This window comes from Dromiciops gliroides, chromosome 6 (assembly GCF_019393635.1).
Source record: "Dromiciops gliroides isolate mDroGli1 chromosome 6, mDroGli1.pri, whole genome shotgun sequence".
In the NCBI taxonomy this organism is placed as follows: Eukaryota; Metazoa; Chordata; class Mammalia; order Microbiotheria; family Microbiotheriidae; genus Dromiciops; species Dromiciops gliroides.
Window position 1 is genome coordinate 3,813,781 of NC_057866.1, and position 72,089 is coordinate 3,885,869.

The 72,089-nt window shown below is 40.4% G+C and overlaps 5 protein-coding genes across 5 annotated transcripts; all 5 read right to left on the reverse strand.

The window, feature by feature from the left end:
• Positions 1 to 7,916: 7,916 nt before the first annotated feature.
• Positions 7,917 to 8,870, reverse strand: LOC122731760 (mas-related G-protein coupled receptor member X1-like). The gene has a single exon (XM_043972037.1). It carries the CDS (start codon positions 8,868 to 8,870, stop codon positions 7,917 to 7,919), a length of 954 nt encoding a protein of 317 aa, XP_043827972.1.
• A 6,630-nt stretch (positions 8,871 to 15,500) lies between these two features.
• Positions 15,501 to 16,255, reverse strand: LOC122732531 (folate receptor alpha-like). Its single transcript, XM_043972742.1, is given in 2 exon segments — positions 15,501 to 15,898; positions 15,901 to 16,255. Coding segments are annotated over 2 exon segments (750 nt in total). The 5' UTR covers positions 16,253 to 16,255.
• A 19,082-nt stretch (positions 16,256 to 35,337) lies between these two features.
• Positions 35,338 to 36,660, reverse strand: LOC122732448 (mas-related G-protein coupled receptor member X2-like). The gene has a single exon (XM_043972592.1). The coding sequence runs from the start codon at positions 36,247 to 36,249 to the stop codon at positions 35,338 to 35,340; it is 912 nt and encodes a 303-aa protein (XP_043828527.1). The 5' UTR covers positions 36,250 to 36,660.
• Positions 36,661 to 54,017: 17,357 nt separating this feature from the next.
• On the reverse strand, positions 54,018 to 55,312 carry LOC122731761 (mas-related G-protein coupled receptor member X1-like). The gene is given in 2 exon segments (XM_043972038.1): positions 54,018 to 54,963; positions 54,965 to 55,312. Coding segments are annotated over 2 exon segments (1,002 nt in total). The 5' UTR covers positions 55,021 to 55,312.
• A 14,167-nt stretch (positions 55,313 to 69,479) lies between these two features.
• On the reverse strand, positions 69,480 to 70,430 carry LOC122731762 (mas-related G-protein coupled receptor member X1-like). The gene has a single exon (XM_043972039.1). It carries the CDS (start codon positions 70,428 to 70,430, stop codon positions 69,480 to 69,482), a length of 951 nt encoding a protein of 316 aa, XP_043827974.1.
• Between the last annotated feature and the right edge of the window lie 1,659 nt (positions 70,431 to 72,089).

Genomic DNA, 72,089 nt, shown 5'->3' on the forward strand with positions numbered 1-72,089 from the left:
AGGTGGAAGAAGGCCTGATGCTCGGAGTTGTGAGGGGCCCGAGGAGTCCAAGGCCCAACACGTAGGCACAGGCATTATGAATCCTTGAGCCTAGATGGACAGGACTTAACAAAAAAAATTAAACTGACTAGAGCAAAAACCCGAAAAGGGACTTAATTCAGTTTTGATGACAGGAGTCAGGTGGGACCTTTTTGCAGGACAGGGATTGTGGCCTGCCTTTACAGGAGGGTACAGTTCAAGCCTAATTCTGTGATAGGCTAGTGTCTGTCTACATTAGGTCCTTTCTATCCCATCCCCCCTTTGTGCCTTGATTGCATGCTAGGACCTGAACCAGAGAGTAAGACCGAAGGTCGCCCCCAAAACCTTCCTAGGCTTGCCTCATATGTCCCGCTTGGCCCATAGGCCTGACCCGATCGCTGGTCAGGAGAGCAAGCTGCAGAGCCCTGGATTTTTGCCTAAGCCGATCTAGGGTGTTGCCCTGGGGACAAAGAGGTAGGAGGGCAGGCTCACCTTCGTGCGGCGTCCCCCACTTCGTGTCCCGGTTTACTGCAGCTGCCAGAATCTCGGCCAGCGCGGAGTTCTGCTGGTAGCAGATGTGGTGATGGCTGCTGCTATTATATGAGCTTGGTCTCTATGGAGCGGGCACGAGCCATCTTTTCTCTCTCTTTGGCTACTGCAAGGTCCCTGTTATTAAAAATCTTAAAAGCAATGTCAAGGAGTTGTGAGGATGGATCTGGGGACCCCAGTTTAACTTCTGAGCTCTATCCTAATGTCAGGAGCAGACTGGCTGATAAAATGAATATTGAGGACAGTAATTCCCTACATCTCTTGGGGGTCTAGGTTAGTATATTTCTTCAGAGAGTCTGCTAAGTGGCTCATGAAGACGGCAGGATTTTCATCAGACCCCTGTGTATCTTCCTCACCTTTCCATAATTGACCTGTTTCTTAACCCCCCTTCTCATTCCCTCAACTAGGCAGGTGATCATGTGATTTCTACGAGCCCCTGTCTTCCCTGTTATCATAGTTCCATCTCAGGTTCTATGACCGGGGACAGCTGTAAAACCAGGGACCCCAACCCAATTTCCAACCTGCGCAGTGTTCATCCCCAACTTGTACCCACCAGGTCCCAAATCTGTTTTTCTAATCAGGGGTAAACAGCTGGCAAGAATAATTTGCAAATGGGTCCAGGAAAGTCAAACTCAGTGCACAGACTTAAAGCCATCTATGACTTTGTGGGGGTTCTCTGAGTAGCTCCCCAATTTCTCTTTAATCTGAGATAACCTGCTTATAGAAAAAGGGCATGCCTTACTGTTGTGCCCTTCCCAATGGAAATTCCCTTAATGGAAGCAGGGAAGTAGTGGGAGACGCTGGTAAGGACCTGGGTTGGGGATATAGCTCAGGTGGAGACAGAGGATTGGGCGCAGGGCCCAGTGGGGGAGGGGTGACAGCCTTTGGCTGCTGCATGGGTGGAGATGGGGAAAGGGAGATAGCCGCAGGTGACTGCAGATTAGGTAAAGCAGATGGGGTCGGCTGAATGGAAAAAAACAGAGAAATGGGAAACATATTGAGTTCCCCCCGATTGTAAATGGGGGTAAGGCAGGATAGAAGGAGACTGATATCCACTCCCTGTGTGGCACAGGAATTGGTTCTGAGATCAGCCCAGTGGGCAAGGAGAGGTCTCAGGTCTAGAGTGATATGACTGTGGTTGACCCATAGGTATGGAAGCAGGTGGAGAAGGAGTGGAACAAGAAACAGGTAGAGAATGAGTTTGAGGAGGAGGGGAGGCTGAGGTCTCAGAGTAGGTGCCCAAAGGGTTAGCTAATTGCTTGGGCTTTCGGTGATTCTCAACTGGCAAGGGGACCTCATCCTTTATTTAGGGGAAGGGGAAGGGAAAGGAAACCAAGAGAAATCCTTGGACTTCTCATGGGGAGAAAGGCATAGAGCATGGCTCTGAGATACCAATCTCCTTGAGCAGGAGGCTGGCAGGTACCTTTATAGAGGACTGATGGGGGGGAGTGACCATCTGATTGTGGAAAGTTCCTTTAGTGAGGGGAGGAGGACCATCCCCCACTGGTAGTGACTGGAGGAATTGGGTGAGGGGTGGCTATGGATCTCTCAAGCCATCTCTCTCTTCAGGACACAAAGGCAGCAGCCACACCCAAATTTATCTCCCTAGGGTAAGGGAGATCAGAATGAAGGGTGGAGATCGTGGAGCCAGCTCAGTCTGAACTGGTTCATCTTATCTCTCTAGGTGTATCTGTCCTCTGGTTTCTCAAGAAGATTCTTTGATGTGCCCTAGAGAACTTCTGGGGTACTCTGGGCCCCATAACATTTTGGTGGCCCATATGGGGACACAGGAAATTGCCTCTTTCCTCTTGGCACAAAAAACCTGGAGGTAGGACCCTCCCTTCTTGGTTTCTTTTCTCCCTCTCCCACTCGACTCAACCTCCCGTTTGAGTCACAGAGAGGGAGAGATGGTTAGCTTTTGCATGTGACAGTGGAGGTCAGCCTGGGTCTCCCTCCCTCACCAAAAGCTCAGCTAGACGTCTGAACCACACTCGGACCCTTGGACTCCACGTTTCTGGGTAAGAACTTTTGTGCTTGTGTCCCTGGCCAGTGCTCCGCTCTTCCATGAGACTGGCAGCTGCGTTTCTCTCCTTTGAGAAAGCTAAACCTCACGTCTGAACCACTTTCAGACCATTCTCCTTAGATAGTACAGTCATGGGACAGAAAGGGAGCATTCCGAAAAATTCATCTCTGGGGTGCATCCTAAAAGATTGGAATAAACTAGAACTTACAAACTTGAGAAAGAGATGCATGATCCATTTTTGTAACTGTCTGGCCACGGTATCCCTTAGAGTCTGAAGGAAACTGCCTGTACACGGCACCCTTAATTATAATACCATTTTGCAGTTGGATAAGTTTTGCAAGCGTGAAGGGAGATGGACAGAAATTCCATACATATAGGCCTTTATGATTTTAAGGCAGAAGTCAAAAGGAAAGGAACAGAATAGGATATGCCCAGCAAAACCAACTGAATCTCCAAAGGCTCAGCATAACCCTAAGAGGCCTTCTCCCTCACAGGGGGCTCAGGTATCAGATGCCTTCTTAGATGATGCCCTATTGATGGGGAATCATCACAAGTCCGGGAACAGGTTGACTAGTCTGACATGCCCTTCTCTCCTATTACTCCATCCCCTCAGGTCACCCCACCCTCTTCTCCTCCAGGTTTTCCCTTTACTCCCTTTTCCCCACCCCCTCCTCTTTACCCCTCCCTCCCAAACTCCTCAGTCAGCTCTTGGAAGGGACTTCAGTACCCTTCTCCATATTTTCTTCCCCTTATCCATCATGTTCCCTATTGTCCTATTTCTCCCATGCAGCTGCTCCCATCTGCTTTACCTAATCTGTAGTCACCTCCACCTCCACCCATGCCACAGCCAAAGCCTGTTACCCCTCCCCCACCCACCTCACAGACTAACCTGGGCCCTCCGCCCAATCCGCTGGCTCTGCCTCCACCTGAGCTATCTCCCCAACTATCCCCCCAACTGGCTTCACCCAGGTCTGTACCAGCATCTCCCACTGCTCCCCTGCTCCCATTAAGGGAATTTCCCATTGGGAAGGGCACAACATTAATGCATGTTCCTTTTTCCATGAACAGTTTATCTCAGATTAAAGAGAAATTGGGGAGTTACTCAGAGAACCCCACAAAGTTCATATACGGCTTTAAGTTTGTGACACGGCAGTTTGACCTTTCCTGGACCGATTTGCAAATTATTCTTGTCAGCTGTTGTACCCCCGATGAGAAAAAACAGATTTGGGACCTGGTGGTACAAGTTGGGGATGAATACTCGTGGGTTGGAAACTGGGTTGGGGTACCTGGACTTACAGCTGTCCCAGTTGCAGAACTGAGCTGGAACTATGATAACAGGGAAGACAGGGCTCATAGAAATCACATGGTCACCTGCCTGGTTGAGGGAATAAGAAGGGGGGTTAAGAAATAAGTCAATTATGAGAAGGTGAAGGAGATCACACAGGGGGCTGAGGAAAATCCAGCTTATTTCATGAGCTGCCTCATGGACTCTCTGAAGAAATATACCAACCTAGACCCCCAAAGAGATGTAGGAATAACTGTCCTCAATATTAATTTTATCAGTCAATCCACTCCTGTCTGCATTTTTAGGGTCCTTTCCCATCCCCTTGACTGACATTAAGAGGAAACTCCAGAAATTGGAATTGGGCCCCCAAGCCCCATCCTCACAGCTCCTTGATGCTGCTTTTAAGATTTTTTTTTTTTGGTGAGGCAATTGGGGTTAAGTGACTTGCCCAGGGTCACACACCTAGTAAGTGTTAAGTGTCTGAGGCCGGATTTGAACTCAGGTACTCCTGAATCCAGGGCTAGTGTTCTATCCACTGTGTCACCTAGCTGCCCCATGCTTTTAAGATTTTTAATAATAGGGATCTGGCAGTAGCCAAAGAGAGAGAAAAGATGGCTCGTGCCCACTCCATAGACCAAGCTTAGCAGCAGCAATCACCACATCTGCTACCAGAAGAACTCTGGGTGGCCGAGATTCTGGCAGCTGCAGTAAACTGGGACACGGAAGTGGGGGACACCGCATGAAGGTGAGGCCAGCTCTCCTACCCCTTTGTCCCCAGGGCAGCACCCAAGAGGTTGGCCTAGCAAAAACCCAGCACTCTGCAGCTTGGTCTCCTGGCCAGCCCCTGGTCACTGACATCTCCAGGGCCAAGCCCATGGCTAAGCTGGGCATAGGAGGCAAGCCTAGGGATGAGTCAGGGGTGACCCCTGTCTTAGTCTCTTGTTCAGGCCCTAGCATTCAATCAAGGTACAAAGTCAAGGGGATGGGAAAGGACCCTAAAAATGCAGACAGACACTGCCTCTCACAGAACTAAGCTTTGATCTGATTACTTAACTCTAGTAAGGCAGGCCACGCCCTGTCCAGCATTCAGCCTTTCCAGCTTCCACTGGGGAAAAAGCAGTTATCTGATAAACCCTTTTTCTTTTTTTTGCCCTGGTTTCTTTTCTTTTTTTTTTTTTTTTAGTGAGGCAATTGGGGTTAAGTGACTTGCCCAGGGTCACACAGCTAGTAAGTGTTAAGTGTATGAGGCCGGATTTGAACTCAGGTACTCCTGACTCCACAGCCGGTGCTATATCCACTGCGCCACCTAGCTGCCCCTGCGCCACCTAGCTGCCCCTGCCCTGGTTTCTTTTAATTTTTTGTTTAAGTCTGTTCCATCTAGGTTCAAGAATTCATCGCACTGTGCCTACCTGTTGCCTCTGGACCCTTTGGACTTCGCAGCTCCGCACACTCCAGGCCTTCTCCACTTTTCTTTCCTCCCCCTCCCTTTCGTCGTGATTTCTTCAACCCCCACTCAGCATGAAGCAGTTTCAGAAGAATCTTCATCCCCTTTCCTTGTATATAGAGAAGTGGGGAAATGTCATGGGGCCCAGAGTACCCCAGAAGTTCTCTGGGGCACATCAAAGAATCTTCTCCTTGAGAAACTAAACCAGAGGACAGATAAGAGAGCCTAGAGAGATAAGATGAACCAGTTCAGACTGAGCTGGCTCCACAATCTCCACCCTTCATTCGGGTCCCCCTTACCCCTGGGGAGATAAGTTTGGGTGTGACTGTTGCCTTTGTGTCCTGAAGAGAGAGATGGCTTGAGAGATCCATAGCCACTCCTCACCCTATTCCTCCAATTACTACCAGTGGGGGATGGTCCTCCACCCCTCACTAAAGGAACTTTTTACAGTCAGATGGTCACCCTCCCCCCCATCAGTCCTCTATAAAAGTACCTGCCAGCCTCCTGCTCAAGGAGATTGGTATCTCAAAGCCACATGCTTTGTGCCATACCTCTCTCCCCATTTTCTTTCATGGTTTCCCTTCCCTTCCCTAAATAAATTACCATCTTATTTTCACTGCTTTTGTGTGCAAGAGGGTATAATTCTTTAAAGAGGAATTCCTAAGGACCCCGAGTCCCTACCCCAAACCCTTACCCCATTTCCCCCCATAACATAAGGGAGCCAGCATCTCTGCTCCACTCCACACAAGGTTCCAGTGAAAGAGAGCCAGCCTCGCTCTTTCTTCATCCCACAAACCTCCTGTGAAACCGGAAACAGCCCATCCACATGCACACGCACAGCTCCAAGCTAATTGATAGCTTTGATTGACAGTACCCACAAGCAAACATTACTTCCCGACACCAAGGAACTGACCTTCCAAGCCACATGGCTTGAAATCAGACATCTCCTCATGGCAGAACTTTCCTACAGCATATCTCCAGCAGGGGACATCACTCCAATTCTCATTGTATTGACTGATTGATAAGGGAGGTGGTAGGAGAGAGAGAAAAATATCCAAAGGGTTGGAATGAATAGACAGGATTCATTTAGAATCATAACCAAATGTGAATAGGGTCCATTCCCCCATGAAATGGAAGAGAATAACAGAATGGACCTGTTGTTCAGTCATTTCAGTTGTGTCCAACTCTTTGTGACCCTATTTAGAGTTTTCTTGGAAAAGATCCTAGAGTGGTTTGACATTTCCTTCTAGAACTTATTTTTACAGATGAGGAACTGAGGCAAAGAAGGATTAAGTGACTTGCCCAGGGTCATACAGCTAGTAAGTGTCTGAGGCCATATTTGCACTTAGGAAGATGAATCTTCATAACTTTATGTGTGGAGCTCAATACACTGCGCCACCTTGCTGCTCCAACAGAATGGATACATCTAGATGGTGCAGTGGATAGAGCACTGGCCCTGAAGTTGGGAAGACCTGAGTTCAAATCTCACCTTAGATACTTACTAGCTGTGTGACCCTGGGTAAGACACAACCCCAATTGCCTTAAAAAATATCCAGGGCCATTTCCAATTGTCCTGATGTCTATCTTGCCACTGGACCCAGATAGCTCTGGAGGAAGGAGTGAGGTTGGTAACCTTGCACAGCTCTCCCTCATTTAAATCCAATTCAGTGCAAATCATGACATCTGTATGGTCCATTTCAAGGACAAATAACGACAACGGAATGGATTATGTGGTATCTTTCAGTATGTTGTTTATAAGAAATACATATGAAATTAGCACTCAGAGTCAAAATAAAATGTCAGAAAACCCCATTTCAATTTATTTTAACTGAAAAAAGATTGGTTAGAGGTGGTACTTTCAGATAAGACCACAGTAAAATATAGAAAAGAAAAAGATAAATAGGGAGACAGTATCATGCTTCAAGGCAACATCAGCGCTTAATATAGAGACACTTAGTAGCATAACATCTAAGTACTTGAAGGAAATTTCAATTGAATTGGAAGGAAAGAGAAGCAGTCAATATATTATTGTGGGTGACTTCAATATTCTCCTTTAACCATGGGCAAGTTGCTGAACCTCTGCCTGCCTCAGTTTCCTCAAGTATAAAATGGATGTCATGAGAGTACCTTCTTCTCATGGATATTGTGAGGATTGAATGACATATTTGTAAAGCACTTACTACAGTGTCTGGTATATTCTTATTCAGTTGTGTGACTTTTTGTGATGGCATCTGGGGTTTTCTTGGCAAAGATACTGGAGTGGTTTGCCATTTCTTTTGCTAACTCGTTTTACAGATGAGGAAACTGAGGCAATGGTTCAGTGCCTTTCTCAGGGTTGCAGTAAGTATCTCAGGCTAGATTTGACCTGAGGTTTTTCCATTCCAGGCCCTGGAGCTCTATCCTCAGCACCGGCCAACTGTCTGGTATGTAGTAGGCACCTAATAAATGCTTAGAGTTCAAATCCTAGGCACTAACATAAGGGATGAAAGGGGGAATCCTGGTTTCTCTCTGAGGGATGTTGGCAGGGGGCTGCAGGTGGGCTTGGGGCTAGGGGTTTATTTCAAGGACTCCCATGTCTGAGCATCTTGTTCTTAACTTCAGAATGAGGTCTCTGGGCTGTTGGTGTGGGGATTGTCTCTAATCCCACCTCCCAACTCCTGTTCTTCCCCCAGGGCCCTCTGGAGGATCACCCTGAGGGACTCCCTCCTTCTATGCCTTTGTCTGCCCAGGAAGAAGTAAATGATGGGGTTCACACTGCTGTTCACATAGGCCATGAGATGAGCAAACCAATAATGCATGGAAATTCTGCTCAAGTATTCTATGAAAAACCCGATCTCCAAGGGCAGGCCACAGACCAGGAACATGAGGACAGTGAGCAGCACCAGGAGGTAGAGCCTGGGAGGGTGCTGGCGCTGGAAGCTGCACTGGACCCTCAGCAGCAGAGTCAGGCTGGACACGCAGAGCACACAGGTGAGGAGGACGAACCACATGAACTCAGTGATGAATAAGAAGTCCAGGAAATACTGATGTTTAATACGAACATAAACGATAGCACCAGCTACCCAGAACAGAACAGGCAGAGCCCAGAGGACAGCGCACACAGCCGCAGACATGTGCTTGGGGCGGTGACATTTATACCAGATGGGGAAGAGCACGGAGAGACAGCGCTCGGTGCTGATGGCAGCCAAGAGGCTCAGGCCGACAACGTAGAAGCAGTATTTGGTGCACACTGCTACGTAGTATTTGAAAGAATAACCCAAGTAATCAACAAATCGATCTATGGAAATCAGAAAGGAGCAACAAAGGAAAAGGGCATCTGCTCCGGCCAGGTTGAGGATGTAGACGGAGAAGGGATTCCTGGGGATGCGGAAGCCCAGGAGCCACAGGACGGTGCTGTTCCCCACCAGTCCAGCCAGGGCAATGACCAGAGAGAGGATCTCCATCCAGTTACCTGAGAAAAATTCTCTCCCAACATAACTCCCGTTTGCTCTGCTCTCTGATGTGTAGTTATTAACATATTCCAGCTCCCCAGGTGTGGGGGACACAGCCATGGTGGTTGGTCTCAGCCTCAGGAAGCCCTGCTCCTCTCAGACGCCCTGGGAACACGAAGACAAGGCAGTGCATCAGCGACTTTTCTAGAGATTTGCCCCTCTGATAACTCCCTTTTCAGATTTAGTGCCTCCTCTTCCCCACTCCCCCGCTCTAGGGAGCCTCTAGGTGGCGCCACAGTGCAAGACGTTGGCCCAGAGTGAGAAATAATTTCAGATCTAGCCTCAGACACCTGCTATCTGTGTGTCCTTGGACAAGTCATTTAACATCTCTCTTCCTCAGGTTCCTCAAGTGTAAAATGGGGCTAATAAGAGCACCTCAGAGGGTTCTTCCAAGGATCAAATGAGATATTTGTAAAGTGTTTAGCATATAGTAGGTGCTTAATAAAGCTTGTTCCATTCCCCCCTTTCCTCTTTCTCCTGTCATGGTGTTACAATGTGACCCAGAAATGAGCCTCCTACATATGACTAGTGTTACACTTGCCTCTCCTCTTTTCCTGACCAGTCTCCAACCTACCCTTCATTTCCTCTTTCCTCTTTCTTTAGTCTATAGCTTGGGTTCTTTCTATGATCCTTGTGCACAGGCTTAAAAGTGGGCTGAACCACTCAATGTAACAGGCATTTCTTTATTCATTTATGTATATACAATGCATTAATTTGTTCATTTTCCTATTTATAATTTATAAATTCATATAATCATATTTTAAAATATCCATTAATAATTTTCCATTTTTTCCTTTTTATTGTTCAATATGTTGTCCCCCCACACAGAGTCCATCTTTTCTTATATTAATGAATAAAATAGAAAGAGAAAACTACTTCAGCATAACTAGCCATCATATTAACCAAATCTAACAGTATACACATGATTCTACTCTGGCTGTCACCTACCTCTGGAGTGGAGGGAAGGAAACATAACAATCTCTTTATTGTTTTGTTTGTGAGATGCTGAGAATAAAATAATTCAATAAAATAAAATACTGAGAATAAAATAATTGGTATTCCCATGGTGCTGGGAATACCAAGAAAATGAAGTTGGTTCTACCCTGAAGCAGGTAATGTTTCACCGTGTCTGGGCAGAAGGGAGGAGCCTACAGCACTAGGCAGTCATCTTATGCAAAGCCAGATAATTAACCAGCACAGAACAGGACCAACTGAAGGTTTTTTTCCCTGTTGCTTCAGGTTATATTTTTGACAAGTTATGTTTTTTTAGGGACAGATGAGCATGACAGAGTCAGGGTATTTCTCCAGACTCAGAAAGTGAGATGAGTCAAGGAGGCAACCATTCAGATTGAGCCATAGTCTTGGGAGGAGAGAGTGGGGACAAGAATAATGGCCCCCTCTGTCAATAGGTATCATTGAGGGATCCAAAGCCAAACTGCCCTTCACGACTAGGGACCATGTTGAAAATATTTTATATGTAAATGGGAAATATTTAATGAACTATATAAACATATTTTAAAAAAGGAGAAAAATCCTAAAAGGAAATTGCCCAAATCTCTTTGAACCAGAACTTAGAAGAAAGTGGAAGTAGAAAGTATCCCCTGGTCACCTCAAGAGAGAAATCTCCAAATACAGAATTCCAGGAACATGATGACCAAAATCCAGAGTTTTCCAGTCAAAGTGGGAAAAATCACTGCAAAAACCAAGAAAGAATTCAAGTAGTGAGGAGCCACAACTGAGACCACACATGATTTAACAGCAGAGAATAAGTAATATGATGTGTCAGAATGCAGATGGTAGGGGTTAACAGTCATAAATAATTTACTCAACAGAAATGAATATAATCCTGCAAGGGGGGGGGGAAAGAGATTTTTAATGAAATAGAGGGCATTGGAGCAATCCTGATGAAGAGACCAGAGCCATGTAGAAACACTGAAGTTCAAATTCAGGAGTCAGGAGAAACATCAAAAGGTAAACATGAATGAAGAATGATTAAAAAACCAAAGTTTTTTTAATGTGTATCCATCCAATTATCTATCTAAATATTCAATATAGAAATTTGTTTGGCTTGCCTACACAAGATTAGGAGAGGGACTTTGATTTTCTTTTTTCTCAATTGAGGGGCTGTGGTAGAGGGAGAGAAGGAAGATTTTTGCTGATTGAAAAAAGTGAAGGGTAACTGTGATGTGACATATAGGAAACCTAATGAGATTTTGGGTGACATTAATAGAGGCATAGGTAAAAAAAAAACCAAGGCGATGGTCCCCCTTCACTTGGCCCTGCTCAGGCCACCATGAGAGTTTGGTATCCTTTCTATATGCCACACTTCAAGGAGGATGGTAAAAGGTAAAATGTTCAGCAATGGGCAAACAGCATGATAAAGGGCCCTGTGTCAATGCATTGCAGCACATTGGGAGGTTTTGCTAGGAGAATAGGAGACTCAGGAAAGATGTAATAACTATTTCTGAGGAGTACACATGGTGAATCAGGGTTTCTTAGGCTATGATCAGATGATCATTTATCAGGTACCGTAAAGAGGGAATTCTTTTTCAGACATGGATTGGAACAGACTCACTAAAATCCCTTCAACATCTGAAATCCTATAGTCTTGTTATAATTTTGTCTCAACATTCCCATGAGGTAGACTCAAGGGTCACCCAATGTGCACTTTGAAGAGAACTTCTCTGGAAAATTTTTTGCCATTTTTCTCTTCCAGTGTGGCATGGGCCCCAAAGAGATTTCCTTTAATGAATTTTTCTCTCTCCTATCTCTCACCAGCCTCCCCTTGATGTTCCAGCCTGTCTCAGACAAACAGAATGGCAGGAATGGGACAAAGGGCTCAGAATGGCTGTGAGTTTTCTTCAAGCTCAGCCTCTTTGAATACTCTTAAGGATTAAATAAAGGATTCACTTTATTTCTGGACTGAAAATGAGGATCTTTAAGATCTCTTTAATCTTTGCTTCATTCTTTTGAATCTTCTCATTCTTTTGCCTACCTGCCCATTCTCCTGAATCAAGCCTAGAGACTGTGTGTAGGAACCCTCTGAGAACCTGGTGTAGAGCAGAACAGACAATATCTCCAAATACCTCCCACCTTCATATTAAAGGGGAGGAGAAGGATCTGAGTCACTCTCTCTGAGTGTTTACTGCTTAGATGACCAGGTCTCCTACTCTCTACCCCACCACCCTAATTTGTAGTCTTTCTAGATTCTTCTACATCCTGCTACTGTCTCCAACATATTGTCTATCACCCCCTCCGTATTTGTGTCCTTTGAATTGTTTTAATGTACTCTATGGCTTTCTTTAAGTGTTTGGTGAAAATTATAAAGAACCTATGCAGGGGCAGCTAGGTGGTGCAGTGGATAAAGCACAGGCCCTGGATTCAGGAGGACCTAAGTTCAAATATGACCTCAGACACTTGACACTTACTAGCTGTGTGACCCTGGGCAAGTCACTTAAACCTCATTGCCCCAGGAAAAAAAAAGAACCTATGCAAAGCAGGTGTTCCTGGTGCTCTATATGGGACTCTTCCTACCAAATCGATGTCAAAGGATTAATAATTTTTTTTGCCTGACAATTTAATCAGTTTTGAAATCATTTAACAGTACTATTAGTAATAATATTTCTATCATAAAAGGAGACTTAAAAACAATTTTCTAAAACACAAGTGAAACCTGTTATCCTCACAGAGTATCAACATTCACCCCCCCTTTTTTTTTACAAGATTCCCTTGTGTTTATTAAATCTATTTTTAAAAAAAGTTCTTGATGTAATAGAGCAAGATGTCACTTTAAAGGCTCTCTTACAAAAAAACTCCCATGAAGACCTCAAAATTCCTTGAAAGATATAACAGCGAAAACTATACTATAAACGTGAATATTAGATGAGGCATAAAACAGGGAGACTTAGTCTTGTCAAAGCATATGTTTCTTGATATCATGGGGGAGATCCAGTACAGAATCCAAGTCAAGAATCCAAGAAAAATTCTTCATAGATGATGAAATCCTCCAGAATCTCATGTTCATAGATGACATTGTGCTGGTTGAGATTCATATCCACTCAAAACAATTTGGTCTAACCATCCACACAGGAAAAACCTAATGAATATGCAGTTAGATGAACAATCTAGACAGATCTTCCACCAGGATAGATAGATAGCTTGAACAGACACTGAAAACAAAGAATTTAACCCAGAAGAAGGGGGAAAAACCTGCATTGCCTAAAGGAAATTATAGAACACCTTTAATTATCCCAAACTTTTCCTTAAAATGGAGTCCCATCTTTTTAATGCCAATATTATACTATTGGTGTGGTATGACTGTGTATCACAAAACACTCCATTTTCTAAAGAATTAAAATTAATTATTACTCAAAAGATAATGTAGAAGGGGCGTGATGGGTAGTAGTAGTGTGCAAAACATAAAAAAGGAATCACAAAGAAAACTGGAGCTAAGGGTATCAACAGGGAAAGGTATGAGTGAAGAAGTTGGATGGGTCATATGGTGAGAATAATAGATAGCAGTTGGACATCCCAAATACTCTATTGGTTTCCTCTTAATGTCAATAAAAAGCAAGGAAGCTTCTTTCTGTCTCTTTCTCTGTCTCTGTCTCTCTGTCTCTCTCTCAAACGCACACCCCTCATATTGAGTTGAACTTCCAACATGAGAGAAGTGGACAAGAATTGCACAAGATGTGCAGATATGGATGGTTTGTGATGTCCATCACTGGAGGTAGCAACCATATCGCTGAGATCACAGATCCATTCATGTATATGTTACTATTATTGTTGTATTTGATTAAAAAGTAGTATGTAGACTACCAAATACTTAAGAAAAATAACAGCCTATTACAGAGAAAAGTAATTGAGAGAATAACAATGCCTATTAACTTCTTTGCCTTTCTCCTCTTTATAACATATTTATGAAAATTATCTATACATATATCAGGGGGGCACCTAGGTGGCACAGTGGACAAAGCACTGGCCCTGGATTCAGGAGGACCTGAGTTCAAATCTGGCCTCAAACACTTGACACCCACTGGCTGTGTGACCCTGGGCAAGTCACTTAACCCTCATTGCCCTGCAAGGAAAAAAAAAAGTGTAGCCTATACATATATCAGGCATATCCTGGATAAAGGTATAAGAAGAGAGCTGCCTGCTTTCACAAACAGTATTTTATAGCTTACTACATTTTTGCAGTCACATAACTGACTAAAAGTTGCAGAGCATACAAGATTCTACTGTGCTTATTGTATGTGTGATGTGATAGAGTAGTTTCTCCAGCAAGATACCTCTCATAATATGAGTAAATGTAATGGGGATAATACCATGGAATATGTGCTCTGGCTTTGTACGAAAGGACTTGGACATTGAATTTTGCTGAGGGCAAGGTACTTTTAATTTGCTGATGTGATACAGCAACTCTTGATTGTTCCCTATGTGTCTGCACAACTGTGGGGCAGAGGGTAGGTGTCTGCAAATAGTATTGATCATTGGATGTCATGGGGGATAGACTCTTGTGGAGAAACCTTTTTCATTAGGCTACAAGAGTTATGGAAGAGCTCTACCACCTCACTTTTTAGGGCTGCCCTGGGAAAGATCCAGCACCAGCTCTCCCTTGGACTTCCAAAAAAAGAAAAAGGAAATTTCTCTCCCTTCTCTCCCCATCCCCACTCAACAGCAGCAATAATGGCTACAACTTAAGCACATAGCACTGAGAGCATGTTGCCTAGCTGAGTCTGAGCTTCAATTTCTTTCCTTTAGCCCAGCAGCCCTGTAAAATGAGAAACTTTTCTAACCTTGGTGACTACTGAGTTCTTGTATTCTAAGATTGGTGTTAACTGCCCAGCAGGAAATGCTTCCCATACTTACAGTATTTCTTTTCTTTCTTTGGAGGTATATGGTATGTTTCATCAATAGTCCTTTGGTCTGAAATGTACATAGTGATATTTCCCTGCATTCATTTATAAAGTAGATGTTCAGCTTCATGTCTTGTATTTTTCTCTTTCACTTTTGTGGTTTCATAGTTGAACTTTTTAGCATCCCAGGCAGCAAGGAATTGGAAATTGAGGGGATGCCCATCAATTGGGGAATGGCTGAACAAGTTGTGGTATATGAATGTAATGGAATACTATTATGCTGTAAGAAACAATGAGCAGGGGGCAGCTAGGTGGTGCAGTGGACAAAGCACCGGCCCTGGATTCAGGAGGACCTGAGTTCAAATCTGACCTCAGACACTTGACACTTACTAGCTGTGTGACCCTGGGCAAGCTGCTCAATCCCAACTGCCTCACTAGAAAAAAAAGAAAGGAGTAATATTAAGGAGGATTTCACTTTAGAGAGGGCAAAAACAATATTTAATTTCCCCTAAAGAAAAGAAGGAAGAAGAAAAGGGTAGATTTTGTTATGCAGAGAAAAAAGTAGGAGACTGGAGTTGGAGTCACTTAAAAGTGGGGAGAAAGGCACTCCCTGCCTCACTCAGTAGTGGTGTGGGGGTCTGTGAAATCCATCGTGTAGGGGGTTGGAGGTTTCCAGATCAGGTTTGAGGGGAAAGAATCCAGATGGGAGGAAGCCAGGGTTTCAGGAGAGCCAAGCTGTGTTGGTCAGGAAGCTGGAGTCCAAGGGGCTCACACTGGGAGTAATTTTGGCTATGGTTTTACATGTAGATTGGTGAGATTTCTTTGCTGATGAGGGTTAAGCCCAGAGAAGCAACAGCAGTGTCAAAATCAAGAAGGGGAAAGTGGCCTTCCAACTGGAGATGCCTGGGGCAGAGCCAAAAGCATAGGATTTAGCCACAGCTTCATTGGGGTTTCCTGAGGCTGGGTCAAACCACATCTGGATACATTTGCCACTGCCCCAGCTAAAAGAGCTTACTCTGTAAGAATGATTCCAAATATTCTCACATAGGGAAGCTGGTGTTGGGAAGTAAAATGGAAAAGGGTGGCAGGAAGCCTTAGCTGGGCACTTGTTAATCCCTGAAGTCCAATTCCAACCTTTCTGCCAGTTCTCTTTGCAGGTGTATGAAGTTTGGCAGTCCTCCCACCACTGGTTACAATCCTCCTTGCACAGGGGAACATTCAGGATCCGTTCCTCCAACTTGAGGACACCGGCTGGATCCAGGGTCCTAGGTTGGGGGAACACTCATAGAGACATGTGTCCTGGATAAAGTGGCATCTACAGGCTGGGGTCATCATCCCATAGTGGTTATAGTTGAAGCTGTACAGGGAGGAGGCGTCATCTTTGTGAATGGCAACACTGCCGTTTGCCGTGCAGCAGGCTCTCTTCTTCCATGGGCTACACTGGTTATGAAGGACATCTTCTGGGCCAGGCTGGAACTTGTGGTGCTTAGAATCCATGCAGACATTGAGCAGATCATTATCCTTCCAAAGCCCTTTAGCCATGGCCATGAGGCCCAGGTACAGCAACCCCCATCCTAGTTGAGTCATGGTCTGAGGGACCTGGCTGCAGTAGCTTCTCAGAGACTCTAAAGAAATCTCAACATTCACCCTTTTTAAGGACACTTCAGATATATGTGTTGCTATGTACCTATTCTTCCTTTTGACTTGCCTCTTCTCACCTGCCCTCAGCTCAGCACATCTAACTGGGTCACATCATATCCATGGGAAAACAAAGGCAGACATTTATAGGAGCCTGGCTGGGAAGCACATGAGGGAGAAAATGTGTTTTGTTTTAGGTACTTCTCACCTTGGGGCCCAAGGCCTTGATGTTCTTACTTTAGTCAGGAACATCTGAACCACATGCTCAGTACTTGCTTTTCAGTGCTCACTATGGTCAATTAGACAAACTTTCTTCTCTTTTTTACCCAAACATGGCATTCTTAAAGTCATTCAAATTACATTGAATTTTAAATGAGGGCTTAAAATATGTTGCCTCTTAATGTGCCTAGAAGTTGGTTTATTTGAGTTTTGCCAACCTCAGCAGACTGCTGATTCTTGGGTTCTAGAGAGAAGAGCAGTTAGTTCTTCACCCATCTGCATTCTGTATTAGTCAGCCCATTAAATAGCCATTAGTAAGCAGCTACTATGTCCTAGGCACTACTGTGTGTGTGTGTGTGTGTGTGTGTGTGTGTGTGTGGTAAGCTATATGGATACAAAGAAACACACACACAGAGTTTCTGTTCTCAAGGAGATCACAATACAATGGAGCAAGCAAAGTCCAATCATGTATGAACAAATATTCTATGCAAGATAAATCAGGAGTAGTCACAATGGGAAGGTAGGAAGGGGCAGGGAAATGCAGAATGATAAAGGGGAATGGAAAGGATTCTTGTAGAAAGTGGGACTTTAGCTGAGAAATAGAGAAGAGATGATGGGTTCATAGAAATAACAAGTTTTGACAATTTGAATGGATATGTGGCATGTGGTCAAGAGAAAAGCTAAAGATGAAACCAGAGCAATAAGAAGAAAATGAAGAAGATAATAGGGCTTATGATTTAAGTCTTACTCTCTTTAATGATGAAATGTGTCTATGCACATGACCTGAGTTACAATAATCCTTTCCAGGTCTACAGTCTCCAATGTACTTCAGGATCCCTGGTGTTCTAGAAATTATGTTAGCTTACAGTCATAATTCTCCACTATGTGATAATTAAAATATTATCTTTGCCAATTTTTAGCAAGGCCAAGATAATATCCCTCCACCCCCACAAATGAAGCTTAAGTGACTTGCCCAGGGTCACACAGCTAGTAAGTGTTAAGTGTCTGAGGCCATATTTGAACTCAGGTACTCCTGACTCCAGGGCCTGTGCTCTATCCACGTAATATATATATATATATATATATATATATATATATATATATATATACATATATATATATATACACACACACACACACACACACACACACACATATATATATATATATATATATATATATATATATATAAAAATTTACAAACGATGACTTCTGGTGTCAAGATGGTAGAGTGAGGAAGGAACCCTCTGAAACCCTCAGAAATTCCCCTCTAAAGAACTAGAAAACTGCCTTCAAATTGACCAGGGAGCAGGCAAGCAGTTTAACAGCCTAGAAGGAAATGTGTGTCTCACTGGGGTGGGAGGGAAATGAGATCCAAGAGCAGCAGCAGCAAGTGAGCAAAAGCCAGTCTCACTGTAGGGAAGCTATGGGTCTGGGGTGATCCACCAGCAGGCCTGCCCTCCTGCAGACCAGTGGTCCTATAGGAACATGAGCAGTCAGTTCAGTGCAACAAGACCTCATTTCAATCACCCCACCACCAGCACAAGTCACCAACAATGCCTTGACTCTATTGCTGACTAGTGGTGAGATCCCACCACAGGGCTGGCTGGCAGCAAGGCCCCTCTCCTGGGGCCTAGGGAGTCTACCTGCCAAGACAGACCCAGGAACTAAATGAATTATAAAACACTTCTCACACAAATAAAGTAAAGTTAATAATTTTCCAATTATGTAGATTTTACTAGTCAGCAATAGAGTGGCTAAACAAGCTGTGGTATATGATTTAGATGGGACATTATGGTGCTATGAAAAATCTGGAAGGACTTACATGACCTTATGCACAGCAAAGTGAGCAAAAGCAGAACACTGTACACTGTAACAACAATATTTTTTGATGAGGAGCTCTGAATAACTCAGCTCTTCTCAGCAATGCAATGATCCAAGAGAATCCCAAAGGACTAATGATGAAGTATACAATCCACCTCCAGATAAAAAACCGATTTTGATTGAATACAGACTGAAGCATGCTATTTTTCACTTTCTTTCTTTTTATTTGAGTCTTCATGTACAAAATGACTGATATGGAAATGTTTTGCATAATTGCATATGTATAACCTATATCTTATTGCTTATCAACTCAGGGAGAGGGGAGGGAAGAAGAGAGTGATAGAATTTGGAATTCAAATGTTTAAATAAAAATATTAAAAAATATATACAAAGTGCCCAACATTGTGTCTTTTTTTTTTTTTTGGGTGAGGCAATGAGGGTTAAATACTTACCCAGGGTCACACAGCTAGTAAGTGTCAAGTGACAGACTGGATTTGAACTCATTTCTCCCTGAATCCAGGACTGGTGCTTTATCCACTGTGTCACCTAGCTGCCCTACATTGTGTCTTAAAGTTGTATTTCTTTGCACACTTAAGTTAGCAGTTTTTTTTTTAAATGATTAAACAATAGTTCTTTTCCTTCTCCTTTGAGGCATCAAAATGTTTACTTGTAAAAAATGATAATCAATCAATCAATCAATCAACATTTGTTAAGTACCTTCTATGTGCTAGCTAATGTTTTAAGTGCTTATATGATTTTAGAATTAATGTAAATATATTAAAGAGAATTTTTTGCTCATTTCATCATTGAAATTCTCCACATGAAAAGAAACTTAAAGAGATTACTCTTTGTCTCTAGTTTTTAACCAGTTTAATTTACAATAAAAATAGCCAGGGCAGCTAGATGGCACAGTGGATAGAGCACTGGCCTTGGAGTCAGGAGTACCTGAGTTCAAATCCGGCCTCAGACACTTAACACTTACTAGCTGTGTGACCCTGGGCAAGTCACTTAACCCCAATTGCCTCACTAAAAAAAAAAAATAGCCAATAGCTCACATTTGCATAGCATTTACTACAGGCCCAGCACTGTGCTAAGAGCTTTACAATTATTATCTGAATGGATCTTTAAACAACCCTGGGTGGTAGGTGTTATTATTATCCCCATTTTATAGATCACAAAGCTTCTAAGTGTCCGAGGCTGGATTTGAACTCAGTTTTTCCCTTATGTCAGGCCCAGTACTTCATTCACTGCACTACCTAGCTGTCTCACCATCATGTCATCTCTCTCACACATCTTTCTTTTCCATAGGAAAGATGGGAAATAAATGCCTAGGAAAATGCTTGGCTAACTACAGGGAAATGATTTTTAATGACCCTACTGTATCTTTGTAGAAATAATGTCTTGGGAAGGATGTGATGCATGTCTTTCAGTATAGAAAGGGCTTTTAGGTAGCAAAGGCAGTAGATTTGTGCTTCCAGGACCCAGAGGTGGGATGAGGAGCAATGGGAGCAGCCTGCCAAGAGAGAGATGTGGGGAGATGGGAGAACCTCTTCAAAATTAGAACTATCCCCTAATGAATTGGGTTCCTTCAGGAGGTTTCCCTTATTGGAGATATTTGGGCATTCTGCATCACTTCATGTTAGGTCTGACTGTGGATTCTTGTTCAGGCACAGATTGGGAGAGATGGACTCCTGGTTCCTGACCTTTCTGAGATTGCATTCTAGTCTAATAATTCTCCACAATGGATTTATGAGTCTGCAATGACTTGTCTTTAAAGAAGTCAAGATGGCTCTTTGGGATCATTGCTTCCATTTCCAGATGTTCAGTAAGCACAATTATATAGCCACCAAACTCAACATTGAAAATCAGGAAAAGATAAATTGGCAAAAAAATACCCAGGTTCAGTGTTACTTGAATTACAATGTTGAGAAAGGTAATTGGGGAAGAAAAATATTCAACTAATTGTTCAAATATAAATTTGGAAAGAATATCGTCCCCAAAAGTTCTTTTGGCTGAATATATAGAAAAAACTTGTCCTAGAAGTAATGCAATCTCAATAAGTAATAAAGGAGAAAATAATTTGCTGTCTCAATTTCAGAAAACTGGAATCATTGCTTCAGAAAAGGCAGCAAAAGCACCTACCCCACACGTAGAGACAAATCCCCTCTAACACATTTCCAGCAAGTGGATAACTGGGATTTGCTTGAAGATAAGAAATGAGGGGGAATCCACTGTATTGCAGAGCAGGCATCCCACTGCATCAGTCATTGTTGTCAAGTGTTTCTTTCTTGATAGCAAGCCACAATGTGACAATAAATTCTTGCCATTTCTCTTTGTTCTACCTTCTGGGCTTTGGAAGAGTAAGATCAATTCTTGCAATTGACAGGCTTTTAAATCCTGGAGTGCAGCCATTTTGTGCAATATAAAAGTAAAGCTTTAGAGTGATATTAGACTCCCTGTCAACAATCTTGAAACACATACACACTTATTACTAGAGAAAGAATCAAAGTGCATTGTGAGGCATCTGTCTCCTCTGAGGTCCCTCCCAACTCTCTGGGATATTAGACTTGTCATTAATGATTCATCTCTCTCCCCTCCCATGGAATGAAGGAGGCCAAAGGGATGCTTGGAGGATTTGTGGGATGTCAAAGGGATTTCTTCATTGTACAAAATCTTTACTGAGTTCTTTGCAAACTCTGGGTCTTTACAATTCTTAGAAGAGAGACAGAAGGGTTAGGAAAAACCCGATTCCTAGACTCAATAAAGGAGAAATGAACCAGATACATATTTTCTCTATACAATCAGAAATCTGTCCTGATATCTGTGAAATGACTCCCTCAGTTTAGATTATTTACCTTTTCAGTAGAGCTGAGAGCAACTCTTTCACTCATTCCCATTCAAAGCTTATTTGGCTTGTTCTATGTAGGCCCAGTTAGAGAGAAGGAAGGGACAGTTGAAATAGGAGACACAAAGAAATACATGTCAAGGGATAAGGGACTTGGGAAGGGAAGAGAATAAGCATTTATTTCTGTCTCTATGATCCCCTCAGATTTGCCCCCACAAATCTTGAGAACTCAGACCTCTGTCACTCACCACAATCCACAAGGGTGACAATTTAACCCTGTCCTTCCCCTCTACACTATTTCCTTCGTGGGAGAGAGAACAGGTGTGCCCTGAAGAGAATACCCTGGGTTGACTGACCTGGATATGATGCTGTCTTCTGGACCTGGAGCTGAGTGTAAGAGCCTCTGGTTGAAAATTTAGGCCAGAGCAAGTGACATTAAGGTTTTAAAAAGTTCTTGAGGTTTCTGGTGTAGTAGAAATATCCAATCAGAGTCCAAAATTATTGAAAAGTGGCCTCTCAGGGGAATTATCTCAGCATCTGTTCGTGACTCTGTTCATGTTCCTCTTCTTCTGATGCCTTGTGATTTGTCCACTTCCACCCCACATGCCCACACTGAATAACATTTTAACACGCCACATCACATTTTACACAACTCCAGGCCTCTCTAGTGATCAGGCTTTCTCCCTGAGCTCCCTGATTTCCCTGAGATCCTGACTTAGAACAGAAGTTTGGGTCAGATGAAGCAAGACTGTATTGAATGCCTAAATGACAGCAGGAAGCAGGAGTATCGCATGTCTCTGAAGTCCCTTTTGCTTCCTAAACCCCATTGTCTCAGATGGACTTTGTTTTTGGTCCCTTTCCCCTAGCTGATTCTTCCCACCCTCATGTCAATGAGTGCTCTTGGGTGATAGAGACCCCCAGTAATCATTCCTGTATACGGTGTGCTGGTGGGGGTGGGGGTGGTGTGTGTATGCACGTACTCATGGCTCTATGAGTATGGGCAAGGGGGTCCATCAGCGGTAGAGCTAATGCATTTCAGGCTGTAGCCTCCTATCTCCCAAATCAGGAAAAGAGGCAGAGATTCTAGAACCTTCCCATTTGTCATATCTGGAGCAATGAGAACATTCTTAAAAAGGATGGGAGATCGAGGCTAGTCTGATCACATCTGAAGCTTTGAGAGTAACAAGATTGGAAACTAAATAATTTCATTCTAAAGAATGAGTGGGTCAAACAACAAATCATACAAACAATCAATAACTTTATCCAAGAGAATGACAATAATGAGACAATGTGCCAAAATCTATGGGATACAGCCAAAGCGGTGCTTAGAGGAAATTTTATAGATCTAACTGCTTACATGAATAAAAAAGAGAAAGATAAGATCAATGAATTGGGCATGCAACTTAAAAAGCTAGAAAAAGAACAAATTAGAAATCCCCAATTAAATACTAAATTAGAAATCCTGAAAATTAAAGGAGAAATTAATAAAATTGAAAGCAAGAAAACTATAGAATTAATCAGTAAAATGAAGAGCTGGTTCTATAAAAAACCCAATAAAATAGATAAACCACTGCTTAATTTGATTAAAAAAAAAAAGAAGAAAACCAAATTAGCAGTGTCAAAAATGGAAAGGGTGATCTTACCACCAATGAAGTAGAAATTAAAGCAATAATTAGGAACTATTTTGCCCAACTGTATGCCAATACATTTAACAATCTAAATGAAATGGATAAATATTTACAAAAATACAAACTGCCCAGGTTAACTGAAGAGGAAATAAATTCCTTAAATAGGCCCATATTAGAAAAAGAAATTGAACAAGCCATTAATGAACTCCCTAAGAAAAAATCCCCAGGGCCAGATGGGTTTACAGGTGAATTCTACCAAACATTTAAAGAACAATTAATTCCAATATTATACAAATTATTTGAAAAAATAGATGAAGAAGGAGTTCTACCAAATTCATTTTATGACACAAATATGGTGGTGATACCAAAACCAGGCAGAGCCAAAACAGAGAAAGAAAATTATAGACCAATTTCCCTAATGAATATTGATGCTAAAATCTTAAATAAGATATTAGCAAGGAGATTACAGCAAGTGATCACCAGGATAATACACTATGACCAGGTGGGATTTATACCAGGAATGCAGGACTGGTTCAACATTAGGAAAACTATCAACATATCAATAAGAAAACTAACCAAAATCATATGATTATCTCAATAGATGAAGAGAAAGCTTTTGACAAAATTTAGCGCCCATTCCTAATAAAAACAATAGAGAGCTTAGGAATAGGTGGAGCTTTCCTTCAAATAATAAGTAGTATCTACCTAAAACCATCAGCAAGCATTATATGTAATGGAGATAAGTTAGAGGCCTTCCCAGTAAGATCAGGGGTGAAACAGGGATGTCCATTATCGCCTCTATTATTTAATATTGTACTTGAAATGTTAGCCTTAGCAATCAGAGAAGAAAAAGGAATTAAAGGAATTAGAATAGGCAAGGAGGAAACAAAACTATCACTCTTTGCAGATGATATGATGGTATATGTAGAGAATCCTAGAGAATCAACTCAAAAATTACTTGAAACAATTAACAACTTTAGCAAAGTAGCAGGATATAAAATAAATCCATATAAATCATCAGCATTTCTATACATGACCAACAAAGTCTAGCAGCAAGAGATAGAAAGAGAAATTCCATTTAAAGAAACGGTAGATAATATAAAATACTTGGGAGTCTACTTGCCAAAACAAACCCAGGAACTCCATGAGCACAATTACCAAACACTTTTCAAACAAATCAAATCAGATCTAAAAAATTGGAAAGATATCAATTGCTCATGGATAGGCTGAGCTAATATAATAAAAATGACAATTCTACCTAAATTAATGTACTTATTCAGTGCCATACCAATCAGACTACCTAAAAAAAATTATTTTATAGAGAGTGACAAGAAGCAGTGAAGTCACAGCTCTCTGAGGCTGCTGTCGTTCTAACTGGACAGGCCCTGTTTTTATAGAAAATATTCAAGCTGGACCAGAGTGGATGTCCAGCAGTATGACTGATTTTTCTTCCTTTTTTGAGGTGACCTAAGATTCCTTTTGGAAAATAAGAGAGGTTCTTCTTTATGCTGTGGGGCATTGGTCATGAATTTTTTATTGCAGTATTTAAATTTTGGGGTAGAAATATTTTTATTGCTGCCTTTGGTTGCTGCATCCTTTTCCTTCCTGATTACACTTCCAGTCCCCTCTAGCATAAGTAAGAGCTGAAGAAAGCCCCATTAAAGAAGAGGATTGTGGGGGCAGTTAGGTGGCGCAGTGGATAAAGCACTGGCCCTGGATTCAGGAGGACCTGAGTTCAAATCCGACCTCAGACACTTGACACATATTAGCTGTGTGACCACGGGCAAGTCACTTAACCCCCATTGCCCCGCAAAAAAAAAAAAAAAAAGAGGATTGCAAGGACATGCTCAAAAGTCTTCTTTACACCCCCCCCCCCGCCCCGGTTTCCTTTATATCTCTACTGGATGCCTTTGGGAAACAAGGAAACAAAGGAAAACCTTCCCTTGTAACAAATAAATTTACTTCAGCAAAACAAATTTCATCTCTGACAAAGTCCAAAAAGGTGTGTCTTTGATTCCATCTCCTCTCTGTCAGGATGTATGCAGTCTATATCACCACCAGTGCTCTGGAGTTGAGCCTATTCCTTGAATTGATTGTCTGTTTGTCTTTCAAAGTTGTTTAAGTGTAGTTGCTATTTTGTATTTTTTCCCATTTTCACTTTACTGTGGATCAGTTTATACAAAGTCTTCCCAGATTTGTCTGAAACTCTTCCCTTCATCATTTCTGGACCTTGAGGAGTCATGGGACATTTCTGAAGAGATCATGGAGAGGGGAAGAACTCAGTAGCCCACACCAATTCGGGTCTTGTTTGGAGAATCCATACCATTGTCACTGACCACAATCCCTAAGTATTCCACATCTAGAGTCATCCACTTCTGCAAAGGAGAGGAGAAAATGCAATAATTTCTTCTTTGTTTTTTGGTGCCAAACTGCAATAAACATTTGCTCAGTTTGGAGACATTGGGCCCAGAAAAATTTTCACCACTAGGTTTGTTGCTGGGAATAGAAAGACAATGAAATAATCCCTAGCCTGTGGTAGCTGATATTCTCATGAGTGTCAGAAGAGATGCCAAACTATGAATCTGACCAGTCCAGAACATAACTAACTGCAGGTGTCAGGATTGTTGACTGCTGTGGCTTCAGCTTTTTTTCCTTTTTTTAAAAATTGAGACATGATGTGCTTTAGGGGCAAATGTCTGTGAAAGGTTGAATGTGTTCATTCTTATTGAGAATAGGAGAAAAATCAAGGCATTAAGGAGTCTAATCACACTGAGCCAAAGATTGGGTCTGGTGAGTAGGGTAAAGGTAGGATTTTAAAAGGGAAAATGCAGCCAGCCAGGAAACTGAGAATATATTGCAGCCAAAGAGTTTAGAATGCTGGGAGAGATAAATGCAGTTTCATTCTTGAAGCAGTTGTCCTAGTAAGCAGTCCTAACTCCCCCTTTAGACTTTCAGCAGGAGATTAGGTTAAAAGGAAATGAAAAAAAAGCTGCAAGATACTTTTTCCTATCTTTTCAGCCTTGGCCACTTTGGCATCACAGAAATAAAATCAGATAATCAAAGTTTGTAGATTTGCTCAAAGAAACACTTTAGCAGATTGGAATTTTGGATATAAATTTGGAGATTAATCATTTTAAGACCACAGGGGAGAACTCCTAGAATCTGAAAATGCTTTAGGTGAATCTAGGGTCTGGAAAGATTTAGGAGCTGACCTTGGGAATGTAATGTAAAGATCTTCTTGATTCACTTTTCCCATGTGCCATTTCCTTTTTGAAAAGAACTATTTCTCACCTGGTTGATTCTGAGCCTGGCTATGATATTCTCTGAAAAATGTGGAGCCCTGTTGCATGATTGGCTGTTCCAAGTGGTATCTATGACTTTTACTTGAAATCAAACAAAGCTAAGGGAATTTTGTCATGGAATACCTAAGATAGGTCAGCTTGTGACTTTAGGCTTAAGCACAAAGGACAAGTCTTGATACTGGTATAACATGTCCTTCCTCTCTTCAAAGTAGATTTAGAAGAACTACAAATGTCTTATAGTGGATCTTATGTTACAGTCATCAAGCATATGTGAACTACTGTAATGGAATAGAAATATAAAATACATTTTTTATTTTTAAAATATTTTTTATTTTTTGAATAGAATTTTATTTCCCAAAATATTTGTGAAAACAAAATTTTAACATCAATTTTTTAAAAACTTTGTGTTCCAACTTCTCTTCCCCCTGCTCTATTCGTACCCCCCACCCACAAGAACTCAAGCAATTCAAAATAAATTATACATGAGTAGTCATGGAAAAATCCCCATATTAGCTAGTTGTGAGAGAAAACAGTAAAAAAAAAACCCAAAACTTCAGATTAAGAAATTGCCAAAGAGGAAAAGAAAAAAAATTTAAAATGTGTTTCCATCTGTTTTCAGATACTATCAGTTCTTTCTCTGCAGATGGGCTGCAATCTTCATAAGTCCTTCAGGGTTATATTGGATCATTGTCTTGCTGAAAATAACCACATGCTTCCCAGCAGATCATCCCCTACTATTGCTGTTATTTTGTATACAGTACATTTCACTCTGCTTCAGTTCATATAGGTCTTCCCAGGTTTTTCTGATAGTATCCTGTTCATCATAACCTGTATATAGTACCTTAAGCTTGACAGAGAATTTTCTTCATAAAAGCCCAGCAAAGTAGGTACCATATGTTTTGTCATTATAATCAATCATCATAACTATTTCCCTCCATCCCACTCCCTTCCCATGACATTTACTCTCTCTTCTTTTTACCTATTCCTCTTCAGAAGTGTTTTACTTCTGACTATCCTCCCCCTCACTCTGCACTCCCTTTTTTCACCCTTCCTTCCTTATCTTCTTCCCCTCCTATTTTACTGCAGGGTTAAATAGATTGCTCCTCCCAGTTGGGTATGAAAGCTATCCCCTCCATGAGCCCACTCCAATGAGATCAGAGTGCCTGAGCTAATTTTTTGTTCTAAATTGTTCTTCCTTCCTCCCTCCTCAACCCTCCCTATGAGATCTAGCAATTCAATATGTCATACTGGTGCAGTAATGCTGAACATCTTCATCTTCCTTGAAAGTGTTTTGCTTTTTACTGCTCTCTCTCCCAATCTGCCCTTTCCTCCTTCCCCTCTTTCCCCCTCCCCTTTTCTCCCTCCTCCCATCCCCTCAGGGCAAAAATATATGACTAATACCTACTTGAGTATGTATGTTAGTCCTTCTTTGAACAAATTCTGATGATATTAAGGTTCACTCACTCCCCAACTCCTTCCCCCTCTTCTACTCTCTTCCATAAGCTTTTTTCTTGTTTCCTTCATGTGAACTACCTCTCCCCAGACCATCTCTCCCCTTCTCCCTCCCCCAGTTTATTCCTCCTATACCTCAACCCTATTTTAATGATGTCATCATGGATTAGTTAGGTGGCACAGTGGACAAAGTACTAGCCCTGGACCCAGGAGGCCCCAAGCCCAAATCCAGCCCCAGACATAAGACACCCCACCCTGTCTGCCCTACAAAGAACAAAACATAAATGCTTTACAGATATCATCCCTTCATATTCAGTTCAGCCCTGTCTTCTGTGAATTTCTTACTGAGATAGTTCTTATGATTTCAAAGTATTATCTTCCCATATAGGAATGTTAACAGTTTGATCTTTTAATATCCTTCATGAAGTCTTTTTCCTGTTTACCTTTTTATGCTTCTCCGGGGTCTTGTATTTGAAAGTCAAATTTCTATTCAGTTCAGGTCTTTTCATCACAAATGCTTGAAAGACTTCTTTCTCATTAAAGTCCCATTTTTGCCTCTGAAAGATTATACTCAGTTTTGCTGGGTATGTGATTTTTGGCTGAAGTCCCAGTTCCTTTGCCCTCTGAAATATCATATTCCATGCCCTTCGGTCCTTTAATGTAGAGGCTGCTAGATCTTGCTTTATCCTTATTGGAGCTCCACGGTATTTGAATTCCTTTTTTCTAGCTGCTTGCAGTATTTTCTCCTTCACCCGGGAGTTCTGGAATTTGGCTATAATATTCCTGGAGGTTTTCCTTTTGGGATCTCTTTCAGGAGATGATTGGTGGATTCTTTCAATTTCTATTTTAGCTTCTGCTTCTTGAATATCAGGGCAATTTTCCCTCACAATCTCTTGGAGGATGGTGTCTAAGCTTTTGTTTTGGTCATGGTTTTCAGGTAGTCCAATGATTTTCAAATCATCTCTCCTAGATTTATTTTCTAGGTCAGCTGTTTTTTCAAGGAGATATTTCACATTGCCCTCTATTTTTTCATTCAATTGGATTTCCTTTACTATGTCTTGGTTTCTCATAAGGTCACTAGCTTCCATTTGTTCAATCCTAATTCTTAGGCAGTTATTTTCATCAGACAGTTTTTAAATCTCCTTTTCCATTTGGCTTTTCAAACTGTTGACTTTTTTCTCATGACTCTCCTGCATCATTCTCATTTCCCTTTCCATTCTTTCCTCCTTTTCTCTACATTTTCTTTCTATTTCTCCTACTTTCTCTTTAAAGTCCCTTTTGAGCGCTTCCATGGCCTGAGACCAGTTAATATTTTTCTTGGAAGCTTTGGATGTTGGAGCTTTGACCCTGTTATTATCTTCTTCTTCTGAGGTTGTATTGTGGTCTACCTTACCCCCAAAGAAGTTTTCAATGATCTTCTGCTTTCTCTGCCTACTCATCCTGGCTTACTATTTCTTGGCTTGTAACTCCTTCTTAAAGTGTGGCGTTGCTTCTAGAGCACACTGTTCAAGCTATAGCGTGGCTCAGGGGATGATTGGGCTTCTTCTCAGTCTGCCTGGCCTTGCTTTCATTTGATTTTTAACTCTCCACTGGGGCGTAGGGGTGGGAGGGTGGGGCTGCTTCTCAGCTCCACTCCTGTTCTCAGCTTCAGAGGATCCCAGGTGTTTTGGGTTGAGGGAGGGCAGGCTTTAATCTCACCTGGCCTGTTCTCAGGTACAGAGATAACCTCAGGCCTACTTTACTAAGTAACCAACCAGCAAAGCTTTCTGTGGTGTGGTTCTCAGCTTCTGATGAGACTGCTTCCCTGCTCCCCTCCCCCACCTGGTTCTCCTGAAGATCGAGGGGCACCCTCAGAGTAAGATGTCAACATCAGGGACCCTATATCTAAAGCTTCTAGGAAAAATATGAATTGGTCTCAGGCCATAGAGACCCTCAAAAAGGACTTTGAAGATAAAGTTAGAGAGGTAGAGGAAAAAATGGAAAGAGAAATGAGGCTGATGCAGGAAAGACATGAGAAAAAGTCAACAGCTTAAAAAGTCAGCCAGCACCACATCATCACTTCATGGAACCATTGATTACAAGAAATGGAGAGAGAGGTAGGAGGAAAGGAGAGGGAGAGGGGAGAGGGAGGGGGCAAAGGGAGGGAGGGATGGAGAGAGAGAGAGAGAGAGAGAGAGAGAGAGAGAGAGAGAGAGAGAGAGAGAGAGAGAGAGGTTCATATCTGTGAGGCATGAGAGAGAAAGGTAATTAGCTCCCTGTTTGACTGTAATAAGGCAACTCTTGTCACATAACATATGAATAGCATAGTATAATGATCATATCTGGAACTAGGTGAAAACAGAAAGTGAGAGAAGATATGTCTGTGTGACCCTGGGCAAGTCATGTAATGCTCATTGAGCCCCCCCCCCCCAAAAAAAAGTCCTTCAGAGTTGACATGGATCATTGTATTGCTGAAAATAGCTAAGTCATTCACAGCTGATCATCTTACAATATTGCTGTTACTTTGTATACAGTACATTTCATTTTGCATTAGCTCAGGAAGTCTTTTCAAGTTTTTCTGAGAACTTCCTGCTCATCATTTCTCATAGCACAATAGTGTTCCATCATAATCTCATCCTACAATTTGTTCAGTCATTACCCAGTTGAAGGGTATCTCCTCAGTTTTGAATTATTTGCACCAGAAAAGAGCTGGCAAAATATTTTTTGTACCTATAGGTCCTTTAACTTTTTGTTTTTTATCTCTTTTTAGATACTGACCTTGTAATGGCATCAGTAGGTCAAAGAGTATGTATGGTTTTATAATCTTCTGACCATAGTTCCAAATTACTCTACAGAATGTTTGATTCAGTGGCAGCTAGGTGGTGCAGTGGATAGAGTACCAACCCTGGATTCAGGAGGACCTGAGTTCAATTCCAGCCTCAGACACTTGACACTTACTAGCTGTGTGACCCTGGGCAAGTCACTTAACCCCAATTGCCTCACCAAAAAAAACCACACACACAAAAACCCAAAAACAGAATGTTTGATTCAGTTTATAACTCCACCAACAGTGCATTAATGTCTCATTTTCCCCATTTCCCCTACAACATTTGTAATTTTCCTCTGCTGTCCTATTATCCTATCTAATAGCTATGAGGTAGTACCCCAGAATTGTTTTGACTTGTATCTTTCTAATCAATAGTGAGTTAGAGCATTTTTTCCCCATATGGCTATAGATAGCTTTGATTATTTCATCTGAAAATGTTCATACATTTTAATTATTTATCAGTTGGGAATAGTTCTTATTTTAATAAATTTGACTCAGTTCTCTATGTGTTTGTGAAATGAGGCCTTTATGAGACAAACTTGCTTCAAAATACTTTCACAATTACTATTGCTAACTGTATTTCCCTCAATCTTATTCACTCCCCATGCTATTTACTCTGTTCTCTATCTCCTTTTACCCTGTCCCTCCTCAAAGAATGTTTTGCTTCTGATCATCCCCTCCCCCAATCTGCCCTCCCTTCTATCACCCCCCCCTCTTTCCCTTCCTACTTTCCTGCAAGGTAAAATAGATTAATATACCCAAATGAATGTGTACGTTATTCAATTGGCTCTTTGAGCCAATTCTGATGAGAGTAAGGTTCACTCACTCCCCAGCACCTTCCCCATATTCCCCTCCACTATTTAAGTTTTTTCTTGCTTCTTTTATGTGATACTTTACCCCATTCTACCTCTCCCTTTCCCTTTCCCTCAATCCATTCCTCTCTCACACCTTCATTTTATTTTTCTAAAAAGATTCATCCCTTCATATTCAACTCACACCTGTGTCCTCTGTCTAAATATATTCCATTCAATTGCCCTAATAATGACAAAGTTCTCATGAGTTACAAGGATCATCTTCCCATGTAGGAATGTAAACAGTTTAACTTTTTAATATCCCTTCTCATTTCTTTTTCCTGTTTACCTTTTTATGCTTCTCTAAGGTCTTGTATTTGAAAGTCAAATTTTCTATTCAGCTCAGGTCTTTTCCTTAAGAATTCCTGAAAGTTCTGTCTTTCATTGAATTCCCACTTTTCCCTGAGGGATTATACTCAGTTTTGCTGGGTAGGTGATTCTTGGTTATAATCCCAGTTCCCTTGCCCTCTGTAATATCATATTCTAAGTCCTCTAATCCTTTAACATAGAAGCTGCTAAATCTTGTGTTATCTTGGCTGAGGCTCCACAATACTTGATTTGTTTCTTTCTGACTGCTTGCAATATTTTCTCCTTGACCTGGGAGCTCTGCAATTTGGCTATAATATTCCTGGAAGTGTTCATTTTGGGATCTCTTTCAGGAAGTGATTGGTGGATTCTTTCAATTTCTATTGTACCTTCTGCTTCTAGAATATCAGTGTAATTTTCCCTGACAATCTCTTGGTGATTAGATGATATCTAAGCTCTTTTTTTGATCATGGTTTTCAGGTAGTCCAATCATTTTCAGATTATCTCTCCTGGATCTATTTTCTAGCTCAGTTCTTTTTCCAATGAGATTCACCTTGCCTTCTATTTTTTCATTCTTTTGGTTTTGTTTTATTCTTTCTTGATTTCTCATAAAGTCATTAGCTTCCATTTGCTCAAACCCAATTTTTAAGGTGTCATTTTCTTCAGAGAGCATTTGTATCCACTTTTGGAACACAATGCAACAAAACTATATTTAATAAGGGACCACAAAAACATAAATTAAAAACTAATTGGAGATTAAACAATCCAACTGTAAAGAATGAGTGGATTAAAGAACAAAAAGTAATAAACTTCATTAAAGAAAATGACAATAATGAGACAACATATCCAAACTTATGGGGTACACCGAAAGCAAGAATTGGAGGAAAATTTGTCCCTCTAAATTCTTGCATCAATAAAATAAAGAAATGGCAAACCAATTGGGTATGCAATTAAAACAAAACTAGAAAAAGAACACACTAAAAATCTTCAATTAAGCACTAAGTTGGAAATCCCCAAAATTAAAGATGAGATTAAAAAATTTGAATGTAGATAATCATTGAATTAATAAATAAAACTAGGAGTTAGTTTAAAAAAACACATGCAATAATATAGATAAAACATTGGTTAATTTGATTTTAAAATTAAGAGAGAGAACCAATTCACTAATATTTAAGTGGAAAGGGTGAATACACCACTAATGAAGATGAAATTAAATCAATTATAAGGAGTTATTTCACTAAATTATATCCCAATAAATTTGACAGTTTGCGAGAAATGAAAAAAATTATGAAAACATAAATTGCTTAGATTAGCAAAAGGTAATAGAATATCTAATTTGACTGATTTTAGCAAAATAAATTTACCAAGCCATAAGAAGCACAAGCACTAGATGGATTTACAAGTAAATTCCATCAAACATTTAAAGATCAGCTAAATCCACTATTAAATAAATTATTTGAAATAATAGGCAAAGAAAAGATTCTACCAAACGCTTTTTGTGAAACAAATATGATACTGATACCTAACCCAGGAAGAGTAAAAACAGAGGAAGAAAATTATAGACCAACCTCATTAATGAATATGGATGCAAAAATCCTAAATAAAGTACTAGCTTAAAGGTTACAGCAAGATATTCCAAAGGTTATACATTATAATCACGTGAGATTTATACCAGGAATGTAAAGATGGTTTCACAGAAGGAAAATGATGAACATAATTGATTATATAAATAACAAAAGTTTAAAATCACATGATTACACTATTCTGTGCCTGCATCAGGTAAATATGGTAGTTTATACCACTAAGGTAAGAAAAGGTCATTGTCACTGGAGGAATGAAATGGAGGCTAAATGATCTCTTACAGTTGGGATATTCCATAGGAGATTGTTGTTCAGTGTGTGCTTGTGTGATGTGTGTCTGTGTGTGAGATGATGAGTCCCCTTCCCCTGCTTTGCTCTCATTAGGGTGAGAACTGTCATGTAACACCCCTGCAATACTTTCTCCCATACAAGGACCTCATCAGGAACTGGGTCATGCAGAATGAAACAGAGATTGGAATAGAGAGTTACCCAAACATAGACACAGAGATTCAGAGAGACTGAGATCTGGACAGATTGAAAACCAGAGAAGATGCTGAGTCCCAACCTTGGCCTTTAGGGGCAGAGACATATTTACTTCCACTCCCATGATGGGAGTGGGAGGGAGGAAGGGTAGGGAGCACTCACAGAGGATGGAGGGGGTACAACTGAGCTGGAATCTTCCCTGCTCAGGGAAGAAGGAGGGGGAGGAAGCCCAAAGCCTGAGAGAAGAAGACAAGGTGGATGAGCATGGCCTATGGAATCTTGTGGAGTTTGACCCCTGACTCTATGCCTTCATTTACAGAGCCTGACAAGGAGAGGACAAGGAGACATGGGGCCTTCAAGGTTGTATTTCCTCTCCCTTTACTCTTCAGGACAGGACAGTGGCCATTTGTTGGAGTTGCCCTCCTCTGGCTGGTGAAGCACAAGGCCCTGCACCTCACTCCCTAGGTAGAGGAGCCTCCAGTAAGCTAGAGGCCTCCAAAGTCCACAGAGCATTGGGCCCGGAGTCAGGAAGATCTGAGTTCAAATCTAGTCTTAGATACTTATTGCTTTGGGACTCTGGACAGTTCACTGAACCTCTTCCTCAGTTTTATCAAGTATAAAATGAATATTATGAAAGCCCCTTCCTCTCAGGGATATTGTGAGGATTAAATGAGATATTTGTAAAGCACTTAGGACAGTGTCTGGTATATTTTTATTGTTCAGTCATGTGAATCTATGTGACCCCATCTGGGGTTTTCTTTCTTTTCTTTTCTTTTTTTTTTTTGAACAATAAGCATCTCTTTATTTGTTTACACTGGTACAAAAATGGGTAACATGAGCAGCAACAAAAAGTGTTTACTTGAGGTTGAAGTCAGAGGCTGCTACTCCCCAAAATGTTAAATAAAACAATGTATAACATCAGTAGTAAAATGTTAGCATTTTTCAGCCTTGTAATCTTTTGAAACCTTATTGAGCAAAATAAGATAAAAGATTGCACATTTATATTCAGGAATGTAAAGGTCTACTTATCCAGTTTTTCTTATAAAACTAAACTCTGGGGGCAGCTAGGTGGTGCAGTGGATAGAGCACTGGCCCTGGATTCAGGAGGACCTAAGTTCAAATCCGATCTCTGACACGACACTTGCTAGCTGTGTGACCCTGGGCAAGTCACTTAATCCCAATTGCCTCGCCAAAAAACCCCCACCAAAACAAACAAAACAAACAAAAAAACTAAACTCTGTAGGTGTCTACAGAGTTGAGGCTTTTGTTTCTCTCTTTTAATCAGTAGTCTAACAAGGACATCTGGGGCTTTCTTGGCAAAGATACCAAAGTGGTTTGTCATTTGTTTTGCTAGCTTATTTTACAGATAAGGAAAAGGAGGAAAATGATTCAGTGACTTGCCCAAGGTTACAGAGCCCATTGGTGTCTCAGGCCAGATTGGACCTGATATCTTCCCATTCCAGGCCCTGGAACTCTATCCTCCTCACAGCCCAACTGCCTGGAATGTAGTAGGTGCCTAACAAATGCTTGTTCATCACTTAGAGTTCAAACCCTAGGCACCAACAAAAGGGACGGAAGGGTGAATCCTAGCTTCCTTCCCAGGGAGGTTGGAGATGGGGCAGCAACTGGGCTTGGGGCAAGGGGTTTATTTCAAGGGTTCCCATGTCTGTGCATCATGTTCTTAACCTCAGAATGATGTCTCTGGGCTGTTGGTGTGGGGGGTGACCCTCATAGCACCTCACAATTGCTGCTCATCCCTCAGGGCCCTCTGGAGGACCATTCTGAGGGGCTCCCTCCTTTTATACCTTTCTCTGCCCAGGAAGAAGTAAACGAAAGGGTTCATACTGCTGTTCACACAGGCCAGGAGCTGAGGGAGCCAATGAGGGAGGACAATTTCGTGGAAACTAGATACGAAATCGCTGATCTCCATGGGCAGGCCACAGAGCAGAAACACAAGGACGGTGAGCAGCACCAGGAGGTAGAGCCTGGGGGGCTGCCGGCGCTGGGAGCTGCACTGGACCCTCTGCAGCAGAGTCAGGCTGGACACGCACAGCACACAGGTGAGAAGGGTGAGCCACACGATCTCCATGATGAAGAATTCGCAGCACAAATATTGACCACACACATAAAAAGAAACACCAAAACTAGTTACACTGAGCAGGCTGGCCAGAGCCCAGAGGACAGCGCACACAGCAGCAGACGTGCGCTTGGGGCGGTGACATTTGTACCAGATGGGGAAGAGCACGGAGAGACAGCGCTCGGTGCTGATGGCAGCCAAGAGGCTCAGACCGACGGTGTAGAACAGGTATTTGGCGTAGTTCAGTAGCATTTCTGTAAAAGAATAATCCAAATAATTGACAAATCGATGTGTGGAGAACAGGAAGGAGCAACAAAGGAAGAGGGCGTCAGCTCCGGCCAGGTTGAGGATGTAGACCGAAAATGGGTTCCTCTGGATGCGGAAGCCCAGGAGCCACAGGACGATGCTGTTCCCCACCAGCCCAACCAGGGCAACAAGCAAAGAGGGGATCCGCATCCAGGTATCTAAGTCAATTTCTCCAGGTGCCACAAGACCCGAACTCGTGTTTGCGCTGCTCTCCGTTGTGTTGTCATGAACATATTCGAGCTGCCCATTTGTGGGGGACACAGCCATGGTCGTCGTTCTCAGCCTCAAAAAGCTCTGCTCCTTTCAGTCGTCCTGGGGACACGAAGACAAGGAAGTGCATCAGGGATTCTCCCCAAGATTTGCTCCCCATTTACTCTACCCTCAAGCGTTAGAGCCTCCTCTTCCCCACTCCCTCTCTCTAGGGGGAAGCTAGGTGGTGGCACAGTGTGCAGAGGTATGGACCTAGAGTAAGAAATGAGTTAATCTAATCTCAGACACTAGTGAGATAAGTGATTATTTCTCTCGTATTAATAACCAATTTTTCAATGAGCATGGTCTTCCCTTCCTACTTCCTCATTCAGAAACCAGCTCCCTGTAGATTATTCAGTCTCTGAAGGACATTGGTGATGAATGAGATTGCCCAAATCCTTGGGGTACATGCTTTTTGATCTTGGGTGGGATCCCACCCACCTGGAAGACCTTACAAAGACAATCTGAGGTAGGTGGCATTCTTACCCTAACATTGTTCATTGTTCATTGACTGGGTAGAGATGGATCCATTGTCCAGCTAGCTGGAGGTAGCTGAACCTCATCATTACCCTCAGCAGGGGGAGCTGCAGGCTTTCAGCCCACCTCCTTGTCCACCCCCCCCCCCCATTGATTGTTAACTAATCAGAGTTGATTTCCACCCTTAGGCACACTCTCTTTTCCAAAGACTTTTTAAGCATTGGATGTTTTTCAGGGGGGCATCATTGGCTTTCGTGAGGGGCACTGACCTCAATCTATTAAATATTTGCTGCCATAGTTAATAAATGATTATTAATTACCAATAAATTATGTTTCTCAGACTTCTCATCCATCACACTACCTGTGTGACCCTGGACAAGTCACTTAACATCTGTCTCTCTTAGGTTTCTCAGTTGCAAAATGAGGTGAACAACAGCACCAATCTCATAGGATCTTCAGAGGATCAATTGAGAATAATATTTATAAAGTATTTCACACTGTGGCTGGCACATAGTAGGCCCTTACAAAAAACTTGCTTCCTTCTCCCCTTTCCCCCTTCCTCTCTTTTTAAAAAAATTGACTTTAATTCCTTTAATAGCTTTCTTTTTCTTTTTCTTTCTTTCTTTCTTTCTTTTTTTGTGGGGCAATGAGAGTTAAGTGACTTGCCCAGGGTCACACAGCTAGTAAGTGTGAAGTGTCTGAGGCTGGATTTGAACTCAGGTCCTCCAGAATCCAGGGTTTTATCCACTGGGACACCTAGCTGTTCCCCTCTCCCTTTCTCTTGCTATGATGTGATAGTGAGGTGTAGAGATGAGTCTTCTGGAGACATCTGGGGGGTCTTCTCTGACCACACTCTAACTTAGCTTTCAATCTTTTCTCTCTTCTGTTCTTTCTTTAGTATATGGAGGTTTGGTTTTCTTCTGCAACCTAAAGATGGGCCTAAGGGTTGGCTGAACCACTTGATTCAATGCAACAGACATTTGTTTATTCATTTAATATATGTAAGCACGAATATATTTGTCATTTACTCCCATAGAATTCATAAAATCATTCATTATGTTTCATTTTTACTTAGAGAATTTCATTTATTTGTATTTCTTTTACAGAATTGTTATTGTTTAGTGTTGTGTCCCCCAGAAAGTCAATTTTTAAAAATCAAAGGATAAAAGAGAAGAGGAAAAAATGTCATCACAACTAACCATCATGTAAACTAAGTCCAAGAATTTACCACTTAATGTTCCATATCCATAGTCACTTACCTGTAGAAAGGAGGGAAGTAAATGCACTTCTCTATTGGCTTTCTGTGCCAAACTGCATTAAACATTTGCTCAGTACTTACTGTTTTGAGACACTGGGCCCAGAATAATGTTCACCACTAGGCTTCGTGCTGGGAATACAAAAACAATGAAACTGTCCCTACCCTGTGGTAGCTGATATTTTACTGACAGTGGGCAGAGGGGAAGAGGAAGCAGCACCAGGTGCTTACCTCATGTCAAAACAGGTAATTGATCAGCATAAGACATGACTAACTTCGGGAGCCAGGAGTGTTGATTGCTGTGCCTTCAGATCCTCTTTATTGAGAAATGATGTTTTAGGGACAAATATCTGTGAGAGGGTGGGTTGAATCATCCAGACTGAGAATAGGAGAAAATCAAGCCATTCTGGGGTCCACTCAGCCTGAGCCAGAGGCTGAGCCTGCAGGATTGGCAACAAAAACTTTCGTGGGGTATAGGGGCTTCTCAAGCACTCCAAATATAACTCTTTCTCTCTGCTGGGGACCATACTAAAAAGTGTCTGAAGATTGAGGGTTGTTCCTTGCCTCTAAGGGAAAAAAAACCTCATCAGAGCACAGCAGCAGAAACTTTTGTGGCCCCATCTGAAGGGATTGATGTAAATGTAAAGAGAAAGGGTTCAACTCACAGAGAAATCTTCAGCAGATCCAAGGATGACAGAATTACAAAGGAAGACCTTTAGAAGGAGAACTTCCCTTTTTTCTCTCTAGGTTGCTGGTGACTCCTGTGCCTGGTCTTGCAGCTGGTGCCTGTATTTGTTATCATAAATCTCTTGGGTAGACACTGGGAAGATGATGGTGGGCTTGGAGCAAGATTCAGGACAGTTCCTTTCTTACCCTCAAATTCCCTTTCCTCTTCTCCCAATCACATGGGCCTAGCAAAAGAGCTTTTCTGTTTGCTTTCAGGTTTCCCAAACACTGGCCTCAGAAGAGGAACTCCCCAAAGCCTTCAGGCTCAGATAAAGCTTCATTAATGGTGCTTCTCTGGTAAAGACTTCAATTCTCTCTCAACACCAAATTGCACAGCAGAGCATTACAGGAATTACTCTTTGGCCCATTATCTCCAATCCACTGTTCTCTCCCATTATCCTTGGATACTTAGCAGTCCTGCAATTTAAGGAAGAATATCCCCTGTGGGCTACCTGGGTTCATCAGCTCTCTTTCTAGCTCTCATAGAACTTATTTGAAAGTGAAATTGGGTATTCTCCTGGCTCAGCTTTCCATGTAGATCCAATAGACTCAGATTTCCCTGGGCTACAGGTGGGTATAGGGGTGAGGCTTGGACTGGCAGGAACCCTGGATTTTAAGATCCTAATAAGGATAAAATATGTACGCTTATAAAAACACATATTTATAGATATGTTTATTCATTCAAATACACTGTACATATACTTATATTGAATATATAGGAGCGCACACATATATTCATACAATATGATATATAGTCATATCCACATCCATATGTGCATATATTTCTATTTATGACAGGCACTCTTAACTTAGGGTCCATGCATAGTTTTTGTATTTTCCATAAACTTTGGGTGGGAAATTTATCTTTATTTTCACTAACTTCTAATTGAATTTCAGTATTTTCTTCCATTTTAAAGAAATTATTCTTAAGAGGAGGAATCTATTGGTATCATTAGACTCCAGGAAATTTCCATAACACAAAGACACAAACATATATTCATACCTAAGCTTGTTAATGTACTCAGGTCCACACATAACTATAGTAACCTTATTTTATATGCGTATACATCTATCTATTACTGAATATGTGCATTCTTGTCCATGGGCACCTGCCTCTATCACCATCTCTCCTGCAGGCAAGCAGAGATAAGGATGCTAGGGGAGTCATAACCAACTGCAGAAACTGACATGTGTCCTCTCACTCTCTTTAGGGTGTCTGGTCTTGTCCTTAGCTTTCTTTTCTTTGCAACATCATCTTTAGGCAGGGATCCCCAGTGACAGAGAGATGGGGTGACTGTTCCCCAGTCATTTGAGATCCACACTATATTCTTGGGGAATATGCTTACAAGGTGCATCATGGAACAGTTTTTAATAGAGTAGTGTGCTTGATCCCAGAGGAGATTTGGCTTTGAATCCTTCCCCAACGCTGCATTTCTGGGTGACTTTGGGCACCCAGTCACTTTCCCTGCCTTGGCCTCAGTTTACTCTTCGGTCAATGGAGGTTCATCTACCAAGAAGCATTTTGTGAAGCACCTACTAAGAGCTAGGAACTCTGCTAGTTGCTGGGGATAAAGAGAACCACATGAAGCAGTTTCTGCTCTCACAAAGCTTACAATAGAGTTGGAGATAGAGAAAACATGTGTATAGGTATGTTTAGAACAATGTCTATATAGGGTATAAATATGTGAATTGTGTAAATATGTAGACATGGCTCACAGGCGGCATGGACAGATGTGATCTGAGATCCAGTGCACATCTGAAGGGAGGAGGAGATGGGCCATCTTGACACTGCTTGCACATATAAAGACCAAAGGGAATAGTGAATAGCAGGTAAGTCATTTGTCAAAGCAAAAGCCAACAGAACTCAGAGAAGTTCTGTAGATGAGACTATCCCAAAGAATGGCCACGGGTCAGTGAGTTCTTTGATTCAGAGGGAGATGGAACCTTGGCTCAGAGCAAAAGAAGGAATTCTCTCACCCTGGGGACGTCTACTCTTAGCAGGCTCCAGGCCTGCAGGCCCTGGGATTCAAGGGGCATGGTAGGCTGGGCTTTCACACCAGTTTAGAGCTGGAAGGGTCAGAGTGTGCCCTCAATCTCTATCTTTATAGCTGTATAAACTATTTTTGATAGTTTGATTGCTATGGCACTAAATAAATAATTTAGGTGAAATTGTTATTTTTATTATATTGTCTTGGCCTACCCATGAATTATTGATATTTTCCCAGTGTTTAGACCTGACTTCATTTGTGTGAGAATTGTTTTATAGTGGTTTTCATATGTTCCTGTGTTTATCTCAGCAGGTTGACTGCCAAGTATTTTATACTGTCTATAGTTATTTTAAGTGGAATTTCTCTTTCTATCTGTTCCTGCTGGACTTTTGCTCAGTCCCGGAACAATTCCATCACTTTAGTGCAAACCTGTTCTGTTTACACATGCCTCAATTCCAATGCATTGGTTCCTTCGGATTATGTGAGGGATCTGGGATAGTGAATAGATTCTTAGACTTGGAGTCAGGAAAATCTGGATTAAAATTCTGCCTCTTACTAAATGGGTGACCTTGGGCAGTTAATGCAGCTTCTCTAAGCCTCTTAGAGTTTCCTACTGTTCATAATGGGGAAAATTGTAGCAACTACATTCTAGGTATAATAAGGGAATTGTCCAATCCTGTGACAACTCATTCAGAGGCTTGGTGAAGCTGCTTCTAGATGTGCTTGATAGACTGAAGACCTTTATCTGTCACCTTGAGAGCAGGGGCAGGGAGTCCTTGAGTGAGTCCTCTTAGCTTCTGGCATAATGATGAAATTCCCTTTTTTGTTGGTGTCATTGCTTTGCGTTGGTATAAGACAGAGCACACTGTGCATACTTAAAAGCATCAGCTCATTTTCAAGCTATGCAAAGTGCTTTCCAAACCTTCTTGCAGGTTATAATTCTTATGCTATGCTAAAAGGAGTTTAACAACATTTACCAAACTGCTTTTGAGAAACTGTTGAGGCAAGAACACCTTCTTGAGCAATTTCCTCCCTCATCTCTGGTCAGGCATCCTCCTGCTATTTTGACCCCTCCCTCAGGGTCAAACATTCCCCCTTTAGGTCCAGATTTTTGTTTCGCTTTGTTTTTAGCGGGGCAATGGGGGTTAAGTGCCTTGCCCAGGGTCACACAGCTAGTAAGTGTCAAGTGTCTGAGATCAGATTTGAACTCGGGTCTTCCTGAATCCAGGGCCGGTACTCTATCCACCTAGCAGCCCCCAAGGTCCAGATTTTTAAGTCGGTTGTGTTGCTCCTGTGCGCTCCCCTTCCTATCAGGGTCCATTGGAACCACAAAAGGGCATACAGAAAAAGCTGCTGGCTGCAGAACTTTATCAGTCATCTCTTAGAGCAGCCAAAACCCTGCTGAATGGACTTGTTCCACATGTAGAGCTCATGTCCAACTCTCCACTAAGTTACACATCATTGACATGAAGATAATTATTTCATGTTTAAAGTTGTAATTTCTATGTGTGAATTTCCATCCATCCTATTTTATGCACTATTGTCCTCAGCCTCTCTTTTTACCTCCTTCCCTGTTACCTTATTCCCTATTCTATGCACCCCTCTAAGAGTCCTTCCCTTATCTTCTTCCCTACTTCCCAAATCTTAATCTACACAAACTTCTAAAAGCTCCTTCCTTAGCCTGTCCCCTCATCCTCATTTCTCTATAGGTTTAGAAGACTTTTTATACCCTTTTAGATGCATATGTTGTTCATTCCCTCATTAACCCAGATCTCACCAGACTAAGCTTCTAGCACTTATAGATCTTTACCTCCACCTGCTCCCTCTGTATCAATTCTTCCTTTCCTGTTCCATTTGTAGGAGATAATTGTTCCCTTTTACTTTTTCCTCCCAATTTTGTTTTTTCTAGTCACCCCATCATACTCAACTTATCGCCATCCTTTCTTTCAAACTACCCTCGTAATGATGACAATCTTAACAACAGTGATAACACTGTCACATATAAAAAAGAAACTGTTTGACCTTAATGGGTTCCTTATAATTATTCTTTAATGTTTTCCTTATATTTCTTCAGGATCTTCTATATGAAATTTTCCATTTAGTTCTGATCTTTTTGTCACAAAGTCCTGACAGTATTTCAATTCATTAAATGTCCATTCTTAAAAAAAATTATACTCAACTTTGCTGGGTAAGTTAAAAATGGAAAATGGATAGAAGAATATATCAAACATCTGAGCCCAACAATATGTTGTTTATAAGGAACACATTTAAGAATGGGAGATATCGAGTTAAAATGGAGGGTTGGAGTAGAACTTATTATGCTTCAGTTGATGCAAAAAAGGCAGTGGTAGCCATCATGATCTCAGACAAAGTTTAGGCTAAAATAGATTTAATTAAAAGACACAAACAGGGTAATGCTATTTAAAAAAAAAATTTATTTTAGTTTTCAACATTTGTTTAGCTAAGATTTCCAATTTCAAATTTTTCTCCCTCCCTCCCCTCTCCCCTAGACATCAGGTTATATATATATATATATATATATATATATATATATATACACATACATATATATGCACGTATATATATGTATGTATATGTATATATGTATATATATATAAATATAATAACATTAAACATATTTCTGCATTGTCATGTTATACGAGAAGAATCAGAGCAAAAAGGAAAAACCTCAAAAAAGAAAAACAACAGCACTCAAAACAAAAGAAATAGTATGGTCCAATCAGCATCCATATTCCAAGGTTTCTTTCTTTTTTTTTTCTGGATTTGGAGAGCCTTTCCCATCATGAGTCCTTTGGAACTTTCTTGTATCATTGGATTGGTGAGAAGAATCTAGTCTATCACAGTTGGTCAACAGATAATGTTGATACTGTGTACAATGTTTTCCTGGTTCTGCTCATCTCACTCATCATCAGTTCCTGCAAGTCCTTCCAGGTTTCTCTGAACTCTTCCTGTCCATTGTTTCTTTTTTCTTTCTTTCTTTCTCTCTTTCTTTCTTTCTTTCTTTCTTTCTTTCTTTCTTTCTTTCTTTCTTTCTTTCTTTCTTTCTTTCTTTCTTTCTTTCTCTCTTTCTCTCTTTCTCTCTTTCTCTCTTTCTCTCTTTCTCTCTTTCTCTCTTTCTCTCTTTCTCTCTTTCTCTCTTTCTCTCTTTCTCTCTTTCTCTCTCTCTTTCTTTCTCTCTTTCTTTCTCTCTTTCTTTCTCTCTTTCTTTCTCTCTTTCTCTCTCTCTCTCTCTCTCTCTCTCTCTCTCTCTCTCTCTCTCTTTCTTTCTTTCTTTTTTTTTAGTGAGGCAATTGGGGTTAAGTGACTTGCCCAGGGTCACACAGCTAGTAAGTGTTAAGTGTCTGAGGCCGGATTTGAACTCAGGTACTCCTGACTACAGGGCTGGTGCTCTATCCACTGCGCCACCTAGCTACCCCCTGTTCATTATTTCTTACAGCAAAATAGTATTCCATTACATTCATATACCACAACTTGTTCAGCCATTCCCCAATTGATGGGCATCCCCTCAATTTCCAATTCCTTGCCACCACAAAAAGAGCAGCTATAAATATTTTTGTACATGTGTGTCCTTTCCCCTTTTCCATGATCTCTTTGGGAAAAAGACCCAAAATTGGTATTGCTGGGTAAAAGGGTATGCACAGCTTTATAGCCCTTTGGGAATAATTCCAAATTGCTCTCCAGAGTTGTTGGATCAGTTCACAGCTCCACTAACAGTGCATTAGTGTTCCAATTTTTCCACAGCTTCTCCAACATTTATTATTTTCCTCTTTTGTCATATTAGCCAATCTGATAGGTGTCAGGTGGTACCTAAGAGTTGTTTTAATTTGCATCTCTCTAATCAATAGTGATTTAGAGCATTTTTTCATATGGGAATAGATATCTTTGATTTCTTCATCAGAAAACTGCCTGTTCATATCCTTTGACCATTTCTCAATTGGGGAATGACTTGGATTCTTATAAATTTGATTTAGTTCCCCATATATTTTAGAAATGAGGCCTTTATCAGAAGTGCTGGCCATAAAATTGTTTCCCAGCTTTCTGCCTCCCTTCTAATTTTGGATGCATTGCTTCTGTTTGTACAAAACCTTTTAAATTTAATGTAATCAAAATCATCCATTTTGCATTTCATAATATTTTCTATCTTTTGTTTGGTCATAAACTGTTCTCCTTTCCAAAGATCTGAAAGGTAGACTATTCCTTCTTCTTCTAATTTACCTATGGTAAATATAAATCATGTACCCATTTTGACCTTATTTTAGTATAAGGTGTCAGATGTTGGTCTATGCCTAATTTCTGCCATACTATCTTCCAGTTTTCCCAGCAGTTTTTTTTTTCAAATACTGAGTTCCTATCCCAGGAGCTGGAGTCTTCGTGTTTATCAAACAGTACATTACTAATATCATTTACTACTGTGTTTCCTGTGCCTAGCCTATTCCATTGATCCTTCACTCTATTTTTTATCCAGTACCAGATAGTTTTGCTGACTGCCGCTTTATAGTAGAGCTTCAGATTTGGTACAGCTAACCCACCTTCCTGTGCATTTTTTTTCATTATTTCCCTTGATATTCTTGACTTTTTTCCAGATGAATTTTGTTATTATTTTCTCTAGCTCTATAAAATAATTTTCAGGTAGTCTGATTGATATGGTACTGAATAAGTACATTAATTTAGGTAGGATTGTCATTTTTATTATATTAGCTCAGCCTATCCATGAGCAATTGAGATCTTTCCAACTTTTTAGATCTGATTTGATTTGTGTGAAAAATGTTTTGTAATTGTGTTCATAGAGTTCCTGGGTTTGTCTTGGCAAGTAGACTCCCAAGTTTTTTATATTATCTACCATTACTTTAAATGGAATTTCTCTTTCTATCTCTTGCTGCTAGACTTTGTTGGTCATGTATAGAAATGCTGATGATTTATATGGATTTATTTTATATCCTGCTACTTTGCTAAAGTTGTTAATTGTTTCAAGTAATTTTTGAGTTGATTCTCTAGGATTCTCTACATATACCATCATATCATCTGCAAAGAGTGATAGTTTTGTTTCGTCCTTGCCTATTCTAATTCCTTTAATTCCTTTTTCTTCTCTGATTGCTAAGGCTAACATTTCAAGTACAATATTAAATAATAGAGGTGATAATGGAAATCCCTGTTTCACCCCGATCTTATTGGGAAGGCCTCTAACTTATCTCCATTACATATAATGCTTGCTGATGGTTTTAGGTAGATACTGGTTACTATTTTAAGGAAAGCTCCACCTATTCCTAAGCTCTCTAGTGTTTTTGTTAGGAATGGGTGCTGTATTTTGTCAAAAGCTTTCTCTGCATCTATTGAGATAATCATATGATTTTGGTTAGTTTTCTTATTGATGTGGTTGATTATGCTAATAGTTTTCCTAATGTTGAACCAGCCCTGCATTCCTGGTATAAATCTCACCTAGTCATAGTGTATTATCCTGGTGATCACTTGCTGTAATCTCCTTGTTAATATCTTATTTAAGATTTTAGCATCAATATTCATTAGGGAAATTGGTCTATAATTTTCTTTCTCTGTCTTTGCTCTGCCTGGTTTTGGTATCACCTCCATATTTGTGTCATAAAACAAATTTGGTAGAACTCCTTCTTCACCTATTTTTCCAAATAATTTGTACAATATTGGAATTAATTGTTCTTTAAATGTTTGGTAGAATTTACCCGTAACCCCATTTGACCCTGGGGATTTTTTCTTAGGGAGTTCATTATTGGATTCTTCAATTTCTTTTTCTAATATGGGCTTATTTAAGGATTTTATTTCCTCTTCAGTCAAATTTATTGGCATACAATTGGGTAAAATAGTTCCTAATTGTTGCTTTAATTTCTACTTCATTGGTGGTAAGATCACCCTTTTCATTTTTCATACTGGTAATTTGGTTTTCTTCTTTCTTTGTTTTAATCAAATTAACTAGTGGTTTATCTATTTTATTGTTTTTTTTTCATAAAACCAGTTCTTAGTTTTATTGATTAATTCTATAGTTTTCCTGCTTTCAATTTTATTAATTTCTCCTTTAATTTTCAGGATTTCTAATTTAGTATTTAATTGGGGATTTCCAATTTGTTCTTTTTCTAGCTTTTTAAGTTGCATGCCCAATTCATTGATCTCTTTCTCTTCTTTATTCATGTAAGCAGTTAGATCTATAAAATTTCCTCTAAGCATCACTTTGGCTGTATCCCATAGATTTTGGTATGTTGTCTCATTATTGTCATTCTCTTGGATAAAGTTATTGATTGTTTCTATGATTTGTTGTTTGACCCACTCATTTTAAAAAATGAAATTATTTAGTTTCCAATTGATTTTCAGTCTACCTTTCCATGGTTCTTTATTACATGTAATTTTTATTGCATCATGATCTGAGAAGGATGCATTTACTATTTATGCCTTTCTACATTTGACTATGATGTTTTTGTGCCCTAATACATGGTCAACTTTTGAAAATATGCCATGTACTGCTGAGAAAAAGGTATATTCCTTTCTATCCCCATTCAATTTTCTCCAGACATCTATCATGTCTAACTTTTCTAGTATTCTATTCACCTCTTTCACTTCTTTCTTTTTTATTTTGTGGCTAGATTTATTTAATTCTGAGGGGAAGATTCAGATTCCCCCACTAGTATAGTATTACTGTCCATTTCCTCTTGTAACTCATTTAACTTTTCCTCTAAGAATTTGGATGCTATACCACTTGGTGCATCCATGTTTAATATTGATATTACTTCATTATCTATAGTACCTTTTAGCAAGATGTAGTTTCCTTCCTTATATCTTTGAATGAGATCTATTTTTGCCTTTGCTTTGTCTGAGATAAGGATTGCTACCCCTGCTTTTTTTACTTTAGCTGAAGCATAATATATTCTGCTCCAGCCTTTTACCTTTACTCTCTGTGTATCTCTCTCCTTCAAATGTGTTTCTTGTAAACAGCATATTGTGGATTCTGCACTGTAATCCACTCTGCAATTTGCTTCTGTTTTATGGGAGAGTTCATCCCATTCACATTCACAGTTAAAATTATTAACTGTTTATTTCCCTCCATCTACTTTTCCCCTTTGTACTCTTTTTTCCCCTTCTTTCCCCCTATTCCACTTGACCAATGTTTTGCTTCTGACCACTGCCTCCTTCAATCTGCCCTCCCTTTTATCAGCTGCCCTTCTTTTTTTGCCCCCTTTTCCCGCCCACTTGTGCCCTCCCTTCTATCAATACCACCCTTTCCCCCTTCCCCTTTTGTTTCCTTACAGAGTAAGCTAAGTTTCTTTATACAAATGGGAGTGTATTTTATTTCCTCCCTGAACCAAGTCTGATGAGAGTAAGGTTGCAACAATGCCCACCCCTCCCTTCTTTCCCTCTGTTGTAATGGGTTTTTTTCGTGCCTCTTCCTGTGATATAATTAACCCCATTCCACCTCTCCCTTTCTCTCCTCCCCCAGTCTTCTTTTATTCTGCCTCTTAAGTTTCTTTATATCATCACATCAAAGGTGATTTAATAACAATACCTTTACAAAGATACAGATCTCAAGAGTTAAAAGTATTATCCTCCCTCATATGGACTCAAGCAGTTTAACATCACTGAACAACCCTTTTCTCCCCCTTGTTTACTTCTTTATATTTCTCTAGAGTCTTGTATTTGGAGATCAAATTTTCTGTTCATTTCTTGTCTTTTTCTCAGGAAGCCTTGGAAATCCCCTAGTTCATTGAATGTCCACCTTTTCCTCTGAAAGAGAATGATCAGTTTTTCTGGGTGGTTGGTCCTGGGTTGTAATCCAAGCTCCTTTGCCTTCCTGTATATCATATTCCAAGCCTTGTGATCCTTTAATGTTGAAGCTGCCAGGTCCTGTGCAATCCTGACTGTGGATCCATGGTATTTAAACAGTTTCTTTCTGGCTTCTTGGAGTATTTTCTCTTTCCCCTGATAATTCTGGAGTTTGGCTACAATATTCCTTGAAGTGTTCCTTTTGGGGTCTCTTTCAGGAAGTGTTCAGTGGATTCTTTCAATGGTGATTTTATCCTCTGATTCTATAATTTCAGGGCAGTTCTCTTTAATAATTTTCTGGAATATGGTGTCTAGATGATTTTCTTTATCATAGCTTTCAGGTAGTCCAATAATTCTCAGATTATCTCTCCTGGACCTATTTTCCAAGTCAGTTGTTTTCCCAAAGAGGTATTTCACATTTTCTTCTATGTTTTCAGTCTTTTGATTCTGCTGGTCATATTCTTGTGTCTCATGGAGTTGTCTGCTTCCATCTGCTCAATTTTAATTTTTAAGGCCTTATTTTCCACAGTAAGCTTTTGCACTTCTTTTTCTATTTGGCTAATTTTTTCTCTCATTTGGCCAATTGTATTTTTTAAGGAATTGTTTTCCTCAGTCATTTTTTGTGTGCTTCATTTTGCAGTGTAACTCTCATTTCTCTTATTTCTTTGTCCATTTTTTCTTCTACCTCTTTTATTTGGTCTTTAAAAGCCTTTTTGAGCTTTTCAAAGAAGGCCTTTTGGTCTTGAGACTAGATCATCTTCCCTCTTGAGTCTTCACTTGTGGGTGTTTTGACCAACTCATCTGCGTTTGAGTTTTGGTCTTCCCTTTCACCATAGAAGTTGTCAATGCTAAGGGTCCTTTTTTGTTTCTTGCTCAGGTAGGATATATATTTTTTGTTTTTGTGGGGCAATGGGGGCTAAGTGACTTGCCCAGGATCACACAGCTAGTGAGTGTCGAGTGTCTGAGGCCGGATTTGGACTCAGGTCCTCCTGAATCCAGGGCTGGTGCTTTATCTACTGCACCACCTAGCTTCCCCTGTAGGCTATTTTTAAATTTATCAAGTTGAAGTATCTGCTCTTGGGGCACAGGATTCATGGTTGCAAACTTCTTACTGCTCTCAGCTGTGTTGAGTTGCAATAGTGTGTGAGCTGCCCACTGATCCACCTATGCTAAGAGAGCTGCCCACTAAGCCGAGCTTTGCTGAGGTGAGCTGCCAGTTGGGATGAGTAATGCTGAGCCACCCTCCCCTTTTATCCAGGTGAGACAGCTCTTTTCTGAAGTGTTCTAAATTATCTCATGTAGCAGGATTTTGTCTCTCTTTTTCTAGGTTCTGTAGTTCCAGAATCTGTTTAGAGGCTTGATTTAATGTTGTTTTTGAGGGAAATATGGGAAAGCTCAGGAAAGTTCCTAGCTTCTCTCCGCCATCTTGTCTCTGCCCCCAGAACACTCCAGATGAAAATTTTAAGGCATTATTTTCTTCAGTGAGATTATGCACCTTTTTTTTTTTCCATTTGGCCAGATGAAGTTTTTAAGGAATTGTTTTTTCTTCAGTCAATCTTTGTGCTTCCTTTTCCAAGCTGCTGATTCTTTTTTTCATAATTTTCTTGTGTTGCTTTCATTTCTTTCCCCATTTCTCTCAATTGATTTTTAAAATTATTTTTGAGCTCTTCCAAGAAGGCTTTTTGTTCTTGAGACCAATTCATCTTCCCTCTTGAGGCTTCACATGTAGGCAATTTGGGAGTATTGTCCTCATCTGAGTTTGTGTTTGCCTCTTCCCTTTCAATACAGAAGCTCTCAATGGTGAGAGCTCTTTTTTGTTTCTTACTCATACTGCAGCTTTTTTTTTTTTTTTAAGTTGAGGTCTGCTCTGGGGGCACCAGGGTCCCTGTTTCAAGCTTCTTGTGCTGGGGTATAAGGGCTGTGTCACTGGCTTTCTACACTGAGGCCTCTATGGCTTGTGGATTTCTCCCCACCCTGGGCTTGCTAGCTGCTCCCTGGGATTGGTAGGCCTGGTCACACCTGTCCTGTGGGTGGCTATCCAGCTGGCAACCTGTCCTCCTGGCTGGTTCAAGTGGGTTTTGCCACTGTCCTTCTGCACCACCAACTTGTTGAGCCAGGATCCAAGGGCCTCAGTTGCTCGGCCATGGCCCACAGCTTCCTGCTGACTTACCTCGACCCCCTCTGTGCTGTGCTGCAGCTCCCTTTTGCCCCAGTGAGACCGACCTTTCCTGAAGTCTTCGAAATTATCTCTGGTTGGAAGACTGTGTCTCTCTGTCTCTTTGCAGGTTTTGTAGTTTCAGAATCCATCTAGAGGCTTGATTTAATGTTCTTTTTGAGAGAACAGAAGGAGAGCTTAAGTGATTTGCTGCCAACTCTCTGCCATCTTGGCTCCACCCCAGGGTAATGCTACTTTGATAAAAGATACCATAGACAATGAAGCAATATCAGTACTGATGTTATATGCACCCAGTCCAATAGCATTTATATTTTCTTTTTTCTTTTCTTTTTCTTTTTTTTTTTGCAGGGCAATGAGGGTTAAGTGACTTGCTCAAAGTCACACAGCTAGTATCAAGTGTCTGAGGCCGGATTTGAACTCAGGTCCTCCTGAATCCAGGGCCGGTGCTTTATCTAAGCATTTATATTTTCAAAAGAAAAGTAAAATGAATTACAGGTGGTGATAAATAGTAGTACTATAATAGTGGGGGAACTTAATTTTCCCCTCTCTGAAATAGAGAAATCTGACAAAAAATAAATAAGAAAAAAGTCAGGGAAGTGAATAGAATTTTACATAAGCCAGAAATGATAGATATCTGGAGAGAAATGAAAGAAATACACCTCTTTTCTCAGCAGTTTATGATACCTTTACAAATATTGATCATATATTAGGACATAAAATTTTATAGTGGAAAGTAGAAAAGCTGAAATATTAAATATTTCTTTTCAGATTACAATGCAATAAATACATATTTAACAAGGGACCACAGAAATATAGTTTAAAAATGAATAGGAGGGGGCAGCTAGGTGGCGCAGTAGATAGAGAACTGGCCTTGGAGTCAGGAGTACCTGAGTTCAAATTCAGCCTCAGACACTTAACACTTACTAGCTGTGTGACCCTGGGCAAGTCACTTAACCCCAATTGCCTCACTAAAAAAAAAAAGAATGGGAGATTAAATGCCTTAATCTTAAAGAATGAGTGTGTTAAAAAACAAATAATAGAAGATAATTTCATTAAAGTACAATAATGAGACATTACAAAACCCATGGGATATAACAAAAGCAAGAATCAGAGTAAAATTTATATCTTTAAATGCTTACATCAATAAAAGGTAAAGAGCAAATCAATGAATTGGGAGTGGAATTTTAAAAGCCATAAAAACCTCAAAATGAAAATCCCCAATTATATACAAAGTGGGAAATCCCCCAAATTAACAATGACATTAATAAAATTGAGTGCAAAACCTCATTGAATTAATAATCACAACTAGGAGTTTGTTTTATGAAAAACCCCCAATAAAATATATGAACCATTGTTTAATTTGATTTTTAAAAAGATAAGAAAACCATATCATCTATATTAAAATGAAAAGAGTTAATATACCACCAAGGAAGATGAAATTACAGCAATTATATGGAGCTATTTCATCCAATTATAAGCTCATATATTTAACAATTTAAGTGAAATGGAAGAATATTTACAAAAATATAAAATGCCTAGATTTGCAGAAGAAGAAATAGAATGTCTAATAGACCTCTTTTAGGAAAAGAAATTGAACAGGCCATTAATGAGCTTCCTAAGAAAAAAGCACTAGGACCAGATGGATTTACAAGTTAATTCTATCAAACATTTAAAGATCAACTAATTACAATATTAAATAAATTATTGGGAATAATAGGCAAAGAAAGGATCCTACCAAACTCCTTTTATGAAACAATTATGATATTGATACTTAAGTAAGGAAGAATAAAAACAGAAAATTATAGACCAATTTCATCAATGAATATGGATGCAAAAAACCTACATAAAATACTAGCTAAAAGATTACAACAATATGTTACAAAGATTATACGTTATGCAAGTATGGTTTCACAGAAGGAAAACTATTAACATATTTTATTATATCAATAATGACAGTTAGAAAAAACCACATGATTAGACCATTCCATACCTGGACCAAGTAAAATATGGGACCTGATACCACTAAGGAAAGAAAAGGTCATTGTCACTGGAAGAATACATTGATGGCTGAATGATCTCTTACAGTTGGGATATTCCATAGGGGATTGTTGTTCAGTGTGTGCTTGTGTGACATGTGTGTCTGCATGTGAGATGGTGAGTTCCCTTCCCCTGCTTTGCTCTCATTAGGGTGAGTCTTCTCAGGTAAAACCCCTACAATACTTTCCCCCATACAAAGACCTCATCAGGAACTGGATCATGCAGAGTGAAAGAGAGATTGGAATAGAGAGAGTTACTGAAACATAGAGGCCCAGAGACTCAGAGTGAGACCAGAAGATTGAAAATGAGAGAGCATGCTGAGTCCCAACTTGGCCTTTAGGGGCCGAGATGGATTTACCTCAACTCTCATGATGGGAGTGGGGGAGGGAGGGAGCACTAGTAGGTAATGGAGGGGACACAGCTGAGCTGGAATCTTCCCTGTTCAGGGAAGGAAGAGGGGGAGGGGGAGGAGGCCTGAGAGAAGACAAGGTGGAGGAGCATAGAACCTTGAGGAGTCTGACCCCTGCCTCTTTGCCTTCATTTACAGAGACTGACAAGGAGAGGACAGGGAGAATTGGGGACTTCAAGGATGCATTTCCTCTTCTTCTATTCAGGACAGGAAGAATGGCCATTTGTTGGAGTAGCCCTCCTCTGGGCTGGTGAAGCATGAGTCCCTGGACCTCACTCCCTAGGTAAAGGAGCCTCGAGTAAACTAGGGGCCTCCAACATGCACAGACTCCAACATGGGGTCTGGAGTCAGGAAGAGCTGAGCTCAAATCCTGTCTCTGATACTTGCTTTGGGAACCTGGGCGAGTCATGGAACCTCTGCCTGCCTGCCACAGTTTCATCCAGTATAAAATAGATATTATGAGAGAACCTACCTCTTGGGGGTATTGTGAGGATTAAATGAGATATTTGAAAAGCACTTAGTACAGTGACAGGTATATTCTTATTGTTCAGTCATGTGAGTCTTTGTGAGCCCATCTGGGGTTTTCTTGGCAAAAATACCAGAGTGGTTTGCCATTTCTTTTGCTAGCTCACTTTACAGATGAGGAAACTGAGGCAAATGGTTCAGTGACTTGCCCAGGGTGTCTCAGGTCAGATTCTGACCTGAGCTTTTCCCATTCTAGGCCCTATCCTTTGTACTGCCTATCTGCCTGGCATGTAGTAGACACCTAATAAATGCTTGTTCATCATTTAGAGTTGAAATCCCAGGTACCAACATAAAGGATGGAACGGGGGGGGGGGGGGATTTGGGGAAATCCTGGTTTTCCTCCCAGAGATGCTGGAGGGCGGTAGCAACTGGATTGGGGGCAGGGGGCTTATTTCAAAGACTCCCATGTCTGAGCATCTTATCCTTAACCTCAGAAAAGGATATCTCTGGGCTGTTGATATGGGGGTTGTGCCTAGTTCCACCTCCCAACTTCTGCTCATCCCTCAGGGCCCTCTGGAGGACCACCCTGAGGGACTCCCAACTTTTGTACCTTTGGCTGCCGAGGAAGAAGTAAATGAAAGGATTCACACTGCTGTTCACACAGGCCAGGAGCTGAGGGAGCCAATATGGCATAACAAACTTTGCTATGAAATACTTCATCTCCAGAGGCAGGCCACAGGGGAGGAATGAGAGAACTGTGAATAGCACCAGGAGGTAGAGCCTGGGAGGGTGCTGGCTCTGGGAGCTGCACTGGACCTTCAGCAGCAGAGTCAGGCTGGACAAGCACAGCACACAGGTGAGGAGGGTGAACCACACCATCCTGATGAAGAGGAAGGTGTGAAAGAATTTGGAACAATATATATAAAAACAAAGGAGAAAACATGCTACCCACAACAGAGCAGCCAGAGCCCAGAGGACAGCGCACACAGCCACAGACGTGTGCTTGGGGTGGTGACATCGGTACCAGATGGGGAAGAGCACGGAGAGACAGTGCTCGGTGCTGATGGCAGCCAAGAGGCTCAGGCCGGCGGTGTAGAACAAATATTTGGTGTACAACAAATATTTGGTGTACATCATTACTCTGTATGTGAAAGAATAATACAAATAATCAACAAATCGATCTATGGAAATCAGAAAGGAGCAACAAAGGAAGAGGGCATCTGCTCCAGCCAGGTTGAGGATGTAGACGGAGAAGGGATTCCTGGGGATGCAGAAGCCCAGGAGCCACAGGATGATGCTGTTCCCCACCAGCCCAGCCAGGGCAATGACCAGAGAGAGGGTCTCCATCCAATCATGCAATTCCAACTTTTCAGCACCAGGAGCTAAACTCTCATTTGCTCTCCCTCGTGTAGTTATTAACATATTCCAGCTCCCTGGGTGTGGGGGACACAGCCATGGTGGTTGGTCTCAGCTTCAGGAAGCCCTGCTCCTCTCAGATGCCCTGGGGACAGGAAGACAAGTAAGTGCTTCAGGAACTTTTCCAGAGATTCGCTCCTTTCCCCCTTTTCAGGAGTAAGAGCCTCCTCTTCCCCACTCCCTTTCTCTACAGGGCCTCTAGGAGGCACCACAACACAAGACACTGGCCCAGAGTAAGAAATGATTTCAGATCTAGCCTCAGACACTTGCTATTTGCGTGACCCTGGACAAGTCATTTAACATCTCTCTTCCTCAGCTTCCTCAACTGTAAAATGGGGCTAATAAGAGCACCTCAGTCGGTTCTTCCAAGGATCAAATGAGATATTTGTAAAGTGTATAGCGCACAGTAGGTGCTTAATAAAGCTTGTTCCATTCTCTCCCCTTTCTCCTGTCATGGTGTTACAGTGTGACACAGAAATGAGCCTTCTACAGATGACTAGGGTTATACTTGCCTCTCCTCTTTTCCTGACCAGACTCCAACCCACCTTCATTTCCTCTCTCCTCTTTCTTCAGACTGTAGAAGAGTAAATGAAGTCTTGGTTTCCTTCTGTGATCCTTGTGCAGTGGGCCAAACCACTCAATGTAATAGACATTTCTTTATTCATTTATGTATGTACATATGCATGAATTTCTTTGTTCATTTTCTTATTTATCCATTCATAAATTCATTTAACCATATTTTAAAATATTCCTAATAATTTTTCATTTTTATCATTTTAATGTTCAATATCTTGTCCCTCCATACAGAGTGCATCTTTTCTTAAATCAATGAATAAAATGGAAGGAGAAAGGGCAGCTAGGTGGCGCAGTGGATAGAGCACCAGCCCTGGAGTCAGGAGTACCTGGGTTCAAATCCGGCCTCAGACACTTAACACTTACTAGCTGTGTGACCCTGGGCAAGTCACTTAACCCCAATTGCCTCACTAAAAAAAAAAAAAAAGAAAAAAGAAAATAGAAGGAGAAAAATACTTAAGCATAACTAGTCATCATATTAACTAAATGCAACAGTATACACATTATTCTACTCTGGTAGTCACATACCTGTGGAAAGGAGGGAAGGAAACATTACAATCTCTTTATTATTTTGTTTGTGAGATACTGAGAATAAAATAATTTTCAGTGCTAGGAATACCAAGAAAATGAAATTTGTCCAACCCTGAAGCAGGTGATGTTTTTACAGTGGCTGGGCAGAAGGGAGGAGCCTACATACAACACAGGTAGTCATTTTATGCAAAGTCAGGTAATTAACCAGAACAGAATGGGACCAACTTCAGGTGTCAGGTGGTTTTTTGTTTTTCTATTGCTTCAGGTCATTTTTTTTTTTGACAAATGATGCTTTTTATGAACAGATGAGCATGACAGAGTGGGGGTGTTTCTCCAGACTGAGAAAATGAGATGAATCAAGGAGACATGGTGACCATTCAGACTGAGTCAGAGTCTTGAGAGGAGAGAGTTGGGACAAGAAAATTGGCCTCCTGTGTCAATAGAGAAAACGGAAGGATGCAAAGCAAAATTGTCCCTCACTACTGGGGACTATGTTGAAAATATTTTTATATATAATTGGGAACTATTTAATGAAATTTGCAAATCTCTGTAAAAAAAAATCAGAAAAAAATACTAAAAGGAAACTGGCCAAATCTCTTAGAACCAGAACTTAGAAAAAAGTAGAAGTAGAAAGTATCCCCTGGTCACCTCAAGAGAGAAATCTCCAAATACAAAATTCCAGGAACACGATGGCCCAAATCCAGAGCTTCCCAGCTAAAGGGGGAAAAATCACTGAAAAAATCAAGAAAGAAAGAATTCAAGTAGTGAGGAGCCACAATGAGATCCTGTGCATGATTTAACAGTAGAGAATAAATAATATGATAAGTTAGAATGCTAATGATTGAGGCTTACAGTCATAAATAACTTACTCAGTAAAAATAATCATAATTCCTTGGGGGGATAAGAGACTTGTAATGAAATAGAGGACATTGGAGCATTCCTGATGAAAAGTCCAGGGCCATTTAGAAAAATTGAATTCAAACTCAGGAGTCAAGAAAAACATGAAAAGGTAAACAGAAATGAACAATGATAAAAGATCAGCCAACCAAACAAGCAAAGGTGAACTGCTTCCATTCTATTATGCAGAGATGGTACAAGTGTCCCTTGTGAACAGGAACATCATCAGCCAACATGGAGGGAATCTAATAAGACAAAGACTGGAAGAAGATCTGTTTATTTCTTGATGATCATAAGGAGAGAATGGATGTATAGAGAAAACCTGCGAGGGAAAGGAAGTACATGGAAAATTATCTCATAAAATCGGAGTGCGAAAGTAGATGTGTTAGCAAACAAGGTATAGATGATGGTGGGCAATTATAGACCCTTGAACCTCACTCTCATCTGGACTGATCAAAGTGGAGAAGAAAACACACAGAAAGGCACACAATTGAGTACACAAATACATTTCATTCAACAGGAGAATAGATGGAAAAAGGGAAAATGAAGAAGGGCTAATTAAAGACTGAGTAGATTGAAGAAGATATTAGTCCTCAGCAAAATGAACTCCAGGGCTATACAAAAAGAATTTTCATTCTTTTTCACATGACAAGGAATGGGAATCAGAGGGGGTCTCCATGAATTGGGAAATAGTTGAACAAGTTGTGTCATAAGTGTCATGAAATAATGACGTCCTATGAAAATGAGAAAGAAATTAATTTCTGAGAAATTTGGGAAAACTTGTATAAACTGTTTAAGAGAGAAATGAACATAGGAGAACAATTTATACAGTGGCAACAATATGGTATCAACAAAAACTTTAGAAAGTAGTGAGTATAATGACCAACTTTGCATCCAGTGAACCAATGGTAAAATTTGCTCCTCACCTCCTATTAGAGAGATGAAGGCATTAGTGTGCCAACAACTAGAAAACTGCCTCAGAATAGACCAGGGAGCAGGCAAGCAATTTACCAGCCTGGCAGGAAAGGTGTGTCTCACTGGGTAGGGAGGGAAGTGAGGTTCAAGTGCAGCAGCAGCAGCTGGCCTGAGTTACAATAATCCACAGGGAGGCTATGAGCCTGGGTGATCCACCAGTGGACTCCCCTTCTGCAGACCAGTGGCCCCCTAGGAATGTGAGTAGTCAGTTCAGCAAAACCCCACTTCGTGACCCCCTCCCCCCAGCACAAGCCACCAGCAATGCCTTGACTCCATTGTTGACCAGTGGTGAAGTCCCACCATAGGCCTGACTGGCAGCAAGGCCCCTTTCCTAGGCCCTAGGGAGTGTATAGAATTAATTGTTATTTGAGGTTTTTATGACCCCATCTTTTGGCTAGAATTAAAAAAACCCAGCACGCACATTGGTCTGGGGCTCAGGCCAGCGCCTCCACAAACGGCATGGTGCTCCATCCACTGGCTGTAGCCATCGCCATGGCACTGGCACCTCATGTCATCACCACTTGCTGATGCCTACGTGGGCCTGGCAAAATTATAATGACTGGAAGCCCAGTGAGGGCAGTCATGTGACTGTCAGTCAGAGCTGCCAGTCAATTGGCTTGGGGCTGTGTGTGGTTAGCCTGGGGTCTGCTGGGAAGAAGAGAGGTTTTTGTCATTCTAGCTTGAAGCTGGAAGGCAACAGGATGCTGCTGTGTATTCTCAGCTGATTCCTGGGCGGTAGTGTTATTCAGGTTGTATTATTTGCCTTTCCCCATTTTATTTCCTTTCCCTTTATCCTACTTATCCTGTTTGTGTTTTTTAAAGTTCATTCTTGTTAAATAAATCCTGCTCTGTTTTGAAGGAGGCTGTTGGTCTCCTTCCTTGCCCCAATATTGCGGTGAGCCACCTAGCTAACACTCCCCAATTAAAAATTGGTCCCTACAGGAGTCTACTTGCCAAGACACCAGGCTCAGGAACTAAAGGAACTATAACATACTTCTCACACAAAAGTCAGATCTAAACAATTGGCAAAATATTAATTGCTCATGGGTAGACTGAACCAATATAATAAAAATGACAATTCTACTGAATTGATCTATTTATTCAGTTACATATGAATAAAATTAAAAAAATTTTTATAGAGCTAGAAAAATGATAACAAAATTCATCTGAAAGAACACAAGCTCAAGAATATCATGGGAATCAATGAAAAATGAAAAATAAAGTCATCTAGGGGGCAGCTAGGTGGTTCAGTGGATAACGCATGAGCCTTGGATTCAGGAGGACCTGAGTTCAAATCCAGCCTCAGACACTTGACACTTAGCTGTGTGACCCTGGGCAAGTCATTTACCCCTCATTGCTCTGGAAGAAGAAGAAGGAGAAGGAGAAGGAGAAGAAGGAGAAGAAGAAGAAGGAGAAGGAGAAGGAGAAGAAAAGCCATTCCAGATCTCAAACTGTATTATAAAACAGTAATTATATATAAAAAAAATCTGGTACTGGCTAAGAAATAGAGTGGTGGATCAGTAGAATAGATTAGGTACAAATTACAGTATAATAAATAACCATAGTAATCTGGCATATGATAAATGCAAAGATCTAAGCATTTGGAACGAAAACTCATTGTTTGATAAAAACTGCTGGGAAAAATTGAAAACGGCATGGTGGAAACTAGGTATAGAACAACATCTTACACCATAAACTGGGGTAAAATCAAAATGGGTACATGATTTGCACATAAAGAGTGATACCATAAGCAAATTAAGAGAGCATTGAACAGTCTATCTGTCAGATTTATGGTTAAGGAAAGTATTTAGGACCAAATAAGATATATAGAGAATTACAAAATATAAAATAGATAATTTTGATTACATAAATTATAGTTTTTGTAGACACAAAACCAATGCAACCAAAATTTTAAGGGAAGTAGGAAATTGGGGAAAATTTTTTTGCAACAAGTGTCTGATAAAGGCCCCATTTTTCAAATATATAGAAAACTGAGTCAAATTTATAAAAATACAAGTCATTCCCCAATTGATTAATGGTCAAAGGAAATGAACAGGCAGTTTTCAGACAAAGAAATCAAAGCTGTCTATAGTCATGAAAAATGCTCTAAATCTTTATTGATCAGAGAAATGCAAATTAAACAACTCTGAAGTATCATCTCACACCTATCAGAGTGACAAATACAAGAAAAAAGAAAAATGTTGGATGTTGTAGGGGATGTGTGAAAATTGGAATGTCAATCCACTGTTGTTGGAGTTGTGAACAGATCCAACCATTCTAGAGAGCAATTTGGAACTGTGCCCAAAGGGATATAGAATTGTGTATACCCTCTGATCAAACGATACTTCTGTTAGGTTTGTATCCCAAAGACATCCCCAAAAAGAGAAAAATACCTATTTGTTGTTTTTTTTTTAATTTTTATTTTGGGTTCCAATTTTTATCCCTCCTTCTCTCCCTCCCCATCCCTCTCCCTGAGGTGGCAAGCAATGAGATAAAGGTTATACATATATGATTATGTAAAACATTACCGTATTAGCCATTTCACATAAGAAAACTTGAATAAAAGAAACAAATGAAAGAAAGTGAAAAATAGCACATTTCAGTCTGTGTTCCATCCTTATCAGTTCTTTCTTTGGAGGTGGATAGTATATTTTGTCAATAGCCCTTTTGGGATTGTCTTGGATCATTGTGTTGTTGAGAATAGTTAAGTCATTCACAGTTCATCATCAAATAATATTGCCTTTTCTGTGCACAATGTTCTCTTGGTTCTGCTCACTTCACTATATGGAATATTATTGTGCTATAAGAAATGACAAACAGGATGATTTCAGAAAGGCCTGGAAAAAGACCTATTTGTACAAAAATATTTATAGCACCTGTTGCAAAAATTTCTAAGTCTGATGAAGAAAAGAAACAAAGAAGTTTCCAAGCCATATAAAGATAGGTTTATTGAGAGGGGGTTAGTCCCCCAACAAAGCCAATAGGTTTATTGAGAGAGTTTTAGTCTCCCGATAAAGCCAGCCATCCAAGCGTTGGACCTGAAAGACCCAGAATTAGAAAATCCATGGGTTTATATACCCTTCCAAAAGTTACACTTATACAACATTTTCTTAATCTTTATTAGTTGTGCTTTAGGAAAGATGAGGAACTACCTAAATGACCATAAATGTCAGCATTATGATGACAATAGGGTGGGTCATTGTCAGGCCACTGGTCAACAGTGTGAACTCTTTTAAGAAAAGTATGTCACTCGTGGTTACTAAAATATAGCATTGCTGACTACTATATCTTGTGACATTACTTAATGCTTGACATTGGAAAGTTAGACAGAAAAAAGACTTAACCTTTTGACCTTATGTAATTGTAACAAAATAATATCTAAATATAATAAATCACAAATTTTCAGTTAATATATTGATTATTATCTTAATCAAATCACTTATAACTATGGTGAATCTCTTATAACTAAGGGATGGGGAAAATCTCACTCACACTGTGGTCTGTTGAGTTTCAATTTTTTCTCCCACCCTCCCTTCCTCCTTCCCTCCCAAGGCCAGCAAGCAATTTGATATAGGTTATATATTACTATCATGTTAAACATATTTCCACATCAGTCAGAACAAAAGGGAAACAAAGGCAAGAATAATAATGAAAAAGCAACAACAAAAGTCAAAATAGTATGCTTCAGTCTACATTCAGACTCCATAGTTCTTTTTTTGAACCTGGAGAGCATTTTCTACCAAAAGTCTTTTGCATTGTTTTGGATAATTTTATTGCTGAGAAGACTAAGTTTATCACAACTGATCATCCCACAATGTTGTTGATACTGTGTATAATGTCCTTTTGGTTGTGCTCATTTCACTCAACATCAATTCATGTAAGTCTTTCCAGGTTTTCCTGAAATCTATCTGCTTATCATTTCTTACAGAACAATAGTATTCCATTACATTCATTTACCACAACTTGTTTAGCCATTCCCCAATTGAAGGGCATCCCCTGAATTTCCAATTCTTTGTTACCACAAAAGAGCAGCCATAATTATTTTTATACATGTGGGTCCTTTTCCCTTTTTTTATTATCTCTTTGGGATATAGACCTGGTAGTAGTATTGCTGGGTCAAAAGGTATGTACAGTTTTTTTTTTTTTTGGTAAGGCAATGGGGGTTAAGTGACTTGCCCAGGGTCACACAGCTAGTAAGTGTCAAGTGTCTGAGGCTGGATTTGAACTCAGGTTCTCTTGAATCCAGGGCTGGTGTTTCATCCACTGCACCACCTAGCTGCACCTTATGTACAGTTTTAATGCTAAGGTAACTCAGTCTTAACAAAATCCAGTCTTAAAGATTAATTTTGCCTTAAGGGGTGAATGCAAAATACCTTAAGAGAGAGATTTATGTATATATGTTAATTTGGATGTCTTTTTTTCCTAGGGGTTTAAGTGAACTATCATATATTTTCTATCTATGTGTGATTCCAGAATATAATTATTTTTCTTGATTTCTAGTGATATATTTTAAGACAAAGGGGAAAAGGATATTGAGTCATTCTAAAAGGCCTGGTAAATTTTGTCATTGTGATAAAGCTCATCTAACTGGGTATGTTCTTTTTGGGCTTAGAAAAAACGAATTTCCTCCTCGTTGCAAACACCTTTTGCTGAGGAGGTGACGGTACTTAGGACTTTTGGGGGATTAGGAATGAATTTGGTCATAGTGCTTTGGGGATTTATAAAGCTTAGACGCATTGTACACCAATTTAGTTTTGATAAATTCCAGTTTTTAAAGATATATTTTTGCTTTAAGGTTGAATAAAGAGATACCTGTCATTTTAGAGGTTTCCTTTTTAAAAATCTTAACAGTATTCTATTTTTTTCTAGTTACATGTAAAGATAGTTTTCAATATTAGTTTTTATAAGATTTTGAGTTCCAAATTTTTCTCTCTACTTCCATTTCCTCCCCCTTTTCCAAGACAGCAACCAATCTGATATAGCTTATATGGGTACATTAATGTTAAACATATTTCTACATTAGTTATGTTGTGAAAGAAGAATCAGAACAAAAGGTAACAACCTTAAGAAAGGAAAGAAAACCAAGAACAAAAAAGTGAAAGTAGTCTGCTTCATTCTGCATTCAGATTCCATAGTTCCTTTTCTGGGTATGTATAGCATTTTCCATCATGAGTTCTTTGGGATTGTTTTGCATCATTGTATTGCTGAGAAGGGCTAAGTCTATCAGAGATGATCATCACACAATGTTGTGTACAATGGTAGTACTCATTTCACTTAGCTAAGAGCCAGGTTCTCTTGTACTGAATAAAACTGTTCTTTTATGTCTAATCAGAATGTGAGGGTGAATGCAATTATTTACAGAGGAATACCTAAGGACCCCCATCAACCATTTCCCCAGTGACAATGATAAAGGGGATTGCCCCTTCTGATTTTGTCAAAGTACCATCCATCTTTCCCTTTTCCCTTTCTTCCTTGCATTCTCTCCCCTCATGAATTCCAGTTAGAAACCCTCAATGAAGTGTTTGTTATAGCCGTTAGTGATTCATTGACAAGAACAAACTCTCAAGAATCAAAAAGGGGAATATGATAAATTATTACTAATAAACAGTAGCTTGGGGAAATTCAGAGGCTCTCCCCTTCTTCCTCTTCTTTTTTTTTTTTTTTGGTAAGGCAATTGGGATTAAGTGACTTGCCCAGGGTCACACAGCTAGTAAGTGTTAAGTGTCTGAGGCCGGATTTGAACTCAGTTACTCCTGAATCCAGGGCCGGTGCTCTATCCACTGCACCACCTAGCTGCCCCTATTTATTTATTTTTTAAATTTAGTTTGCAGCATTTGTTTAGATAAAATTTCCAATTTCCAATTTCCAATTTTTTTCCCTCCCTCCCCCCTCCCCTAGCCAGCAGGTATTCTTATATAGGTTATATATATATATATATATGTTGAGGGTGCAGAGCACCCCAGAAGTTCTCTGGGGCCCACCAAGGAATCTTCTCTTTGAGAAACTAAACCAGAGGACAGATTGGCCTAGAGAGATAAGTGGAACCAAATCATACTGAGTTAGCTTCAGGACCTCCATCTTTCATTCTGATCTCCCTTACTCCTGGGGAGATAACTTTGGGTGTGGCTGTGGCCTTTGTGTCCTGAAGAGAGAGATAGCTTGAGAGATCCGTAGCCACCCCTCGCCCAATTCCTCCAGTCACTACCAGTGGGGGATGGTCCTCCACTCCTCACCCAACTCCTCTAGCTACCACCAGTGGGGGATGGTCCTCCCTCACTAAAGGAACTTTCCACAGGCAGATGGTCACACCCCCATCAGTCCTTTATAAAAGTACCTGCCGGTCTCCTGCTTGAGGAGATTGGTACCTCAGAGCCACATGCTTTGTTCCATACCTATCTCCCCATGAGAAGTACAAGGATTTCTTTCATGGTTTCCCTTCCCTCCCCCCTTCCCTTCCCTCGCCCCTAAATAAACTACCATCTTATTCTAACTGCTTTTGTGTGCAAGAGGGTGTAATTCTTTAAAGAGGAATTCCCAAGAACCCCTACTCCTAACCCAAACCCCATACCCCATTTTCCCCCAAAACATATATATATATACATATACATATGTATATATATATAAATAACATTAAACATATTTCTGCATTAGTCATGTTATATGAGAAGAATCAGAGCAAAAAGGAAAAATCTCAAAAAAGAAAAACAACAGCACCCAAAACAAAAGAAATAGTATGGTCCAATCAGTTACCATATTCCACAGTTCCTTTTTTTTTTCTGGATTTGGAGAGCCTTTTCCATCATAAGTCCTTTGTAACTTTCTTGTACGGTGAGATTGGTGAGAAGAATCTAAAGACTTGAATTCTTATCAACCAGAAGGCTTGAGCTCTTATCAATTGTTAACTGGAGATTTGGGACTAACACAACTAACACTATCAACAGAAGCCTAGGAAAACAAAAGCCAGAGACCCTAAATAGCCACCAATAACTGGAATGTTTAAATTGGCATTGCTGGATGACAGAAACAAACTGCAAAGTAGAAACCACATCTTAAAGTAAAAAGATGTCAAACAGAGAGACCCTTTGGCTCTGACAAGTTGAAGCATGTCTTTATGATCCTGTGCAGAAGGACCAAATGTGTCCTTAGGTTCACCTTATGATATTTAAACCCCCAACACACTCCCCGTGAGAAAGATACTCACCTTGGGGGACATTTTAGGACCCCAAGAATGCCAAATTAGGACGTGAACTTCACACAAGGAGAAGATTAAGATAATGAGAAAATAACTTACTTTTCTCACAATATATATAACCATTTTCCTCTCCCTATCTGAGATACCTTTCTCCTGTTGGGTCATTCTCCCTGTGGTCATCCACTCTTCTAATAAAACTGGAAATGGAGTCACTGAGTCTTGTAATTCTTTGGGATGCCTCATGATCAATTTGATCAATTATATCCACCCCCACTTCAGAACCCCACAGAAGCAAATACAGGAAATGCTGATGGCTTTGGAACTTCATTGACCATCTCTCAGAGTATCCAAAGCTATGCCGAATAGATTTGTTCCACATGTGCAGCTCACATCCAACTTTCCCCTAGGTTACATATCACTGACATAAAAATAGATTATTTCATATTCAAAGTTATAATTACTATTTGTGAATTTCCCTCTATCCTATTTTTATTCACTACTGTCCTCAGCCTCTCTTTTTACCCTTTCTCTGTTACCTTATCCTCTCCCCTTCCCCTCCTATTCCTTGTTCTACCCACCCCTCTAAGCTTTCCTACCTTATCCTCTCCACTACCTTCCTCAATCTTAATCAACACACCCTTCTAAAAGTCCCTCCCTTATCATTTCCCCTCATTCTCTTATTTATTTTTAAGTTTAGAAGATTTTCAAATGCCCTTTTAGATGTATATGTTGTTCCTTCCCTCTTTAACTCAGATCCAATGAGAGTATGGTTCCAACACTACCAGATCTCCACCCCCACCTGCTTCCTTGGTATTGATTCTTCCTTTCATGCCCCATTTTTATGAGATAATTGTTCCTTTTTTACTTTTCGCTCCCCAATTTTGTTTTTTAGAATCACACCATCATTCTCACGTTGGCCACAACCTTTCTTTCAAACTATCCTTATAATGATGACAACCATATTAATAGTGATTACATTTTCATATAAAGAAGTAAACTAGGGGGCAGCTAGGTGTTGCAGTGGATAGAGCACCAGCCCTGGAGTCAGGAAGACCTGAATTCAAATCTGGATTCAGACACTTGACACTTACTAGCTGTGTGACCCTGGGCAAGTCACTTAACCCCAATTGCTTCACACACACAAAAAGAAATAAAGACATAAACTGTTTGACCTTAATTAGTCCCTTTTATTTAGACTTTAATGTTTTCCTTATGTTTCTTCTGGATCTTCCATATCAATTTTTCCATTTAGTTCTGGTCTTTTTTTCACAAGTACCTGAAAGTCTTTCAGTTCATTAAATGCCCCCTTTTTTTAAAATTAAGGATTAGATTCAATTTTGCTGGTAAATTAAAGTAGAAAATGGATAGCAGAATGCATTAAAATCAGAATTCAATAATATGTTGTTTATAAGAGACACATTCAAGGATATGAGATACAAGAGTTAAAATGGAGGGTTGTAGTAAAATTTATTATGCTTCAGTTTATGCAAAAAAGGTAGTGGTAACAAATAGCATAGAGAAAGTTAAGGCTACAAGAGGTTTAATTAAAAGACATAAACAGGGTAACTATATTTTGATAAAAGATACTACAGACAATGAAGTAATCTCAATACTGAACCTATATGCACACAATACAATAACATCTAAATTTTTAAAAGAAAAGTTAAATGAATTACAGGTTGAAATAAATAGAAATCCTATAACAGTGGGTACTTTAAACTTCCTTTTCAGCAACAGATAAATCTAACCAAAAATAAATAAGAAAGAAGTCAAAGAAGTGAATAGAATTTTAAATAAGCTAGATGTGATAGATATCTGGAGAGAACTGAATGAAAATAAAAAACAATTCTTTTGTCAGCAGTTTATATTGACCATATATTTGTATACAAAAATTTTACACTTAAAACCAAAAAAGCAGAAATAGTAAACATTTCCTTTTTGGATAACAGTGCAATAAACTTATAATTAATAGGGAACCACAGAAACATAGATGAAAAACAAATTGGAGCACTTGACACTTACTAGCAGTGTGAACCTGGGCAGGTCACTTAACCCTCATTGCCCCACAAAAAACCACACCAACAAAACAAACAAATTGGAGATTAAACAACCTAATCCTAAAGAGTGAGTGGGTTAAATAACAAGTCTTAGATACAATGATTTCTTTAAAGAGAGTAGCAATAATGAGATAATTTATCAAAACCTATGGGATACAGAAAAATAAGGATCAAGGGAAAATGTACATTTTTAAATGCTTGCACCAATAAAATAGAGAAAGAGCAGACCAATGAATTAGGTATGCAATTAAAAAAGTAGAAAAAGAACAAACTAAAAACTTTTATTTAAGTACTAAATTGGAAAGCCTAAAAGTTAAAGTTGAGATTAATAAAATTGAGTGCAAAAAAATCATTGAATTTATAAACAAAACTAGGAGTTGGTCTTATGAAAAACCCAATAAAGCAGATAAACTATTGGTTAATTTGTTTTAAAAAGGAGAAGAGGGGGCAGCTAGGTGGCGCAGTGGATAAAGCACTGGCCCTGGAGTCAGGAGGACTTGAGTTCAAATCCGACCTCAAACACTAGCTGTGTGACTGGGCAAGTCACTTAACCCCAATTGCCTCACCCCAAAACCAAAAAAATGAAAGAGAAGAAAACCAAATCACAAATATATAAAAAAGAAAGATGATCCACTAGTAAAGATTAAATTAAATGAATTATATGGAGTTATTTTGCCCAGTTATATGTGAATAAATTAAACATTTAAGTGAAATGGAAGAATACTTATAAAACTATAAATTTCTTAAATTAGCAGAAGAGGGAATACACAGCTAAATGCACCTATTTTATTTTTTTTAAATTTTATTTATTTATTTATTTATTTATTTATTTTTCCCCAGGGTCACATGGCTAAAAAGTGTCAAGTGTGTGAGCCTGGATTTGAACTCAAGTATTCCTAAATCCAAGGCCAGTGCTTTATCTACTGTGCCACCTAGCTGCAAAACACTTACTTTAGAAAAAGAAATTCAACAGGCCATAAATCAGCTTTGTAAGAGAAAAACACCAGGGACACATGAATTTTACAAGTGAATTCTATCAAACATTGGAAGATCAACTAATTCAATGATAAATAGATTATTTGGAATAATAGGCAAAGAAGGGTTCCTACTAAACTTCTTTTGGGAAATAAATATGATGCTTCTCTCTAAACCAGGAAGAGTAGAAACAGAGAAAGAAATTCATAGACCAATTTCATTAATGAATTTGGATAAAAAAATCCTAAATAAAATATTAGCTAAAAGATTGCAACAATATGTTATAAAGGTTATATATTATGACCAAGTGGTATTTATACCAGAAATGCATGGATGGTTTCACATAAGGAAAACTATGAACATGATTGATTATAGAAATAATAAACATTTTGAAAAATTGAATGATTACATCATTCTGTGCCAGACCTATGGGACCTGAAACTACTGAGGGAAGAGTGAGCAGTACAGGAATCAAATGGAGGCTGAATGATATGGATATTCTTCAGGAGATTGTTGTTCAAGGTGTGTGTGTGAGTGTGTTTTGTAGTGTGTCTTGAGTAAGTATGTTGTGATGTGTGTGGTGTGTGAGGTGAGTGCCCTTTCCCTGCTTTGGTTTCATTAGGGTGAGCCCTGTCATGTAACACACTTGCAATACTTTCCCATACACAAGGACCTTTTCAGGAACTGGGTCATGCAGAGTGAAAGAGACATTGGAATAGAGAGTTACAGAAACATAGAGACACAGAGATTCAAAGAGAATGAGACCTGGACAGATTGGAAACCACAGGGATGCTGAGTCCTACTCTTGACCTTTAGAGGCAAAGAAATCTTTAGCTCAGCTTTTATGATGGGAGTGGGAGGGGGAAAAGGTGGGGAATGGAGGGGACACAGAGCTGAGCTGGAATCTCCTCTTGTTTTTCAGCCAAGTGACTTTGTGACTCCATCTAGGGTTTTCTTGGAAAAGATACTGGAGTGGCTTGCCATTTCTTTGGTTAGCTTATTTTACAGATGAAGAAACTGAGGCAAATGGTTCAGTGACTTGTCCATGATTACACAGCTGATAAATGTCTCAGGTGAGATTTGATCTGAGGCCCTAGAGTTCTATCCTTTGTACTGCCCATCTGCTTGGCATATGCTAGGTGCCTAATAAATGCTTGTTGATCACTTACAATTCAGACTCCAGGCACCAACATAAAAGATGGTAGGGGGAATCTTAGTTTCCCTCCCAGGGAGGTTAGAAGGGGGCTGCAACTGCACTTGGGACAGAGGGTTTATTTCAATGGGTCCTGTGTCTTAACCTCAGAATGAGGTCTCTGAGCTGTTGGTGTGGGGGTTGTCCCTCAAAACACCTTCCAACTCCTGCTCATTTCCCAGGGCCCTCTGGAGGATCACCTTGAGGGACTCTCTCCTTCTATGCCTTTGTCTGCCCAGGAAGAAGTAAATGATGGGGTTCACACTGCTGTTCACACAGGCCATGAGATGAGCAAGCCAATAATGCATGGAAATTCTGCTCAAGTATTCTATGAAAAACCTGATCTCCAAGGGCAGGCCACAGACCAGGAACACAAGGACAGTGAGCAGGACCAGGAGGTAGAGCCTGGGAGGGTGCCTGCGCTGGGAGCTGCACTGGACCCTCAGCAGCAGAGTCAAGCTGGACACGCAGAGGACACAGGTGAGGAGGACGAACCACACGAATTCAATGATGAATAAGATGTGAATGAAATATTGATATTTAATAAGAAAATAAACGATAAAATATGCTACCCAGAACAGACCATGCAGAGTCCAGAGGACAGCGCACACAGCAGCAGACATGCGCTTGGGGCGGTGACATCTGTACCAAATAGGGAAGAGCACAGATAGACAGCGCTCGGTGCTGATCACGGCCAACAGGTTTAAAACCACAGCGTAGGACATAAGTTTGATGTAGAGAACTACCTCATATGAGAAGGAATTATCTAAATACTTAACCAATCGATGTATGGAGATCAGAAAGGAGCAACAAAGGAGGAGGGTGTCGGCTGCAGCCAGATTGAGGATGTAGACAGAGAAGGGTGTCCTCTGAATGTGGAAGCCCAGAAGCCACAGGACAATGCCATTCCCCACCATCCCAACCAGGGAAATGGCCAGAGAGAGAATATCCATCCAACCCGCTAATTCATCCCCAGAAACTGAACTCCCATTTGTGCTTCTATCTGTTGTGATGTCATTGACATATTCCGGCTCCCCAGATGTGGGGGACACGGCCATGGTGGTTGGTCTCAGCCTCAGGAAGCCCTGCTCTTCTCAGAAGCTCTGGAGACACAAAGACAAGTAAGAGCATCAGGGACTTTTCAAAAAATTTACTCCCCCCTTTCTCAGGAGTTAGAGCCTCCTCTTCCCCCCTCCCTTTCTCTTGGCGACCACTAGGTGGCGCCACAGTGCACACTCACTGGGCCTAGAGTGAGAAATGAATTTAAAAAATCCAATCTCAGACACTTATTGAGAGAAACGTTTATTTCTCTCATATTAATAACCTACTTTTCAATGAAGATGAAGGTTTTCTCTTTCTATTTCCTCATTCAGAAACCAGCTCCCTGTAGGTTATTCAGTCGGTCCCTGAAGGACATTGCTGATGAATGAGATTGCCCAAATGCTTGGGGCACATGCTTTTTGACCTTGGGTGGGACCTCACCCAACTGGAAGACCTTAGAAAGACAATCCGATGTAGGTGGAATTCTTACCCCACCATGGTTCATTGTTCATTGACTGGGTTCAGCTAGCTGGAGGTAGCTGAACCTCATCATGCCCTCAGCAGGGGGAGCTGCAGGCTTTCAGCCCACCTCCTTGTCCACCCCACCTCATTGATTGTTAACTAATCAGAGTTGATTTCCACCCTCAGGCACTCCCTCTTTTCCAAAGACTTTTTAAGCATTGGATGTTTTTCAGGGGTGCATCATTGGCTTTCATGAGGGGCACTGACCTCAATCTATTAATTATTTATTAGCCACAGTTACTAAATTGATTATTAATTAACCATAAATTATGTTTCTCAGACTTTTCATCTATCACACTACCTGTGTGACCCTGGACAAGTCACTTAACAGCTGTCTCTCTCAGGTTCCACAATTGTAACATGAGGCCATTAATGGCACCAACCTCACAGGGTCCTTCAGAGACCCTGTGTTGAGAATAATATTTGTAAAGTGTTTAACACTGTGCCTGACATATCGTAGGCCCTTACACAAAGCTTGCTTCCTTCTCCCCTTTCCCCCTTTCTCTTGTCATGATGAGAGCATGTGGTATAGAGATGATGTCTGGGGGTGCTCTAGGCTCTCCTGTCTTCTCTGACCACACTCCAACTTACCCTTCATTTTTTTCTCTCTTTTGCTCTTCCTTTAGTACATGGGGCTTTGGCTACTCCTACAGCCTCTGTGGAGAGGCCTTAGGGTGGGCCAAAGCACTTAATTCAGTGCAACGTACATTTATTTATCCATCTAATATATGTGTGCATGCATTTCTTTATGTACTCCTTTATAATTCATAAATTCATTCATTCATTTATTTATATTTTAAATTTTATATCAATAACTTTTTCTTTCACATAATTTTTGTTGTTCAATTTGCAGTCCTTCACATAGAGTCAATTATTTAAAATCAAAGTATAAAAAAAGAAAAGGAAAAATACTTTAGCACAGCTATCATATGAACTAACTCCAGCAGGTTAGGACACAGTGTGCCACACCCTGGCACTCACCTGTAGAAAGGAGGGAAGGAAATGCAACCATCTCTTCACTGGTTTTCTGTGCCAAAGTGCAATAAACACTTGCTGAATACTGCTTCTTTTGAGACACTGGGCCCAGAATAATTTCCACCCTTGGGAATACAAAGACAAGGAAACTGTCCCTGCCTTGAAGTAGCTGATGCTCT

Bases quoted from the DNA above. Each gene is read 5' to 3' on its own strand.
- LOC122732448 (XM_043972592.1), bottom strand. From the start codon at position 36,249: ATGGCTGTGTCCCCCACAAATGGGCAGCTCGAATATGTTCATGACAAC.
- LOC122731760 (XM_043972037.1), bottom strand. From the start codon at position 8,870: ATGGCTGTGTCCCCCACACCTGGGGAGCTGGAATATGTTAATAACTAC.
- LOC122731762 (XM_043972039.1), bottom strand. From the start codon at position 70,430: ATGGCCGTGTCCCCCACATCTGGGGAGCCGGAATATGTCAATGACATC.